Source organism: Bubalus kerabau, chromosome 4 (assembly GCF_029407905.1).
Source record: "Bubalus kerabau isolate K-KA32 ecotype Philippines breed swamp buffalo chromosome 4, PCC_UOA_SB_1v2, whole genome shotgun sequence".
Classification (NCBI taxonomy): Eukaryota; Metazoa; Chordata; class Mammalia; order Artiodactyla; family Bovidae; genus Bubalus; species Bubalus kerabau.
The window spans coordinates 22,778,979-22,850,381 of NC_073627.1; the positions used below are offsets into that span (position 1 = coordinate 22,778,979).

The following is a 71,403-nucleotide window of genomic DNA, read 5'->3' on the forward strand; positions in this document are numbered from 1 at the left end:
ACAGTCTGGCCCAAGATGGAGTCCAGCTTTCAAGATGGAGCCTGTTCTGCCTGTTTCCTCTTTCATGCATATACCTATGGCTGATTCATGTTGATATATGGTGGAAACCATTGCAATATTGTAACTATCCTCTAATTAAAAATAATATTGAAAACAATTACCAACCCAATTCCATTTGATTCCTACAATATCAAACTGATCATAATATATGAGCATTCAATATCTTAAATTTCATCAATGTTAACTTCAGTAGAAGCTTTTAAGGGAAATGGAGAATTTTGATTATGACAGATAACACTTCTGCTGTGCAAGGGTAGTGGACAGAGAAAATACTCAGTGAACAGTGAGTCAGTACACATGTCCATTATATATATATATATATATATATATATTTTTTTTTTTTTTTGAGAAAATGTGCCCTAAAGAAATGAGGTTCTTTGCCTATTTGCAAGTGGTAAAAGGACTGACTGTTTGGATTGAGCCAAGGGAGGAGCAAGAGTGGAAAGTAAAGGCATTTGGAGAATTATTTAGATGGAGGTAGGTGTGAGGGCAGAAAGTGTTTCCTGCTTGTGTCCCACATCAATGACCTCCAGAGTGTTTACCACAAAGGAGACACTGGACAGCTACAAGTTTGGGATATCTTATCCCATCTCTATCTTTAGGTGCATCGATACTTATACAAGAGAGCATGAATGGAGTATCCATGGTGGCAGGCATGGAAGATTTGTGTGGACCAACAGCACAAGCTTGCTCTGACCGTGGCTGGCCCTGCTGTATGTGCTGTTAGTCAGAAGCAGAGAATAATATCCCTCAGGAAACCTAGCCGTCTAACTTGAAGGCAAGCTAGTTTTCCTCTTAGATTACATGTGTGTGGAAAAGACAGCAATTCTTTACTAAGATTCCATGTTGTAAACATGGATTTGTTGTCCTTATCAGCAGTACTATCCACCAGCTTATAGTAATATTGTCATAGGATTCTGAATAGTAAAAGTTTGGACCCACAAACCCACTTTTTGATGAACAACATCAACAAGAGGCAAATGAACATGGGATCTACTGGTTCTACCATACATCACATGACAGAGATGGCTGACCCATGGAAAACTAGAATCGTCTTGTTCAGTTCAATTCCGGCACTCAGTCATGTCCGACTCTTTGCGACCCCATGAACTGCAGCACACCAGGCTTCCCTGTACATCACCAACTCCTGGAGCTTACTCAAACTCATGTCCATTGAGTCGGTGATGCCATCCAACCATCTCATCCTCTGTCATCCCCTTCTCCTGCCTTCAATCTTTCCCAGCTTTAGGGTCTTTTCAAATGAGTCAGTTCTTCACATCAGGTGGCCGAAGTATTGGAGTTTCAGCTTCAGCATCAGTCCTTTCAATGAATAGTCAGGACTGATTTCCTTTAGGATGGATTGGTTGGATCTCCTTGCAGTCCAAGGGACTGTCAACAGTCTTCTCCAACACCACAGTTCAAAAGCATCAATTCTTCAGTGCTCAGCTTTCTTTATAGTCCAACTCTCACATCCATCTATGACTACTGGAAAAACCATAGCTTTGACTAGATGGACCTTTGTAGGCAAAGTAATTCTCTGCTTTTTAATAGGCTGTCTAGGTTGGTCATAACTTTTCGTTCAAGGAGCAAGAATCTTTTAATTTCATGGCTGCTGTTATCATCTGCAGTGATTTTGCAGCCCCCCAAAATAGTCTCTCAATGTTTCCATTGTTTCCCCATCTATTTGCCATGAAGTGATGGGACCAGATGCCATGATCTTAGCTTTCTGAATGTTGAGTTTTAAGTCAAGAGTATTAAGCCTCTTTCAGTTTCATGCAGAGATGCCTGACCCATGGAAAATTAGAATGGTCTTGTAGATGTGCAGTAGAGAACCAACATAGAGATGACAACACACGAGATTGATATGTTGTTTCTGAATATGGTACATACTTTGACCTAATGGCCACTCTGTGGTTCCCATATAGGTAGTCCCATGTATATCCACAAAGATAGTATACATGGTTTCAGAAAGTGAAGTAGGAGTGAACCCTCTCACTTTAACTCAGGGTGACATATATGGGAATCTGTTCTTCCCCTCCCCATGGATCTACACTCTCCTGGATTGAAGGTTTTAATACTATAAAAGTCACATTTTTTAGGATATATAGTCTATGTTTAAACTGTCACCTGGTCATTTTTGACTTCTCATCTAGATAGACCAGGGGGCAGAGAGAGGAGTTACTAATTGCTGAGGGATGAAAAGATATCATGATAAGATATCATGAAAAGATAGAGGGCAGCGAGAAATAGTCTGAACATAATTTCCCTGGAGTATCTCATGGTGTGTCCAGGCCCAGCAATAGATAACCACATGAACAATGACAGCAAGTATAGCTTGCCAAGGACATAGTCACTGAGGTTCAGACATCTATTAATACTTCCTTGGGATGGAAATGTAAGTGCCCTTGGGCAGGAACAGAAGACTTCATCCTGGATGAGTCTGTTTATTATTAGGTAAATCACACTACACAATGAAATGGGTTTTTAATAATGAGATAATAATTAGGAAGGGGGCTAATTTGATGCTCATATTGGATAAGACATGTAATATATAAATTTCTATGTGAGGAATGTGGTGCAATAAGTCAAGCACATACAGAAGAATTGTGGTACACCATTTATTGAGAAACATACAGGTAAAACTCAAGGTGATTTTAAAAGGAGAAAGCATGATACAAGAACTATAAGGATAGCAAAAGAGAAAATATGATTATAAAGATTATGATAGGCTGTAGGTACCTATAGAAACATTCTGAGAGCTTGTTTTCTTAAGTTACTCAGAAGAACTAGATGGTCAATCCTATTTTCAGAGTCAAAACCAAGACATACTTCCTTATTACAGATGCAGGATGTTGGCACATGGCCCTCCTACACCAGAGGAAGACAATTGGAGGAAGCCCCCTGCACTCCGTCAAGCTAATTCACAAGCTCTTAAGCAAGGAGATGAGTAACTGAAATTCTGGTAGAGCGTGTCAGTTGTCAGCAAAGTCTAGGAAGTGACTTTGTTTTGTTCCCAGGTAGCAATTCAATTAATAGAAAGTGTTGTATAGGGACAGTGGATCCTTGGCAAGGTGATCAGCAGCAGGAAGGCTGGCAGCAGCTGGACACACAGCTAGGGCGGCAGCAGGTGGTCCTACAGCAGGTGGTCTGACAGCAGACAGGGCGGCTGCAAGGCTGGCAGCAGCTGGATCCACAGCTCTGGTCTTGGCACCCCGGCAGGCAGCAGCATGTGGGGTGGTAGCAGGTTCTATGGCAGTACACGGGTGCACAGCAGGCTGGCTGACAGCAAGGCTGATAGTAGTTAGAGCCACCGCAGGTTTGTCCACCGCTGCTGGATCCACAGCAGGTGGGCTGACAGCAGCTGGTCACACAAGTAGGTTTGCAACAGGTGGTTTCAGTGATTGGACAGCAAGTTTGGGGGCAGGAGGGCTGACAGCAGCTGGACTCACAGCAGGTGGGCTGGCAGCATGTGGTCACACAAGTAGGCTTGAGGCAGGTGGTCCTGCAGCAGGTGGTCTGACAGCAGATAGGGCGGCAGCAAGGCTGGCAGCAGCTGGACTCACTGCAGGCGGGCTGGCAGCAGGTGATCACGCAGGTAGGTTTGCAGCAGGTGGTCCTACAGCAGGTGTTTTCACTAGACTGATAGCAAGTTGGGGGGCAGCAAGGCTGACAGCAGCTGGACTCACAGCAGGTGGGCTGGCAGCAGCTGCTTACACAAGTAGGCTTGAGGCAGGTGGTCCTGCAGCAGGTGGTCTGACAGCGGATAGGGTGGCAGCAAGGCTGGCAGCAGCTGGACCCACCACAGGCAGACTGGCAGCAGGTGGTCACACAGGTAGGTTTGCAGCAGGTGGTCCTACAGCAGGTGTTTTCACTAGTCTGGTAGCAAGTTGGGGGGCAGCAAGGCCGACAGCAGCTGGACTCACAGCAGGTAGGCTGGCAGCATGGGGAGCAGCAGGAGTGAGTCATTTTGTCAGTGGTGGAGTGTGGACTCCTGTTCAGAAGTGAGTTTCTCAGATTCTGATGACTACTTGTGTTCTGGGGCTTTTTATACACTGGACCCCCAAAGTTGGGACCAATGAGCAAGACTTTCCTTGTTATGTGTGTTGTTTTTGTAGTCAGTGGGAAATTATCCAAGAGGAAATGATTTCTTTAGTGTTTTGAGGCCTCTGTAAAGTAGTGTTTGATCTTCTCTTTAATTAGGACTAGTACTTAAGAGCCTTTTCCAGAAGTGAAAAAGAATAAGGAATCATCCCAGCAGCATCTCTGGTCATGTGACATCATCAGGTCATGGGACAGTTCTTCCTGCTTTGGCCAGGGTCAGAACAGTCACCTTTTCTTTGTTCCTTTGACTATGCTTAGGTTGAGACTTGCTGGATGCTGATGCATTCTGTGATGAATGAAGCCTGCTAAAGTCTAAGTCTGATCTTGGACAAAGTCTGAGATTCAAGACGTCACGTGTATCTATATACATGTCTTTCAAATCAGTAGTGACTGACCTAAAATATTTCCCAGCTTTATGAGGTACATTTAGGTAGAAGATGCTGGCACATTGTTCTTCACTAGCAGTTCAGCACCAAAGCTGGAATAGAGGCAAAAGCTGTACCCTGTTTTCAGACAACCTCAATTCATTAATGTCCCATAACTACTTTTAGCTGGATCGATCACCTCTGGTGAGACATCACAACTTGCACATACTTTCTTTTATCATTTGTGACAAATAGGTAGATAGGATGATACAGTTATAGATTGATATATTTCCATAAATGTGAAATGTGTCAGCCATAATTTCTTAGAGTTTTTTCTGCCCTCTCTTTTAGGTACATATGTAAGAGTGTAATTGCCGTGTCATAGGGAAAGCATATCATCAGCAGCGGTAGAAACAATGAAAGTGTTTCAGTATTTCACTGCAGTCGTGTCATGTACTCTCCTGATATGAGACTTCTGAACTCTACTGGTGTGTATCTATCCTTGTTTGTTTGTTTTAAATTGAGCTTTAGTTGACACGGCATTATATTGTTCATAGGTGTTCAACACAATAATTTGATATTTGTAGATGTTGCAAAGTTATCACTGCAGTAAGTCTAGTTAACATTAACATCTGTCACAATTGATAGTTACAGTCTTTTTTCTTGCATGAGAGCTTTTCAAATCTACTTTTCTAGCAACTTTCAAAGGTTTCAGTATTATTAACTATGGTCATTATGCTGTACATTACATTCCCCATGCATTTATTTTACAACTGGAAGCCTGTACCTTGTGATCCTGTTTACCTATTTCACCCACCCCACCTCCCACCTCTGGCTACCATTGATATGTTCTATCTATGAGCTCAGTTTTAGAAAAAAAAATTTTAAGATTCCATGTATAAGTGAGATCACATGGTATTTCTCTCTCTCTAACTTATGTCATTTAGCTTAATGTCCTCAAGGTCCATTCACATTGTCATAAATGGGAAGATATCCCTCTATTCATCATTGAATAACATTCCATTATATAATATGTCCCATGTTTTCTTCATCCATTCATCCATTGACAGACACTTTGGTTGTTTCCATGTCTTGGCTAGTGTAAACAGTGCTATAATGAACATGTGGCTGCATAAATCTTTTTGAGTCAGCGTTTTTGTTTTCTTCAGATAAATGCCAAAGAAGTAGCATATTTAGATCATATTCTATTCTCCCCATGTCCTATTTTTAATTTTTGAGTAATCTCCATAATGTTTTTCATAGTGGCTGCACCAATTCACATTTCAACTAACAGGGAAAGGGATTCCCTTTTTTCATATTCTCATTAAAACTTTGTATGTCGACTTTTTTATGATAGCCATGCTAAAACCAGTATGAACTGATATCTCATTGTGGTTTTGATTTGCATTCCTGTTGATTAGTGATATTAAACACCTTTTCATGTATCTGATGGCCATTTGCATGTCTTCTTTGGAAAAGTATCTCTTTAGAACCTCTGCCCATTTTAAATGAGGTTGTTTCATTTTTGCTATGGAGTCATGTGGGTTATTGAGTTATGCATTTGAATATCAACCCTTTATGAAATATGATTGAAAATAATTTCTCTTAATTCAATAGGTTTCCTTTTCATTTTGTTGATAGTTTCCTTTTCTAGGCATAAACTATTTAATTAGCCCCACTTTTATATCTGTTGCCTTTACTTTTGGTGTCAAATCCAAAAAGTCTACAGTAAGACCAATGTCAAGGAGCTTACTATATATTTTCTCTTTCAGGAGTTTTATTAGCTCAGGTCTTAAGTTCAAGTTTTTAATGCATTTTGAGTTAATTTTTGTGGATGGTGTATGAGAGGAGTCCAGTTTCATTCTTTTGCACATGGCTGCCCAGCTTTCCTGCCACTATTTATTTAAAAGATTGCAATCTCCTTATTGCAACAATATATTCTTGGCTCCTTTGTAATGAATTAGTAGGCCATGTAATGTGTGGACTTATTTCTGGCGTCTTTATTCTATTCCATTGATCTAGGTGCCGGTTTTTTCCAATCCATACTGTTTTATTTAATATAGCTTTGTAATACTGTTTGGAATCAAGGAAAATGATGCTTCCAGCTTTGTTCTTCTTTATCAATATTGCATTGGCTATTTTGTGGTTCCATACAAATTTTAATTTTTTTCCTTTTCTCTGCCATTGGAATTACATTATCATTTTATCCTTTCTACATTATCATTTTATCCTTTCTACTGCTGTTGACTATATGTTTTCCCATTACATGGCAATTATACTCTAACATATATATCTAAAAGAGAGAAAATGGGGCATAAAAACTTTAAGAAATTGTGGCTGAGATTCCACATTTGTCAGAGTATGTAAATTTACAGATTCAAACATACCTTAGTTATTCTCCTATCTAACCTGCTTGTCACAAATTACAGAAGAAAGTATATGCAAGTTGGGATGTCTCACCAGAGGTCATTAACCTAACTAGAAAATAGCAATGAAGCAGTAAGGAAGGGATGCTGTTTGAAAATAGGATTCAGCTTTGCCTCTATTCCAGTTTTGGTGCTGATTTTCATTTGAAAAACAATGTGGCAACCAGCCTCTACTCAGATGACCCTGATAAAACTGGGAAATATTTCAAACTAGTTGCCAAATATAGATAGATATAGATACATGTGGAAGTCTTAACTCTGACTTTGTCAGAGATCAGGCTTGAACTCAAGCAGGCTTCATTCATTACAGAATGCATCAGCATCCCAACCCTTTTGAGGCACATCTCAATCTAAGTAGAGCCAAAGGAACAAAGCTGAGAAAGGAGAGCTATTCTGACTTTCACAGAGCCAGCAGGAACTACCCCATGACCAGATGATGTCACATGACCAGAAATGCTGCTGGTGATGCTTCCTGACCTTTTCATTTCTAGGAAAGATTCTTAAGTACTAGACCCAATTAAGGAAAAGATCAAACACTAATTTACAGAGGCCTCTCTATAAAACACTAAGAAAGCAACTTCCTTCAGGGCAATTACCCTAAACTACAACAATAACATAAATAACATCCAGGAAAGTCCTGCTTATTGGTCCCAACATTGGGGGTCCAGTGTATAAAAAGCCCCAGAACAGAAGGGCTCATCAGAATCTGAGAAACTCAGCTCTGAGCCAGAGTCCACCCTCCACCACTGACACAATGACCCACTCGTGCTGCTCCCCATGCTGTCAGCCCACCTGCTGCAGGACCACTTGCTGTGAGTCCAGCTGCTGCAAGCCCTGCTGCCCCCCAACTTGCTGGCAAACCACCTGCTGCAGGACCACCTGCTGCAGACCTACTTGTGTGACCACCTGCTGCCAGCCCAGCTGTTGCAGCAAACCCTGCTGTCAGCCCACCTGCTGTGAGTCCATCTGCTGCCAGCCCTCCTGCCCCCCAACTTGCTATCAAACTAGTGAAACCACCTGCTGTAGGACCACCTGCTGCAAGCCTACTTGTGTGACCACCTGCTGTCAGCCCACCTGCTGTGGGTCCAGCAGCTGTGGACAAACCTTCAGTGGGTCCAGCTGTGGCCAGTCTTGCTGTCAGCCAGCTTGCTGTGCACCCGTGTACTGCCATAGAATTTGCTACCACCCCACATGCTGCTGCCTGCCTGGGTGCCAAGACCAGAGCTGTGGATCCAGCTGCTGCCAGCCTTGCAGCCGCCCTGTCTGCTGTCAGACCACCTGCTGTAGGACCACCAGCTGCCGCCCCAGCTGTGTGTCCAGCTGCTGTCAGCCTTCCTGTTGCTGATCACTTCACCAAAGAACCCGTCTCCTAGCAACACTTTATAGCAACTGAGTTGCTACTTGGGGACCAAAAATTACTTCTTACACTTTGCTGACAACTGGTATGCTCTACCAGAATTTGTTACCCACCTGCCTCTTTAAAAGCTTATAAATCAGCTTGATAGAGTGCAGAGGGTTTCCCCCAGTTGTCTTTCTCTGGTGTAGGAGGATCATGCACCAGGCATCTTTGATAAGGAATTATGTCTTAGTTTTGACTCTGAAAATAGGACTGACCATGTCGTACTTCTAAGTAACATAGGAAAGCAAATCCTCGTAATGTTTCTATAGGTTTCTGCAGCTTATCATAATTAATATAATCATATGTTTCTCTGTCAATATCCCCATGGCTCTTGTACCCTGCATTTTCCTTTTATGATACCTTTGAATTGTCTTCCTAGATGCAGTAGTCTTGCCTGTGTGTGTCTCAATAAAGTCTTTGCCATAATCTTCCTATATTGTGTTTGATTTTTACATGGCATTCCTGATATAAAGATTTAAGTACATACTACATACTATATGCATTATCCATTATGAGTTTCATGTTAGCTCTCAAAATCAATTATTAGCTCATTAAGGAAATTGTGTAGTATGCTTTAGCTAATAATGAACACACTCATCAAGGATAGAGTCTTCTGTTCCTGCTCACAGGTATTTACCTTTATATCCCAAGGAAATAGATGCTTGAACCTCAGTGACTAAGCTGTAGTTGTTGTCTTTGTTTATGTACTATTGCTGGGCATGGACACACCATAAGATATGCCAAAGAAATTATGTTCAGACTATTTCTCCCTACTCTCTACCTCTTCTTGATAACCATCCCTCAGCAATTAGTAACTGTAAAAGAACCCCTGTCCCCACACAACACCTTATGTTAACTGACTTGCTACTGAGGACAAAAAAATAACTTCTTAGACTTTGCTGACAACTGGTATGCTCCATCAGAATTTGTTACAAATCTCTCTTAAGAAAAAAATTGTGAATCAGCTTGATGGAGTTCAAAGAGCTTCCCTCTGGTCTACCTACATGAGGAATGCAAACTGATCAGATGATGAACACGACTGAGTGACTGAACTGAACTGAACTGATATTCCTTCAAAGAGGTGTGACTTTCACAGTGTTAAAGCCTTCAACCCAGGATGGGAAGCACAGATTCCCAAGAATGTTATCTTGAGTTAAGTTGGGAGGATTCACTCCTACATCACTTTCTGAAACCATGTGTACTACCTCTGTGGATATATTTGGTACTACCTATATAGGAACCAGGTAATGGTCTTTGGATCAAGATATACACAACATCCAGAAGACACTATATCAAAACCATGTGTTGTCACCTCTAAGTTGGTTCTTTGCTCCACATTTGCAAGACCGTTCCAATTTTCCATGGGGCCAGTCATCTCTGTCATGTGATATATGGTAGAGCAAGTAACTCTCATGTTTGTGCAGCTGTTGTTGATCTTGTTCTTCAAAAAGTGGGTCTCTTGGTCCAAATTGATGCTATTCAGAATCCTATGACAGTAATACTCTAAGCCAACAGTACAGCTGATAGGGATGACAAATCCATGTTTAGAATATGCAATCCTAGAAAGAAGAACCTCTCTCTTATCCTACTCGTCTGAGAGGATAACTTGCCTTTGTGCAGCATGGTTAATAAGTTATGATGCTACCCCATCGGTGCTCAACAACATTCTCTGCTTCTGACTAGCAGCACATACAGCAGGGGCAGCCATGGTGAGAGGGAGCCTATGCTATTGAGTTCACACAAATCCTCTATCACTGCCACCATGGATGCTTTGTTCATGCTCTCTTGGGTAAATATTGATGCACCCAAAGACAGAGATAGGATGAGTTATTCCAAATTTGTAGTTGTCTAGTGCCTTCTCTCGGAGAAGGCAATGGCACACCACTCTGGTACTCTTCCCTGGAAAATCCCATGGACAGAGGAGCCTGGTAGGCTGCAGTCCATGGGGGTCACTAGGAGTTGGATACGACTGAGCGACTTCACTTTCACTTTTCACTTTCATGCATTGGAGAAGGAAATGGCAACCCACTCCAGTGTTCTTGCCTGGAGAATCCCAGGGATGGGGGAGCCTGGTGGGCTGCCATCTCTGGGGTCGCACAGAGTTGGATACAACTGAAGCAACTTAGCAGCAGCAGCAGCAGCAACAGTGCCTTCTCTATCATGAACACTCTGAAGATCATTGATGTGGGACACAAGTGGGAAACACTTTCTGTCCTCAAGCCATCTTTATGTAAATAATTATTCTCCAAATCTCCTTATGTTCCAGTCTTGCTTCTCCCAAGCTCAATCCAGTCAGGCCTTTCACCACTTGCAAACAGCCAATGAACATCATTGTGAGGCTACTTTTCCTCAAAATAAATATGTCACGCCCATGTGTACTGTTGATTGTTTACTGTAAATATTTTCTCTTTCCACTGCCTTTGAAGAGCAAAAGTGTTGTCTGTGGTACTCAAAGTTCTCCACCTGGCATAAAAACTTCTGTGGGGCTATGGACTGGTGAAACTTGAGGTATTGCATGTTTATATATTATGATCAATTGGATTTTTCAAGAATCAAATGCAATTATTATCTGTGTATTCTTTAGTCATTGAGGGCAGCGCAAAACTCTACTGTTCTCCTTGGATGTGGTACAAGTTCTCATACCATCCAATACCTTGACTTTGTTGCTGTTCAGTCTCTCTGCTGTATCCAATTCTTCGCAACCCCATGGACTGCAGCACATGAGGCTTCCCTGTCCTTCACCATATCCTGGAGCTTCCTCAAACTCATGTCCATTGAGCTGGTGATGCCATCCAACCATCTCATCCTCTGTCATCCCCTCCCACTCCTGCCTTCTATCTTTCCCAGCATCAGGGTATTTTCCAATGAGTCAGGTCTTTGCATCAGGTAGCAAAAATATTGGAGCTTCAACTTCAGCATCAGTTCTTCCAATGAAAATTCAGGGTTAATTTTCTTTAGGATTGACTGGCTTTATCTCCTTGCAGTCCAAGGGATTCTCAACACCACAGTTTGAAAGCATCAATTCTTTGGCACTCAGCCTTCTTTATGGTCCAACTCTCACATTGATACATGACTATGGGAAAAACCATAGCTTTGACTATAGGGAACTTTGTGAGCAAGGTAATGTCTCTGGTTCTTAATATGCTGTCTAGGTTGGTCATAGCTTTTCTTCCAAGGAGCAAGCATCTTTTAATTTATGGCTGCAGTCACCATGTGCAGTGATTTTGGAGCCCAAGAAAATAAAATCAGTCACTGTTTTCATTGTTTCCCCATCTGTATGCTGTTAGTGGTGGGACTGGATGCAATGATCTTAGTTTTTTGAATGTTGAGTTTTAAGCCATATTTTCACTGTCCTCTTTCACCTTCATCAAGAAGCTCGTTAGTTCCTCTTCGATTTCTGCCATAAGGGTGGTGTCATCTACATATCTGAGGTTATTGATATGTCTCCTGGCAATCTTGATTCCAGCTTGTGCTTCATCCAGCCTGGCATTTCACATGATGTACTCTGCATATAAGTTAAATAAACATGGTGACAATATACAGCCTTGACTCACTCCTTTACCAATTTTGAACCAGTCTGTTGTTCCATGTTCAACTCTAATTGTTGCTTCTTGACCTGCATACAGGTTGCTCAGGAGACAGATAAGGTGGTCTGGTATTCCTATCTCTTGAAGACTTGGAAGTTTATAATTAGCAAATTTGAAGCTAATTTGTGTTAAGTCAGGCAAAACCAATACAATATTGTAATTAGCCTCCAATTAAAATAAATAAATTTATATTTAAAAAAATGAATTCAGTAAACAAAACAAAACAAAACAAAAAAAAGTCAGGCATACAGGTACTTCCCAGGGGGCGCTAGTGGTAAAGAATCCACCTGCCAATGCAGGAGACTTAAGAGACATAGGTTTCATCCCTGGATTGGGAAGATCCCCTGGAGGAGGGCATGGCAACCCTCTCCAGTATTCTTGCCTGGAGAATCCTATTTATAGAGGAACCTGTTGGGCTATAGTCCATAAGTTTGCAAAGAGCTGGACATGACTGAAGCAACTTAGCATGCACCCATGCAGGCATACTGTGTTAAACAAAAGAGACAAAAGCTTAGATTATCATGGAACAAGTAAGGGAAAAACCAATTCTCTAGTGATGAATAGATTTGTTTTACTGTGATATTCTGTGATATTCTTGAAAATATAACAATTGTGGTTTTTCAAAGGCATCTGCTTATAGACTGATTGACCCATAAAAGCAGGGGGAAGAGAAAGAAAACACCTGTAGATTAATACATAAGTGGACATAATATGAAAGAAAGTAGTGGAAAATTAACATAACATTGTAAATCAACTATAATTAAATAAAAATAAGTTAAAAATAAAAAATGATAACATAATATATATGAAAAGTATGTTCTGTACATTCTCCCAATAAGACTAGTGAGTGGCAGAACAAGAATTTGAGTACTCTTCCATATAATTTTAATTCCTGTAACTAAGTGAGTGATAGTTCCTCAGTCATGTCCGACTCTGCGACCCCATGGACTGTAGCCTGTCAGGCTACTCTGTCCATGGAATTCTCCAGGCAAGAATACTAAGAGCTGTGGTCTTTCCTTCCTTTATAGAGATTTTATGGTTGAAGGTAAAATCAGAAGTAAATAAAAGCACAGTCTAAGAGTGAGTTTAGTATAGAAAGTGCATGCATGCATGTTAAGTCGCTTCAGTCGTGTCTGACTCTTTGCGATCCCATGTACTGTAGCCTGGCAGATGCCTCTGTTCATGGGATTCTCCAGGCAGGAATACTGGAGTGGGTTTTTATGCCTTTTTCAAGGGAATTTTCCCTCCCCAGGGATCTCTTATGTCTCCTGATTGGCAGGCAGGTTCTTCATCACTAGTGCCGCCTGGGAAGTCCAGTACAGAAAGTGGATAATGTAAATTAGAAACATCTTAAAAAGGCACAGACACAATCATACAAATGATAACATATGTTCATGCATTTCAATGGTATTTCATTCCACTAAACCATAATCCAGTACATTTAGAATATTTAGAGAAAATATTTAGACTTAATCTTAACACTATAGATCTAGTTGGAAAGGTCAGTGACTGGGGCCTCAGGGAAAAATGAACATCTGCAGTCAGTAGGGAAATGCTGAGCCTTGTCCAAAATGCACCCTGGGAGGTGGGAAAGTACATGCCAGGGGGTAGTGTGAAACAAATGTGATTTTTCAGTGTGCGTATCTTCTACTGGGGAGAGTACTGCTCAGTTACTGCTCAGTAATGCCATTCTGACTGTCTAACAAGTGATCCCAATGAGCAAAAGATTCAGGAGACCAGGCTGGGAGGGGGAGAGAGGATAGATGTTAACATAATCACTCTTGATAGGAGATGTCTGAAAAAGGAATGGGCTACTATGGAGACAAGATATCTCAACTAAACAAATAGTTGGCAGTAGGAATATTGTGTCTTTGATTTGCAGCTTCTGTGAGTTAATTCTAGCAAGATTCTATAAGGGTTTCTTCCATTACTGAGTCTCTGTGAAGTCTCTACATTCTCCGTCTTATTCAAACGCTGTAACTGACATTGATTGCTGGCATTGCTGTCCTTCTCTGAAATCCACAAGCACTCAAAGGCATAACATTAAAATATTACATGGTGCCATGAAATTATGACATTCATTCACCTGGGCAAAATGTAGCTCTCTCCCCAAGTGCTTTCAAGTTGATTGCTATTATTTTGACAAATACACAGGGCCCAAAATTATTCTTGTAGACTCAGAAATCTGTTCTTATTTACATACAAAGGTTGAACTCCTCTCCTGAGGCATAACAATTTATCTATCCCATTATTAATATGCAAATTTATTGATCACAATTATAATTGCAGAAATTTTAGTTTTCATAGTTCATTTGATCAGTTATTTCTCTGTGCAAGTAAAGTTAAATAATAATCAGAAGGTCATTTTGTGAGCAATCAGAAGATGTATATGGAATACCAGAATGCCGAGTGGCATCTAATGCACTCAGGTCAATTACGTAGTCTTTTATAAGGGCTGGAAGACTCAGGTGCAGCGCCCCCTCCCCTGTGCAGTGCTTGGTTGCACTGCCACCCTTGATTGTGTGCCTCTGCTGACTGAAATCCCATGGCTGACTACTCCAACCCCATTTAAAACACACACATTCATTTTTCAAATCCTTCTCAGGCAAGAGGAAATTCTGCTAGTCTTGATATCACAATTTCTCTATAAGTTCTTTTGTATAAATTGGTTCTAGTCCTACTTATGTCTTATAAGTTAGACTTTAGAAGGGTCAGGCCATCAACTGTAGTTGATAATGACTATGCATGCAAAATTAAAAAGAAAACCCATCTATTGATAAACTATTAGAAATAATGAGGAAGTTTGGTTATAATATCAACATACATCAACTAATTGCTATTTTATATGTCAGAAACAGGACTTTCCCAGTAGTTCAGATGGTAAAGAATCTGCTTGCAATGCAGGAGACCCGGGATCGATCCCTGGGTCAGGAAGATCCCTGGAGAAGAAGATGGCAATCCACCCCAGTGTTCGTGCCTGGAGAATTCCATGGATAGAAGACCCTGGTGGGCTACAGTCTATGGGGTCACAAAGAGTGAGACACACATACTCTTACATATGAAAACACACATTTGCACACACATTTCCCACATACGTATGAAAACACACATAGGCACACACATGTCAGAAACACTGAAAAATTAGAATTTTAAGTTGTACCCTAAAATAGCATAAATTATGAAACACCTAGAAATAAACCCAATAAAAATGGGGAAGACCTCTACAGAGATCAGTATAAATACTTTCACCAAGCAATTCTACTTGTAGATACTTATCCAATAGAAATGTTTATATACGTGTACCAAAGAATCTGTTCTAAAACATTTAAAGCAGCGTGATTTTATTAGCCCCAGACTGCAAACAGTCCACACATGTATCAGTAGTAAACAAACGAAAGGTGTCATATTCATTCAGTGGGAAGATGATAGAGTAAGGAGAATAAATGAACTTCAGATAATTACATGGATCAGTGCCACAATCCTAATATAAAGAACAAGTGGCCAACTATATAGTATCTCATTTATATAGAGTTTAGAAAAATCGTGAACTTGCCTACGTTTGGGAATGAGTGAGAGAATTTGAAGATAGCAAGTTCTATTTCTTAAGCTGGTAAGAGTGACAGGAGTGTGTTCACTTGGAGGTAATCTACCAAGTTGGTCATTTTCTCATGTGAAATAGAAATAATAAATGTGGAGCATTGTATGAGCTCAGAATGAACAATTCATAGTATATGCATATGTGTATAAATGCTCACATCCTGAATGTTGCATAATAACACAAAGCACAATATGAAATGAATAGTGGCACAAGATTTATTTAGAAATTTAGGTAAGATTCCCTGTTTCTGGGAGACACTAGAAGTGATTATAAAAAGAAGAAAGCAGGACCTAGAATCATGAGTACATTGAAAAGAAACATGATTACGAAGATTATTATGAAGATAGTAGCAGAAACGGAAGAAAGTCATGAGTATGTGTCTTCGTAAGTTACATGTAGAGAGAAGATGAAGATCCTGATTTCTGAGTCAAAGTAGAGACCCACACTCCATATCAAGGATGCAGGAATGTGGAACATGACTCATATACACAGGAAGAAGAGAATCAAGGGGAAGTCCTCCACACTCTATCAAGCTGATTCTCAACCTTTTAAACAGGGAGATTAATAACAAAACTTTGGTGATAGGACATTGGCTTTAGCAACATTTGGAAGTAAAACTTGTTCTGGAATGCCAAATCAGGTGATGAGAAGGTTGGTTTGAGAGACAGGGATTCTTTAGCAAAGTGATCAGCAGCAGGAAGGCTGGCAGCAGCTGGACACAGAGCTCGGGCGGCAGGAGGTGGTCCTACAACAGGTGGTCTGAGAGCAGACAGGGCGGCAGCAAGGCTGGCAGCAGCTGGATCCACAGCTCTGGTCTTGGCACCCCAGCAGGCAGCAGCACGTGGGGTGGTAGCAGGTTCTATGGTGGTACATGGGTGCACAGGAGGCTGGCTGACAGCAAGGCTGACAGCAGTTAGACCCACCACAGGTTTGTCCACCGCTGCTGGATCCACAGCAGGCGGGCTGACAGCCAGTGGTCACACAGGTAGGTTTGCAGCAAGTGATTTGCCAGCAAGTTGAGGGGCAGCAGGCCTGGCAGCAGCTGGACCCACAAGAGCTGGATCCACTACAGGTGGGCTGGAAGCACGTGATCCTACAGCAGGTGATCCTACGGCAGGTAGGCTGGCAGCAGGGGGAGCAGCAGGAGTGAGTCATGGTGTCAGGGTGGTGTGTGGGTTCTTACACAGAGGTGAGTTCTCAGATTCTGATCACTTCTTCAATTCTAGTACTTTTATACACTGGGCTCTCAATATGTGAACTAATAAACAGGATTTTCCTTACTGTTGTTTACATTGTTTTCACAGTCACTGATGGAATTTTAGAGGAGGAAGTTGTTCCCTAAGGGTTATGAATCTTTGGTAAATAAGGATTTAATCTGTTTCCCGATTGAGAATAATTCATAAAAACATTTTTCAGGTAAAAGAAAGGCGATCACATCATCAACATCATTCCTGCTTCAGTCGTAATGTGATCATGTGATACAGTTTTCGCTGGCCTGAGCAGGGTCATAGCAGTTGTCTCTCTCTAGCTTTGGTCCTTTTGCTATATGGAAGTTGGCAAGTTCCCTTGTGGTGAGGGGCTGATGCTGATGTTTTCACAATGACAAATTGAATCCATGCCCGAGTCCATATCTGTTTACCCACAAAAGCCTGGTTCAGGACCACTACTGGCATTCCTCTGTAGCAACCTACCCTCACTTGCTGCCTTCTATCCCACTTCTATCAATGGCTCTTGGTAAGATGGTGTTTGGCATAATCTCTTTCATATGGCAAAGCAGAACCAAAGCAGGTGAGGAGAAGAAGCTGGGACTGAGAAAGCTTCAGTCAATTTACTTCTGGGTGACCAATAGTCCTAATTTGGCCAGGAGTGTGGAGTTGCCCTGGACGTGGGTCATTCAGTGATCTGCTGAATAACCGGGGCAATTCCAGGCAAAGCAGGAAGAGCTGGTGACTCTGTTTCTATCCTTGTGTATGAGCGGAGTCAATGACCTCATCTTACTGATAACATGTTTATCATTGTAATCTTTCTTTTCCTTATTCTATTTCTTTCTTCCTTCTCTTCTTTCAATCTCTCCTCCTTTCTTCCTCTATCTCTTTCACTTCCTTTCTTCCTTTTAATGATAGAATTGAATTAGTTAATTCCTAATTTATCTTTAGGTTTTAAACTTTTTAAGGTAAAAAGTGAATGGTAAATGCAAATAATTAATTCCCAGCTTTATAGATCATGATGCAATGAACAAACCCATGTCAATATTACCAGGTTAAGAAATAGAAATTAAAAGTGGTGCTTTCCAATTATACACTCTTCACTAATCCCCAAATGTTGCTAAATAATCTATTGATGATTTACAATCCTGTAGGTCAGTTTTAACTTTTTTTTTTAACCTTTATGTAATAAAAGAATATAGAACTGACTTCCCTTTACATTATGACTGTGAGATTCAACAAAATTATTATTTGTAGTTTATCTATTGTCATTGCTGTATAATCTTGGATTGTGTGTAAATATGACACAATTTATTTGTTGATGGTCCTCCTGATAAACATTTTTTTTTAAGTTTAGTATTGGAAAGAGTCCTTCTATAAATGTTTTTGTACCAGTTGTTTGGTAAACACATTTCTTTGGATGTAAACCTAGGAGTAGGTGGCTCATATAATTGCTTGGTCAAATGTTTATCCTATTCTTGCCCATCTTTCATTTGATTTATTCCTAGATATTCTAATTTTTATGCTAATTTTATTTTACAATTGAATTTTTTCAACTGCTTCTGACATGTAAAAATGTATTCATATATGTTGATGTTGTAACTAAACTCTCTTATTATTTTTAATATCTAGCAATAGATTTTTGGGGAAATTTTACTTGCACAATCATATCTACAGATGATGATAGCTTTATCCATTTCATAGCAACCTTTAAAATTTTTTTTAAATTAATTTATTTTTTATTGAAGGATAATTGCTTTACAGAATTTTGCTGTTTTCTGTCAAACCTCAAAATGAATCAGCCATAGGTATACATATATCCCCTCCCTTTTGAACCTCTCTCCCATCTCTCTTCCCATCCCACCCCTCTAGGTTGATCCAGAGCCCCTGTTTGAGTTTCCTGACCCATACAGCAAATTCCCATTGGCTATCTATTTTACATATGGTAATATAAGTTTCTTTGTTACTCTTTCCATACATCTCACCCTCTCCTCCCCTCTCCCCATGTCCATAAGTCTATTCTCTATGTCTGTTTCTCCATTGTTGCCCTGTAAATAAATTCTTCAGTACCATTTTTCTAGATTCTGTATATATGCTTTAGAATATGGTATTTACCTTTCTCTTTCTGACTCACTTCACTCTGTATTTTCACTTCACTCTGTAGATTCTAGGTTCATCTACCTCATTAGAACTGACTCAAATGTATTCCTTTTTCTGGCTGAGTGATATTCCATTGTGTATATGTACCACAACTTCTTTATCCATTCATCTGTTGATGGACATCTAGGTTGCTTCCATGTTCTAGCTATAGTAAATAGCATAGAGGCCTTTTTAAAATGAAAGAATAGTTGGTTTACATTTTGTGTTAGTTTCAGGTGTACAGTAAAGTGATTCAGTTATATGTATGTATATTTTTCAGATTATTTTCCATTGTAGGTTATTAAAAGATATTGACTACTGTATCCTGTGTTATGCAGTAAATCTTTATTACTTATCTATTTTATTCAATATATATGTGGTAGTGTGTCTGTTAATCCTATACTTCTAATTTGTTCCTCTCCCCTTATCTTTCTCCCTTGGTAACAATAAGTTTGTTTTCTATGTCTGTGAGTCTCTATTCTCTATATAGATTCATTTTTAATGCTTTTTTGATTCCACAAATAAGTACTGCAGCCCATTGGGTCACAGCCAGACATGACTGAGTGACTGAACAACATAAGTGATATCATATGATATTTATCTTTGTTCCTCTAATTTAATTCCCTTAGTATGACATTACCTAGGTCCATTCACATTGCTACAAATGGCAATATTTCATTCATTTTTATGGTTGAGTAATATTTCTTTGGTGTGTACACACACACACACACACACATATACACCCCCCCATATCTTCTTTACCCATTCATCTATTGATGGATACCTAGGTTGCTTCTATGTGTTAGCTATTCAAATAGTGTTATGAGCTACAAACAAAGCTAGTGGAGGTGATGGAATTCCAGTTGAGCTATTTTAAATCCGGAAAGATGATGCTGTGAAAGTGCTGCACTCAATATGCCAGCAAATTTGGAAAACTCAGCAGTGGCCACAGGACTGGAAAAGGTCAGTTTTCATTCCAATCCCAAAGAAAGGCAATGCCAAAGAATGCTCAAACTACCGCACAATTGCACTCATTTCACACACTAGTAAAGTAATGCTCAAAATTCTCCAAGCCAGGCTTCAGCAGTACGTGAACCGTGAACTTCCAGATGTTCAAGCTGGTTTTAGAAAAGGCAGAGGAACCAGAGACCAAATTGCCAGCATCCGCTGGATCATGGAAAAAGCAAGAGAGTTCCAGAAAAACATCTATTTCTGCTTTATTGATTATGCCAAAGCCTTTGACTGTGTGGATCACAATAAACTGTGGAAAATTCTTCAAGAGATGGGAATACCAGACCACCTGACCTGCCTCTTGAGAAACCTATATGCAGGTCAGGAAGCAACAGTTAGAACTGGCCATGGAACTACAGACTGGTTCCAAATAGGAAAAGGAGTATGTCAAGGCTGTATATTGTCACCCTGGTTATTTAACTTCTATGCAGAGTACATCATGAGAAATGCTGGGCTGGAAGAAGCACAAGCTGGAATCAAGATTGCCAGGAGAAATATCAATAACCTCAGATATGCAGATGACACCACCCTTATGGCAGAAAGTGAAGAGGAACTAAAAAGCCTCTTGATGAAAGTGAAAGTGGAGAGTGAAAAAGTTGGCTTAAAACTCAACATTCAGAAAACGAAGATCATGGCATCTGGTCCCATCACTTCATGGGAAAGAGATGGGGAAACACTGGAAACAGTGTCAGACTTTATTTTTCTGGGCTCCAAAATCACTGCAGATGGTGACTGCAGCCATGAAATTAAAAGACGCTTACTCCTTGGAAGGAAAGTTATGACCAACCTAGATAGCATATTCAAAAGCAGAGACATTACTTTGCCAACAATGGTCCATCTAGCCAAGGCTATGGTTTTTCCAGTGGTCATGTATGGATGTGAGAGTTGGACTGTGAAGAAAGCTGAGTGCCTAAGCATTGATGCTTTTGAACTGTGGTGTTGGAGAAGACTCTTGAGAGTCCCTTGGACTGCAAGGAGGTCCAACCAGTCCATTCTGAAGGAGATCAGCCCTGGGTGTTCTTTGGAAGGAATGATGCTAAAGCTGAAACTCCAGTACTTTGGCCACTTCATGCGAAGAGTTGACTCATTGGAAAAGACTCTGATGCTGGGAGGGATTGGGGGTAGGAGGAGAAGGGGATGACAGAGGATAAGATGGCTGGATGGCATCACTGACTTGATGGACGTGAGTCTGAGTGAACTCCGGGAGTTGGTGATGGACAGGGAGGCCTGGCATGCTGTGATTCATGGGGTCGCAAAGAGTTGGACATGGCTGAGCGACTGACCTGAACTGAACTGAACTGATGAGCCAACTCATTAGAAAAGACTCTGATGCTGGAAAAGAATGGAGGCAGTAGAAGAAGGGTATAACAGAGGACGAAATGGTTGGATGGCATCACTGACTCAATAGAGATGAGTTTGAGTAAGCTCTGGGAGATGGTGAAGGACAGGGAAGCCTGGTGTGCTGTCATTCATGAGGTCACAAAGAGTTGGACGTGACTGAGTGACTGAATGATGATGAGGCTAGCAGCCTTTTTATCTTTAAAAAAAATTAATTTCTTTACTTTAATTGCAGGCTAATTACTTTACAAGATTGTTGGGGGTTTTGCCATACATTGACATGAATCAGCCATGCGTGTACATGTGTTCTCCATCCTGAACCCCCCTTCCACCTCCCTCCCCATCCCATCCCTCTGGGTTGTCCACTTGGTACACTCAAAGTGTACCAGCTTTGAGTGCCTCGTTTCATGCATCAAACTTGGACTGGTGATCTGTTTCATCATATATGGTAATATACATGTTTCAATGCTATTCTTTCAAATCATCCCACCCTCGCCTTCTCCCACAGAGTTCAAAGTCTGTTCCTTATATCTGTTTCTCTTTTGCTGTCTTGAATATAGGGCCATTGTTACCATCTTTCTAAATTCCATATATATGCATTAATATACTGTATTGGTGATTTTCTTTCTGACTTACTTTTTCATCCACTTCATTAGAACTGATTCAAATGTATTCTTTTTAATAGCCAGGTAATATTCCATTGTTTCTATATACTGCAGCTTTCTTATCCATTCATCTGCCAATGGACATCTAGCTTGCTTCCATGTCCTAGCTATTGTAAACAGTGCTGTGATGAACATTGGGGTACATGTGTCTCTTTCAATTCTGGTTTCCTTGGTGTGTATGCCCAGCAGTGGGATTGCTGGGCCATAAGGCAGTTCTATTTCCAGTTTTTTAAGGAATCTCCATACTGTTCTCCATAGTGGCTGTACTAGTTTGCATTCCCACCAACAGTGTAAGAGGGTTCCCTTGTCTCCACACCCTCTCCAGCATTTATTGTTGGTAGACTTTTTGATAGCAGCCATTCTGACCGGTGTGAGATGGTACCTCATTGTGGTTTTGATTTTCATTTCTCTGATAATGAGTGATGCTGAGCATCTTTTCATGTGTTTGTTAGCCATCAATGTCTTCTTTGGAGAAATGTCTGTCTAGTTCTTTGGCCCATTTTTTGATTGGGTTATTTTTCTGGTATTGAGCTGCATGAGCTGCTTGTATATTTTTGAGATTAGTTCTTTTTTTTTCCTTTCTTTATTATTATTATTTTACTTTACAATATTGTATTGGTTTTGCCATAAATCAACATGCATCCACCATGGGTGTACACGTGTTCCCCATCCTGAACCCCCCTCCCACCTCCCTCCCCATACCATCCCTCTGGGTCATCCCAGTGCAACAGCCCCAAGCTTCCTGTATCCTGCATTGAACCCGGACTGGTGATTCATTTCTTATATGATATTATACATGTTTTAATGCCATTCTCCCAAATCATCCCCCCCCCTCAGTTGCTTTGTTTGCTATTATTTTCTCCCATTCTGAAAGTTGTCTTTTCACCTTGCTTATAGTTTCCTTCTTTGTGCAAAAGCTTTTAAGTTTAATTAGGTCTCATTTGTTTATTTTTGCTTTTATTTCCATTACTCTGGGATGTGGGTCATAGAGGATCTGCTGTGATTTATGTCAGAGAGTGTTTTGCCTATGTTTTCCTCTAGGAGTTTTATAGTTTCTGGTCTTACATTTATATCTTTAATCCATTTGAGTTTATTTTTGTGTATGGTGTTAGAAAGAGTTCTAGTTTCATTCTTTTACAGGTGGTTGACCAGTTTTCCCAGCACCACTTGTTAAAGAGATTGTCTTTTCTCCATTGTATATTCTTGCCTACTTTGTCAAAGATAAGGTGTCCATAGATGAGTAGATTTATCTCTGGGCTTTCTATTTTGTTCCATTGATGTATATTTCTGTCTTTGTGCCAGTACCATACTATCTTGATGACTGTAGCTTTGTAGTATAGTCTAAAGTCAGCAGCCTTTTTATCTTGTAAAATTTTTTCTTATCCTAGTCCGCTGGTACAGTTGAGCAGAATGGTGAAGAAGATATCTTTGTGTATTCTCTCTAGGAGGGACAACTCTCAATATTTCATAATTCAACAGGAAGCTTTCTGTCTTTTTTGGTAGATTGTTTCCATCAGAGTAACTAGAGTTTTCCTATTCCTTGCTAAGATATTCTATATTGGAAATGTGTTGAAATTTCTAAAAATTTCTAAAATGCTTTTTCTTTACTTGTTGAGATACCCTTATGATTATTCTCCTGTAGTTTTTCAATTAGTGTTATTTTCAAACATCAATTAACGTTCAAATGCTAAACCAACCTTGTAACTATGAAAACAATTCAATGTTTTCATCTGATCAATAGCCATGCAAATGTGAAAACCCAGACAACTTTGTAAGACAAATCTATTCCACTGAGTTTTACATTTGCATTTTGAAAAAGATTGGAGACTGTGTTATCAACTAAAAATATAATTTGAAAAATCTACAAATTATAAATACTGGAAAAGGTGTGGGGAAGAGGGAACCCTTTTGTACTATTAATAGAATGTAAACTGATACAGCCACCATGGAGAACAGTATGAGATTTCCTAAAAAATTAAAATATACCTGCCATATGACCTAGTAATTCTGCTACTGAGCATATACCCTGAGAAAATGATAATTCAAAAAGACGCATGCATTCCAGTGTTTATTGCAGCACTATTTACATAGCCAGGACATGGAAGCAAACTAAATGTCTATCAACAGGTGAATGAATAAAGATGTGGTACATATATACAATAGACTATTACTCAGGCATAAAAAGAATGAAATTGGTCATTTGCAGAGATATGGATGGACCTAGAGTCTTCATACAGAGTGAAGTTAAGTCAGAAAAAGAAAAAGAAATATCGTATATTAATGTGTATGCACAGGCGTGCGCACACACACACACTAGAAATACAGTATAGATGACCTTTTTGCAGGTCAGGAATAGAGACACAGACAGAGAATAGACATGTGGACACTGGGAGGGAAGAGGGGGCGGGGTGAATTGAGAGATTGGGATTGACATATGTAAAGTGCCATGTGTAGTAAAAGATTGGATAGTGAGAGCCAGTTACATAGCGCAGGGAGCTCAGCTCAGTGCTCTGTGGTGACCTAGAATGTGTGGGATGGGGGTGGGGAGGATGGAGGTGCAAGAGAGAGGGAGCATATGTATACACATAGCTGATTCACTTCTTTGTAAAGCAGAGACTAACACGATGTTGTAAAGCAACTATTCCTCAATAAATAAGTAAAATATACTTAGATTTCTATGACATGTAATGCAACTAGCTCTTAAATATTATTGCAGAAATGAGCCAAAAGGAAGTTTACGCTAACATAACAGGAAATATCACAATTTGAGGGCTACACATTGCAAAGTAAATATAACATCTTTCAAAGAAAAGAGTGAAGAGGCAGCATTAAACAAGGAGGATATAAGACATGCCATGCAGATTGAACAACACTGTGGTCATTCAAATGGAAATAATCAAAGCAAAGATTATGATTAAAAAGTCCTATGTTGGTAAGAAAAGTTCAAGGCTTTGGACTTCCCTAGTGGTCCAGGGGTAAAGAATCTGCCTGCCAATGCAGGGCATATGGGTTTGATCCCTGGCCAAGGAAGATGCCACATGCTGCAGAGCAGCTAAGCCTGAGAGCCACAACTACTGAGTGTGTTCTCTAGAGCCCAAATGCCACAACTACTGAAGGCCTCATGCCCTAAAGCCCACGCACCACAACTAGAGAGCAGCCCCTGCTTGCAGCAACTAGAGAAAGGCTGTGGGCAGCAACAAAGACCCAGCACAGCCAAAAATAAATGAGTGAGTAAAACTAAAGAAGAAAGGTTCAAACTTTAGTTCCCCCATGATGTCCAGCTATTAGCTAGGGGTTGATAGGAAGAGCATGGCCTTAACTCTAAATCTGATGCAGATCTTAAACTCACGAACAGTTGGAGCCTGTCAGTTGCCTGCAGCCCTTGCAGCAGAAGAGCATCTACAAACATGCAAAGTGAGAAACACGATAGAAACCAAGGTCCAGTGTGAGTTCCTAAGAACTCCTCTCTTCCAGACCAAAGTATTAACCAGAAAAATACTACATCCATGGAGAAGAGCAGAGTTTAGTGCTCCATCAAAGACTTACAAAATGCAAGGTGTTGGTTTTCTCACAATTTTGATACCAGTCATTTTGTACCAGTCTAACCTCTTTATTTTGGGGGCTCCAAAATCACTGCAGATGGTGACTGCAGCCATGAAATTAAAAGATGCTTGCTCCTTGGAAAAAAAGATATGACCAACCTAGACAGCATATTAAAAAACAGAGACATTACTTTGCCAACAAAAGTCCGTCTAGTCAAAGCTATGTTTTTCCAGTAGTCATGTATGGATGTGAGAGTTAGACTATAAAAAGGGCTGAGCCCTGAAGAATTGATGCTTTTGAATTGTGGTGTTGGAGGAAACTCTTGAGAGTCCCTTGGACTGCAAGGAGATCCAACCAATCAATATTAAAGGAAATCAGTCCTGAATATTCTTTGGAGGACTGATGCTGAAGCTGAAACCCCAATACTTTGGCCACTTGATGCAAAGAACTGACTCATTGGAAAAGACACGGATGCTGGGAAAGATTGAGGGCAGGAGGAGAAGGGGACGACAGAGGATGAGATGGTTGGATGGCATCAATGACATTGCATGAATTGTCTCCTTCTCCTGAATTTCTACTGAAAGAGCACTTTTTTTTTCAGGTAATTATTTAATTCCTTGCTCTTTCAGTAGAAATTCAGGAGAAGGAGACAATTCAGAATTTGACTTGTGTGATATTAAGAAAGAAGTCCCTTTATATGGACTTTCTCTTGTGATGACACAACGGATTCTAAAAATATTTGATACAGTTGACTTGCATTAGTGGCTGAACTGCCCCTGAGACAGGAAAGGCTCCACGCTTTCACCAGAGCTCTAAATGTGTTCCCTACTGCCCTAACATGTAACTGCTGCTGCATTGTAGGAAACCAATATAGGAATGACTTTGTAAACAGGCATTATCTATTATATATGCATGTATGCGTGCATTCTCAGTCCCTCAGCTGTGTCCAACTCTTTGAAACTCCATGGACTATATGATCCTACCATGATCCTCTATTCATGGGATTCTCTAAGCAAGAATACTGGAGTGGGTTGCCATTTCTTTTGCAGAGGATCTACTTGTCCCAGGGATTGAACCTGCATCTCCTACATCTCCTGCTTTGGCAGGTGAATTCTTTATCACTGAGCCACCTAGAAAGCCTCAGCTATTAAATGTGAGGGGTTTATCACTCCTTCCATTGTTAAAGTAGCAATTCAGTTTCATAACATAATAGACCTCAGTACTGGATATCATTTCTGCTTACATTTTCATGTAAATATAGGTGTCCTTAAGCAAAAACAGAAGTTGCCTGGGCTCTCAGCTTGTCCATTATTAGTTACATAATATTTCACAGTGAAATTTCTCATCTAAAAATGTATGAAATAGTTAATGGCAGGATGTTTGCACCTCAGGTTGTATGGCTCATATGGTATGCAATATGGATACATGTTCATATATCAGCAATGCTGTACAATAAATCAAACACAATATGGAGTGAATTGTGGAATAGAATTTATTAAGAAACACATATGTAAGACTCCTGCATCTAGGAAGACAACACAAAGTGGTCTTAAGGAAGAAAGCAAGTTACAGGATCCCTGAGTACACCGATAAAGAAAATATGTTTATGAAGATTATGGTCAGTTGCAGAAACCTATGAAAATGTTATGAGGATTTGTTTTCATAAATTATTTAGAATGACTAGGAAGTAGATCCTGACATCAGCATTAATACCTTGACAAACTCCTTATCAAGGATGCATGAAGTTGATATATTATCCCCATACAGGGAAGGAAGAGATAGGGGGAACCCCTTTTCACTCCATTCAGGTGACTCACAAGCTTTTAAACAGCAGATGAGTAACAGAAATTCTGGTAGAACATGGCAGTTGTCGGCAAAGTCTAGGAAGTGATTTTGTCCACACAATAGCGAGCTAGTTAACAAATGATGTTGTGTGGGGATGGGGAGACTTTGGTGAAGTGATCAGCAACAGGAAGGCTGGCAGTAGCTGGATCCACATTCCTGGGCTTGGCACCCAGGCAGGCAGCAGCACGTGGGGTGGTAGCAGATTCTGCGGCAGTACACAGGTGCACAGCAAGCTGGCTGGCAGCAAGACTGGCCGCAGCTGGACCCACTGAAGATTTGTCCACAGCTGCTGGACCCACAGCAGGTGGGCTGACAGCAGGTGGTCACACAAGTAGGCTTGCAGCAGGTGGTCCTACAGCAGGTGGTTTCACTAGTTTGATAGCAAGTTGAGGGGCAGGAGGGCTGGCAGCAGATGGACTCACAGCAGGTGGGCTGACAGCAGGGTTTGCTGCAACAGCTGGGCTGGCAGCAGGTGGTCACACAAGTAGGTCTGCAGCAGGTAGTCCTGCAGCAGGTGGTTTGCCAGCAAGTTGGGGGGCAGCAGGGCTTGCAGCAGCTGGACTCACAGCAAGTGGTCCTGCAGCAGGTGGGCTGACAGCACGGGGAGCAGCACGAGTGGGTCATTGTGTCAGTGGTGGAGGGTGGACTCCGGCTCAGAGCTGAGTTTCTCAGATTCTGATGAGCCCTTCTGTTCTGGGGCTTTTTATACACTGGACCCCCAATGTTGGGACCAATAAGCAGGACTTTCCTCATTGTTATTTATGTTATTGTTGTAGTTTAGGGTAATTGTCATGGAGGAAGTTGCTTTCTTAGTGTTTTATAGAGAGGCCTCTGTAAATTAGTGTTTGATCTTTTCCTTAATTGGATCTAGTACTTAAGAATCTTTCCTAGAAATGAAAAGGTCAGGAAGCATCACCAGCAGCATTTCTGGTCATGTGACATCATCTGGTCATGGGGTAGCTCCTGCTGGCTCTGTGAAAGTCAGAATAGCTCTCCTTTCTCAGCTTTGTTCCTTTGGCTCTATTTATATTGGGACATGCCTCGAAAGGGTCAGGATGCTGATGCATTCTGTCATGAATGAAGCCTGCTTGAGTCCAACTCTGATCCCTAGAAACTTGGGTTCAAGGCTTCCACATCAGTCAATATCTGGACAACTTACTCAATATGTTTCCCAGTTTTATCAGAGACATTCAGGTAGAGGATAGTTTGCACAATGTTTTTTTATGTGAAAATCAGCATCAATGCAGGAGACTAGAAGCAGGCATAGAAGCAGTACATTGGGTTTCAGACAGCATCAACCAATTAATATTCCATCCCTATTTTGTAGCTGGGTCAGTGATCTGAGGTGAGACCTGCAACTTATACAGACTTTTAAAAATTGAGTCAAATACAGTGATGGCCAAGGTATATTTGAATTTGGCAATTTACATATTTTAACAGATGTTGAATGCGTGAGACATAATTTCTTAAATTTTTTCCTGTGGAATTCTCTCCCTCTCTCTCCTCTAGTTACAAATGTAGGAGTGTCATTGTCATGTCATAGGAGAAGAATATGGGCTTCCCTGATAGCTTAGTTGGTAAAGAATCTGCCTGCAACGCAGGAGACCCTGGTTCAATTCCTGGGTCAGGAAGATCCACTGACAAAGGGATAGGCTACCCACTCCAGTATTCTGGCCTGGAGAATTCCATGGACTGTGGAGTCTATGGGTTGGCAAAGAGTCGGACATGACTACGCTACTTTCACACACAGAGGGAAAGAATATAGCCAACAATATTAAAAATGAATAAAGCAGTATTTCAACATTTCACTACCAGCAGTGTTATATGCTCTCCTGTCTATTGTGAGCTTTCTGAATTCTACTGGTATGTGTCTCTCTTGTTTTTATAAATTGAGGTATAATTGTCATAATACATTCTATTAGTTTCAAGTGTAAAACATAATGATTTGATATTTGTATATTTTGCACAATGATCACCACAATAAGTCTAGTTAAACTCCATCACCAACTACAGTTACAAATTTTTTGGAGTGATAAAAATATTAACTTTTAATATTTACTCTCTTAGCAACTTTCAAATATATAATAGAGTATTATTAACTATAGTCACTATGCTGTACATTACCTTACTCATGAGTTTATTTATAACTGGAAGCTCGTACTTTTGACTCACTTTACCCATTTTGCCCACCCTCCACCACCCCACTCCAACTCTGGCTACCATTAATGTGTTCTCTCCATCTATGAGCTCAGGTTTTTGATTTTGGGGTTTCTTTTGCATTCCAGATATAAGTGAGATTATATAGTATTTGTCTTTCTCTGTCTGACTTGTTTCACTTAGCATAAAGTCTTCCAGGTCCATTTATATTGTCACAAATGGGAAAACAGCTTATATTTTACTGCTGAATTGTATTCCATTGCATAATACATAACATATTTTCTTTATTCATCCATTGATGGACACTTTGGTTGTTTCCATATCTTACCTATCGTAAATAATGCTGCAGTGAACATGTGGGTGCTTATATTGTTCCTAGTTAGTGTTTTATTTTCTTCAGATAAATACCCAGAAGTGGAATTGCTGGACTGGATGGTAGTTCTTCTTTTAATTTATGAGGAACAGGCATAATATTTCTCATAGTGGCTGCCCAAATTTATGCTCCCAGAAACAGCCCACAAATGTTCTTATTTTCTCCACATTCTCACCAAGACTTGATGTAGTTCGTTCTTCTGATTATAGTCTTGCAAAACTATGAGGTGGTAACTCATCACGGTTTTGATTTGCATTTCCCTGATGCTTAGTAATGTTGAGCACCTTTCTAGTACCGATTGGCCATCTGTAGGTCTTATAAGAAAAAAAAGTCTATTCTGAACGTCTGCCCATTTTTTCAATCAGATTGTTTTTGTTTTGTTTTGTTTTTTTGCTATTGGGTCAAGTGAGTTCTTTATATATTTTAATACCAATCCTTATCATGTATATGATTTGCAAGTATTTTCCCCCAATCAGTAGGCTGCTTTTTCATTTTGTTCACTGTTCACTTTACTGTGTGGAAGCTTTTTTCTTTTGGCTATACCATGTGGCTTGTGGGATCTTAATTCCTGGACCAGGGATTCAACCCAGGTCCCCAGCTGTGAAAGCACAGTCACACTCAGTGGACCACCAGGGAATTCCCGTTTTTGGGTTTGATGTAGTCCCACTTTACTTTTTACTTTTGTTCTTAGTGTCTATTTTTTTTTTAAGCACCAAGACCAATGTTAAGGTCTATGTTTCCTCCAGAAATTTTATGGTTTCAGATTCATCTTTAATCCATTTTGAGTTTTCTTTTCTTTTTGCCTGTGTTGGTCTTCATTGCTGTGTGCAGACTTTCTCCAGTCGTGGTAAGTGAGAGCTACTCTCTAGTTGAGGTGTGCAGGCTCCTCGCTGTGGCGGCATCTTTTTGCAGAGCACAGACCCGAGAGTGCAGAGGGTTCAGTAGATGTGGTGGTGAGCATATTTGCTTGGAGGCATGTGGAAGCTTCCCAGACCAGGGATCAAACCCATGTCCCCTGCACCGGCAGGTGGATTGTTAACCCCTAGACCACCAGAAGTCCATTTTGAGTTAATTTTTGTGTATGGTGTAAGATAGTAGTTCAGTTTTATTCTTTTGTAAGTGGCAGTAAGTTTTTTCAGCACCATGTGTTGAAAAGACTGTATTTTCATCATTGTATATTCCTGGTTCCTTTGCTATAAATTAATTGGCTGTAGAATGTATGGGTTTATGTCTGGGCTCTCTATTTTTGTTCCATGATGTATGTGTGTTTTTATGCCAAACTATGTGGTGTTGGAGAAGACTCTTGAAAGTCCCTTGGACTGCAAGGAGATCCAACCAGTCCATTCTGAAGGAGATCAGCCCTGGGATTTCTTTGGAAGGAATGATGCTAAAGCTGAAACTCCAGTACTTTGGCCACCTCACATGAAGAGTTGACTCATTGGAAAAGACTCTGATGCTGGGAGGGATTGGGGGCAGGAGGAGAAGGGGACGACAGAGGATGAGATGGCTGGATGGCATCACTGACTCGATGGACGTGAGTCTGAGTGAACTCTGGGAGTTGGTGATTGACAGGGAGGCCTGGTGTGCTGCGATTCATGGGGTTGCAAAGAGTCGGACACGACTGAGCGACTGAACTCAACTGAACTGAACTGATACAGTGTTATTTACTATAGTTTTGTAGCACAAAACTTTGCTATCAGCAAGCATTATGTCTCCAGCTTTGTTCTTCTTTATCAAGATTGCTTTGGTTATCTGAGTTTTCTATGCTTCCATACACATATTAAAATTTTTTTTCTTATTTTGGTGAAAATGCCATTGGATCTTTAATAGGGATTGAACTGAATCTGTAAATTACTTTAGGCAGTAAGGATATTTTAACAATATTAATTATTCTAATCCCTGAGCAAAAAATTTGTTTGTATTTTCTTCAATTTCTTTCACCAATGTATTATACTTTACAGTGTTTACACTCTAGTTTGCAATGTTCTTTCATTTCTGATATTAAATTTGAGGCTTCTTTTTTTCTTAGTGAGTCTACCTAAATTTTTTTTTTAAATTTTTAAATTTTTTTTTTTTTACTTTACAATATTGTATTGGTTTTGCCATACATCAACATGCATCCACCACGGGTGTACACCTGTTCCCCATCCTGAACCCCCCTCCCACCTCCCTCCCCATACCATCCCTCTAGGTCATCCCAGTGCACCAGCCCCAAGCTTCCTGTATCCTGCATCAAACCTGGACTGGCGACTCATTTCTTATATGATATTATACATGTTTTAATGTCATTCTCCCAAATCATTCCCCCCACCTCCTACAGAGTCCAAAACACTGTTCTATACATCTGTGTCTCTTTTGCTGTCTCACATACAGGGTTGTCGTTACTATCTTTCTAAATTCCATATATATGCATTAGTATACTGTATTGGTGTTTTTCTTTCTGGCTTACTTCACTCTGTATAATAGGCTCCAGTTTCATCCACCTCATTAGAACTGATTCAAATGTATTCTTTTTAATGGCTGAGTAATACTCCATTGTGTATATGTACCACAGCTTTCTTATCCATTCATCTGCTGATGGACATCTAGGTTGCTTCCATGTCCTGGCTATTATAAACAGTGTTGTGATGAACATTGGGGTACACATGTCTCTTTCAATTCTGGTTTCCTCAGTATGTATGCCCAGTAGTGGGATTGCGGGGTCGTACTGCAGCTCAATTCCAGAAAAATAAACGACCCAATCAAAAAATGGACCAAAGAACTAAATAGACATTTCTCCAAAGAAGACATACAGATGGCTAACCAACACATGAAAAGATGCTCAACATCACTCATTATCAGAGAAATGCAAATCAAAACCACAATGAAGTACCATCTCACGCCAGTCAGAATGGCTGCGATCCAAAAGTCTACAAGCAATAAATGCTGGAGAGGGTGTGGAGAGAAAGGAACCCCACCTCACTGTTGGTGGGAATGCAAACTAGTACAGCCACTATAGAGAACAGTGTGGAGATTCCTTGAAAAACTGGAAATAGAACTACCAAAAGTTTTTAATTTGCTTACTTACCTTTTAAAAAAAAAACAGCTTTTAGTTTTTTTAACCTTTTATTATAAATGTATTTAATTGGAGTCTAATTGCTTTACAATATTTTTCTTTTGTCTTATTTTTTTTTCCTTTTTTAGTCTCTGTTTCATTTATTTCCACTATGATCTTTGTTTCCTTGCTTCTACTCACTTTGCACTTCCTTTGTTCTTCTTTATCTAGTTCCTTGAGTGTAAACTTAGGTAGTTTATTTGAATTTTTTTTGTTTCTTAAGCATTCATTGCTATGAGCTTATCTTTTAGAACTTCTGTTTCTGCACCCCATAAATTTTGGTATGCTGTAATTCCATTATCATTTGTCTCAAGGTATTTTAAAATTTCTCTTTTGATTTCTTCTTTGATTCATTGGTTGGTCAGTTGCATTTTATTTAATCTCCACATTTTGTTGTTCCTAATACTTATTTTGATTCTTTGGTCTCACAAAATAAACTTCTAGTTGCTATTTGACTTTCCTTTTAGATATTCCTGCACAGAGAAAAGACTGATCTAATAGACTGTCCAAACTATAGTCATTATAGTTATAATTATGATTAATGTGTGTGTGCTGTATAATAACAAAAAACACAGTATGGGATGAATAGTGGCACAAGATTTATTTAGAAATCCAGGTAAAATTCCCTGCATCTAGAGAGACAACTCAAAGTGATTATGAAAAGAAGAAAGCAAGATACAAAAATAATCAGTATATTGAAAAGATACATGATTATGAAGACTATTATGAAGATAAGTATTAGAAACTAAAGAAAAAGTCATGAGGATTTTTTCCCTAAAATACATGTAGAGAGAAGGTGAAGATCTAGACTTCAAAGTCAAAGCCAAGATGCTCCATTATAATGATGCAGGAAACTGGCACATGACCCACACAGATAGGAAGGGGAGAATCAAGGTGAAGTCCTCTACATTCCATCAAGCTGATTCATAAGCTTTTATATAGGCAGATGAATAACAAAAAAAATTGGTAATAGACTGCTGGCTTTCAGCATCATTTGGAAGTGAATTTGTCCTAGGAAAAGCAAGGTTGATTTGTGAGATGGTGGTTCTTTGGTGAGATTTTCAGCAGCAACAAGGCTGGCAGCAGCTGGATCTGCTGCAGATTTGTCCACAATTGCTTGACCCACAGCCCATAGGCTGGCAGCAGGTGGTCACACAAGTAGGTTTGCAGCAGGTGGTCCTACAGCAGGTGGTCTGACAGCAGACAGGGCGGCTGCAAGGCTGGCAGCAGCTGGATCCACAGCTCTGGTCTTGGCACCCAGGCAGGCAGCAGCACGTGGGGTGGTAGCAGGTTCTATGGCAGTACACGGGTGCACAGGAAGCTGGCTGACAGCAAGGCTGACAGCAGTTAGACCCACCGCAGGTTTGTCCACCGCTGCTGGATCCACAGCAGGTGGGCTGACAGCAGCTGGTCACACAAGTAGGTTTGCAGCAGGTGGTTTCAGTGATTTGACAGCAAGTTTGGGGGCAGGAGGGCTGACAGCAGCTGGACTCACAGCAGGTGGGCTGGCAGCAAGTGGTCACACAAATAGGCTTGAGGCAGGTGGTCCTGCAGCAGGTGGTCTGACAGCGGATAGGGCAGCAGCAAGGCTGGCCGCAGCTGGACCCACCGCAGGCGGGGTGGCAGCAGGTGGTCACACAGGTAGGTTTGCAGCAGGTGGTCCTACAGCAGGTATTTTCACTAGTCTGATAGCAAGTTGGGGGGCAGCAAGGCCGACAGCAGCTGGACTCACAGCAGGTGGGCTGACAGCAGGTGGTCACACAAGTAGGCTTGAGGCAGGTGGTCCTGCAGCAGGTGGTCACACAGGTAGGTTTGCAGCAGGTGGTCCTGCAGCAGGTAGGTTGACAGCAAGGGGAGCAGCAGGAATGGCTCATGGTGTCAGGTGTGGAGGGGTGGCTTCTGAGCAGAGACAAATTTCTCAGAATCTGAATACCTCTTCTCTACTAGACCTTTTATACTCTGGTTCCCAAATTTAGGACCAATGAACAGAATTTTCCTTGTTATTATTTATAACTTTTTTCATGATCCATGGAAAATTGCTTAAGGAGGAAGTGTTCCCTAACTATTATGAATCTTCTAAAAATAGGATTATTCTCCTAGTTAATATTAAACCATAGGGACTTATTTCCAGAAACGGGAGAAACCATTAACATCCATACCTTTATTTAAGTATGAATCATCATTTCTCAAGACAGAATTCATCCTTTTGTGACCTGTCAGTTAGGATAATTTGTAGAAGATTTCAGAGCCATTGTCCCCACCTACATTTTCCTCTTGGAGCTACTTATATTGGGATTCACCCCTCAAGACAGGTGAAACAAAAGTGATGAATTCAACTCATACTTTAACACATTCTGAATTAAAGTTACATTTTAACAAGGCTTTCATCTATGCCACACAAAATTCAATGATAGATAAATCTATGAGTAGGAAGCTTTTCCACTTGGTATCTCATTTCCTAAAAACAAGGGACTGAGCACAGAAGAGTTGATGCTTTTGAACTGTGGTGTTGGAGAAGACTCTTGAGAGCCCCTTGGACTGCAAGGAGATCCAACTAGTCCATCCTAAAGGAGATCAGTCCTGGGTGTTCATTGGAAGGACTGATATTGAAGCTGAAACTCCAATACTTTGGCCACCTGATGCGAAGAGCTGACTCACTTGAAAAGACCCTGAAGCTGGGAAAGATCAAGGGCAGGAGGAGAAGGGGACTACTGAGGATGAGATAGTTGGATGGCATCACCGACTCAATGGACATGAGTTTGGGTAAACTCTAGGAGTTGGTGATGGACAGGGAAGCCTGGCGTGCTGCGGTTCATGGGGTCTCAGAGTCAGACACGACTGAGCGACTGAACTGAACTGAACTCACTATATTAAACATTATCTTTCCTTGCTTAACTCCAAATCTGCTGACAGACCTGATAACAGACTTGCTCTGGGGACACTATCTTTATTAATACATTTAACGGCAAAGGGAAAAGTTTCAAAGCTGCTAATTTGACAACTGAAATATTTTTCTTTGAATTGCAGTTTCAAAGAAAGGCTATGGAGGATGTCAAAGTGGGTAAAAATGGGCAAATGTATGGTGAAGGAAACCATACCTTTGATGATGATCATTCGGTAGTGTATACAGAAATCTAAATGTAATATGTTACAAGCAAAACTCAATGTTATAAGCCGATAAAAATATACAAATGTCAATAAATTATAAACATGCAGGAACAAAAGGGACAACAATGACTCAGTGGAGCAAAGCATAATATTTTGGATACTTAGCAATTTCCATATTTGTAACCTTTTGAAAGAAAGAGCATATTTATTTCACTGATTAACACTGTGGCTCCTGATACTTCATTTGCTCTGACTTAACTGCAGTTATGGATTTCTGATGCCTCTGCTGCTGGGCATCCTGGTCTTGGTGGCAAAGTTCTATAAACCCCTGTTAGTAGATCCAGTATATGGGTAATAGCATTACCAGTTCATCCAGTCAAATAATCAGCTGCTGTTCATTGAGTCAGAGTGGAATCATAGCAGAAGAGGGATGGACTGAATATCATCTTTCCCTTCTGTGCCTCTGTCCTGAGAATGGCTCTTAAATGATTCCATGTGGGAATCAACAGGGACTCACTTGAATAAAGGAGAACTCCAAGTTTACTAGCTTGGAACTTGAACTAGCAGTAATTTGTAATAGGGCTGAGTAATTGGGATGTTGGTTTGAAACAGTGATCACTTCTATTTTGAACAATCTGAAGCCATGTGCCTTAAATCCAGTTATATTCCTTAGCTTCTCCATAAGTTACTAGTGTGTTATATGCTGATTTTGCCACCAGCCACTTTGCTATAGTGTATTGAGGTCTGAATTTTGGTGCATTAGCTTATCCATGTTTGGATCTAAGTATTGTCCAAATAGCAAGAATTGTGATTGTGTGTCTGTTTTGGGTACAAGAAGTTAAATGTCATTAAGGCTAAAGAATGATAATGTTCAGAGTATCAAATAACACATTTTGGAAAGTGTAAGAGGGAGCAGATGGGATGAAGATAAAATAAGAAAAGAAAGGCAAATGCTCCTTTTCAGGCATAAATGATTAAATAAAGATAAGTAAGCATTCTCTTTAAATACCAAAGCTAGCCAGATGCCGCGTCAAAATGTCTGATAATTTCCCTTTAAACATGATAAACAGCAGCTAGAAGATAATCTTGGACATGATGATGACATCTTCTCATCAGGGTATACAATAGGACTTGGGAGAAGACTTCCATTTGAGAACCTCAGTCTCCTGGAAACCCAGAACCCACACCCTCTGACACCATGGTCAGCTCCTGTTGTGGGTCCATCTGCTCTGACCAGGGCTGTGGCCAAGGTCTGTGCCAGGAGACCTGCTGCCACCCCAGCTGCTGCCAGACCACCTGCTGCCACCGCAGCTGCCGTGCATCCAGCTGCTGCGTCTCCAGTTGTTGCTACCCACTGATGCTACAGTTCCAGTTGCTGTGTCCCCAGCTGTGGAGTGTCCAGCTGCTGCTGCCCAGTCTGCTGCCAGACTGCCTGGTGTCTCCCAACATTACGGATTTTCTTGTTGTTGAACTTCATTCCTCACCCCAGCCCTGAGTCAACCACCAGTATTCCTGCATATTCATTTTTTTTTTTCATTTCTTTTGTCCACAGCATCTGGACTGGCTCTGATCTGTCACTGTGTTTGTCCATCCCATCGATCGTGCCACCAAGAAACTGTTCTAAAATAAGCAGTTTAAACTGAGTACCACAGAGACTGTCCAGATTCTGTGCCTGTTACCTTGACATTCCGGCAGATGATCAAATGTCTACTCTAGTTCCTGGGGACAGGCTCCTAATCCCATGACTGCTGTGCATGACCTGGCCTTTGCAGTGAGTTCTGTGTGATGGAACAACTACGTGTCCATAAACACTTGGTATCAGAAACATTTTTGGCCCTTTATTTTTTTAGTGTCGATTATGAACTGGAGATAAATTTGTATTTCTGTCATGTGAACAAAGAAAACTGATTTTACATATCAATCAAATCCTGTATCAGAGAAAATGCTAAATAATGACTTTCCTCCCCAAAAATAGATTCCCCTCCTTGCCTGAAAGTTTATTTTTAATATAAATTTATTTATTTTAATTGGATGCTAATTACTTTACAATATTGTATTGGTTTTGCAAGTTTATTGAGAGAAAACAAGAGCTTCCTTTTTACTACAGTTGAGTTATGGACCACCCTGCAAGGTCCTTTTGGGAAGCACTAAGTCAAATGTGACCCAATTCCCATCACAATGTAACTCACAATGAAATCTTGGATTCATATAGGAAGACACGTGTCAGGCAGAGTGTATTGGCGATATTGATGAGAAAGAGAAATCATTCTGTTGAAGACAGGTAATGTATAGAGATTGATTCTTAGAAATAAAACATGTCATGTATGAAAATTCAAGGGATAGTGTACAGTTTACAACTACATAAGACAAAGTGAAGGAATGAATCAGAAGGAAGTAGAGTGTGTATATTCTTATAATGTAATTATGATTTTATTTTTTTTTTGAACTGATGACTGTGATTTTTTTATTTTTTATTTATTTATTTATTTATTTTTAATTTTATTTTATTTTTAAACTTTACATAATTGTATTAGTTTTGCCAAATATCAAAATGAATCCACCACAGGTATACATGTGTTCCCCATCCTGAACCCTCCTCCCTCCTCCCTCCCCATACCATCCCTCTGGGTCATCCCAGCACACCAGCCCCAAGCATCCAGTATCGTGCATCGAACCTGGACTGGTAACTCGTTTCATACATGATATTTTACATGTTTCAATGCCATTCTCCCAAATCTTCCCACCCTCTCCCTAAAACTACTCCCTCAAAACACATTATAATCATTCTAAGGAGGAGGGGTATTTCCTAGCTGTCTTCCTGCCTTCAGGCAGAGCACCAACCATCTCCAAACAAACAAATGGCTGTAGAACTGTAGTCCAATTAGATCAAAATCTCTAACACCTGTTCTTGCCTTCACTTTGTGACTTATCACTGATATATGAATTTATGTTTATATAAATTGTAACTTTCTTTTTATCATAAATGCTGTTGAGCTATGTTGAAACTAAGTGCAAAAAACCTATTATACATAGTTAAAATTTATAAAACCACAATTATAGCAGAGACTTTAACACCCTATTTTAGAATGGTCATTTAAAGGAGAAAAATAAACAAGGAAACAGAGAATGTGAGTAGAACCATTATCAACTTAGATGTAATTGACATTTATATGCACTCTCAGGTGACTCAGTGGTAAAGAATCTGCCTGACAATACAGGAGCCACAGGTTCAATCCCTGGGTCCAAAAGATCCCCTGGAGAAGGAAATGGCAACCCACTGCAGTATTCTTGCCTGGGAAATCATAAGGACAGAGGAGCCTTCCAGGCTATAGTCCATGGAATCAAAAGAGTTAGACATAACTGAGCAGGGATGCCTGACAAACTTTTCATAATTTTCATATATATCTATATAGCTCAAGGATGTTCAAAAACATATAGACTGCAAAGAAAACTCTTAAAGCAGAATAATATAAACTTCTCTCTCTTACCCAAATGCAATGAAATTAGACTTAAATAACTGAAAAACAGCACAACCAAACATGTTCATATAGCTTGGCTTTCTTTTTTACCTTCTTCCCTCCTTGCTGAAATTTTGTCTAAGAAACAAGGTGTGTCTATATGGAATAGGGATGGTCTGTTTTGCCATAAAAGTGTACTTATTTTCCTCATTAAAATAATTTAAAAATTATGGAAAAGTTGCAAGAATAGCTCAAGAAGTGTTCTTCATGACAAAATGATGCTCTGTAATATAGGCCCTGGTGTGTATTTTCTATATCAGAGACATTCTCCTCCGTAGTCACAATACAGTTCAATTTCAGACTTTTGTTCTTACCAAAAATGCTGCAAAGAATATTTTGAGCTTATATCCTGGAGCTCCTGCTTATGTGTATCTGTTGAATATTTTTCTAGAAGTGAAATTGCTCAATCAAATCTTATAGTTACTGCTGAATTACTTTATAAAGAATTTACTCCAGCTTAGACACCTACCATTCTGTGTATGAAAACATCTGTTTCCTTTCAAGCTCTCCAACTTATTAGAGTTAAAAAAAATTAGATATTTTGTATTTGTCATTTCAAACTATTCACTGTTGTTATCCCCAGAGCCTAGGGCAAGACCTGGGACATAGTAAGTGTTCAATATTTGGTTTGCAAATGGATAAACTGTTCAATTAAAATTTTCAAAATTATAAATGAGACTGAACATCTTTTAAAACCTTAAAAGGCATTAATATTTCTTTTTCAGTGAAATGACTGTTAATATCCTTCCCTCAATTTTCTATTTGGTTGTTGACCTTTTTTTTCTTACTATGCATGCATTGAGAAAATTAGGTCTTTCCCATGGTGGATTCATGTCAATGTATGGCAAAACCAATACAATATTGTAAAGTAAAATAAATAAATAAACTTTGGGTAAAACAGGAAAAAAAAAAGAAAATTAGGTCTTTTTGGTTATATTGGTTAACCCAGTTGTTATTTACTTCAGTTTGCGCTTTTTTAAAATTTAAATTTATTTATTTTAATTGGAGGCTAATTACTTTACAATATTGTACAGTTTGCTCTTTTGTAGTCTTTTGGTTTTGTTTAAAGCTTTAAAAAGACTAATTAGACATTAAAATTTTTTAACCTTTTCCTTTATTGTTAGTAAGTTTTCTGTCTTAGAATAGCCTCTCCACTTTTTAAAGAAAAATTCCTCCATGTACTCCAGTATGGTCACAGTTTATTTTTCTCAAACTGTCTTTAGGGAACAAGATCTATTATCCCACTTGAGGGCTGGTATGAGACACAGCTTTAAGGATGATGCCGAGTGTTGACATTTAAATGATGTTTATATGACAACCAATTAGATAAAGAAGCTGAAGAGTCTTTGAAATCAGATGATGCACATAAGAAAGAAGATGAAATGTGAGTCAAGAGGAAAGACTAGATTGGCTGAACCACAACACAGAGAAAGGAAAAATGCATTCTATTCACCAAATAACTAATTTGATAATTGCCTATCTATTAAGGCAAACAATAACAAGGAAATAGCCCTTAACATAGTGACAGCCGTCCCTCAGGTGGGTATAAAAGGGGACCTGTTGCAATGAGACTTCCAAACTCAAGAATCTCACTCTCTAACTCACCTAGAATCTCCATCCTCTGACACCATGGTCAGCTCCTGTTGTGGCTCCGTCTGCTCTGACCAGAGCTGTGGTCGAAGTCTCTGCCTGGAGACCTGCTGCCGGCCCAGCTGCTGCCAGACCACCTGCTGCAGGACCACCTGCTGCCGCCCCAGCTGCGGCGTGTCCAGCTGCTGCCGCCCCGTCTGCGGCGTGTCCAGCTGCTGCCGCCCCGTCTGCTGCCAGACCACCTGCCGCCCCAGCTGCGGCGTGTCCAGCTGCTGCCGCCCCGTCTGCTGCCAGACCACCTGCCGCCCCAGCTGCGGCGTGTCCAGCTGCTGCCGCCCCGTCTGCGGCGTGTCCAGCTGCTGCCACCCCGTCTGCTGCCAGACCACCTGCCGCCCCAGCTGCGGCGTGTCCAGCTGCTGCCGCCCCGTCTGCTGCCAGACCACCTGCCGCCCCAGCTGCGGCGTGTCCAGCTGCTGCCGCCCCGTCTGCTGCCAGACCACCTGCCGCCCCAGCTGCGGCGTGTCCAGCTGCTGCCGCCCCGTCTGCTGCCAGACCACCTGCCGCCCCAGCTGCGGCGTGTCCAGCTGCTGCCGCCGCGTCTGCTGCCAGACTACCTGCTGCCGTACAACTTGCTGTCGCCCCAGCTGTGGTGGATCCTCTTGCTGAAATCAACCATGAACCAGTCACTATCACATCAATGTGGACATATCATTCATTTAAAATTTTCCTTGTTTTAAATGACCACCAGCTTTAGTACCCTGTGGTACCACTAAGCCACAAGCAAAAGGGCTCCCATTCTGCATTCAAGACCATTCTTGTTCCCCACAGATCTCTTCCCTGCATCTAACCTCATGTGCATGACGTACTTGAACTAAACCCCCAGATATCTGACTATTATACCTGCCTTGACCTTCACAATTATGTTAACTATTTCTAAATAACAGTATCTTGATATAATAAATCCGTGTATTCTTCTTAATTATTTCTGAGAGTTGATCTTCAGTTTATTTTCCAGCATTCTTTTTCTCAAGATGAAGAAAAGTGTGGGTTTCTATGACCAGGAAAGAAAACTTGTTTTTCAAATATCACCTAATGCCTGTATTACATAATAGAAAGGACTTTATGTATTTTCCAAAATAAGATAAGCCATCCTACCTAACAAACAATAATATTCTTACCCAGTCAGTAAAATGATCCATCCCTGGGCATGTTCTTGCACTGCTGGGCTCTGGAAATCATTCCAACATGTGTGAGGCATGGTTCCTTCCTATCAAGAGCTCACAATCCAACACTGAAGTTAAGAGGACCCTCCCAGGTAGGTAAAATACGTTGGGTAATATTCATAAGAAAGGTGAATTTCTGTCTGCATGTGTACATGCTATGTTGCTTCAGTTGTGTCTGACTCTGTGAGACCCCATGGGTTGCAGCCTACCAAGCTCCTCTGTCCGTGGGATTCTCTAGGCAAAAAAAAAAAACAAAACTCTGGAGTGAGTTGCCATTTCCTACTCCAGGGAATCTTCTCAATCCCTCAGCATTATTGTCAAGTTTCTAACGTAATTCTTAAGTACACCAATGTTAGAGACTCTCTGTTAAAACTCTAGCTCTCCAAAATCACTTACGGTGAAGATCACTCAGTCGTGTCCAACTCTTTGCTACCCCATAGACTGTAGCCTACCAGGCTTCTCTGTCCATGGGATTTTCCAGGCGATAGTACTAGAGTGGACTGCCATTTCCTTCTCCAGGGAACTTCCTGACAGAGGGATCAAACCTGAGTCTCCCATATTGTATACAGACGCTTAACCGTCTGAGCCACCACTCCTTAAACCTGTCTCTGCCTTTGTACATGTCAGCATTTCTGGCTCAAGTTCACTCTCAAACTGTCTCCTTCTTATTATTCAAGGTCCATGTCTAACATCACTTTTGTGCATCAGTTTTAGACAGTTACTTCTCCTACCATATGGAAGTTTATAACACTTGATTCTCTATATAGAATTATTCTTTATACTGTAACTATTTATCTCTTTCCCTATATACACTGTGTTTCTCAAAGGCAAGGATTCTATGATTTATTCAACAGACAAGTATATAGAGCCAGCTCTTGGCCATGCTGTGAACAAAGCATAGGGATTATAATAAAGACCTATTATTATCTTCATAGGAAGCTCTGGAAAAGTGATAATAAAACAATGTGAAACACATGAGGAGCATGCTCCTTGAATATTAGAAGAGGACTAGGGAACGGTGATGTGGGTGGAAAGTGTCTGAAGGGGTTTATTGGAGGAGATAATGACAACTAAGTCTTAAGGAAGAAATAGGATGTTTCAATGCCATTCTCCCAAATCATCCCACCCTCACCCTCTCCCACAGAATCCAAAAGACTGTTCTAGACATCTGTGTCTCTTTTGCTGTCTCGCATACAGGGTTATCATTACCATCTTTCTAAATTCCATATATATGTATTAGTATACTGTATTGGTGTTTTTCTTTCTGGCTTACTTCACTCTGTATAATAGGAAATGAATCACCAGTCCAGGTTCGATGCATGATACAGGAAGCTCGGGGTGGTGCACTGGGATGACTCAGAGGGATGGTATGCGGAGGGACGTGGGAGAGGGGTTCATGATGGGGAACACATGTGCATCCGTGGTGGATTCATGTTGATATATGGCAAAGCCAATACAATATTGTAAAGTAAAAAAAAAAAAAGAAGAAGAAGAAATAGGATGGTGGTCCATGCATAATGCCTAGAACAGAATAGGAGGCTCTCAACCACTGTTTGCTGAGTAGATGAGTGACAATCTACAGCAATATGGGACTTCAGGCTTATAATTCTATCAAATCCAATAGAGACATTTCAAGGAGTACATTTATAACCAAGATCTTGCAAACATGGGCCTGATGTTGTAATTCCAACTGTGAGTCACTTGGGGCTCTTTTAGGCCTCAACCTAATCCTTACATGACCCTGTGTACATTCTGAACACTGAAAACTGTGGGGTCAGTGACTCACTTTCACTCTCAGGAAAGTAATTCCTTACTAAGGGCTTTATACGCTCCTGGGAATGTTATATGTCAGTGCAATAATCCCTCACTTGACTGACATAGTACCTGAATCATTAAGAAAGGATTAGGACAATGTCCGGAACGTCTCCAACATTCTTTAAGTCTCTTCCTTTGACATTCACACAATAAAATCTAGTTAATTTGGACACATCCCACTTTGGACATGTGTAGCTTATTTTTCCTGACCTGCGTTTCTATAAAATTTGGCTTCTTCCATAAAATGATTGTGTGTAAGGCAAATTAGAGTAAATATAATCACAAAAGATATATTTAACTCAACGTGGACCTACTTAGCACTAATTATAAATGAATCATATCATTCTCTACCCAGGCCTTGACTTATGACCTAGAAGTCTTCTTTAGCTATGAATCTCAATTATGCTTTAAATGTACTGGAAAGAAGGTAAAAGGTACTATTTTTTTAAGTTCTAGCTAATCAAATTAAACAAATTTGACTTTTTTAATATAAATTTATTTATTTTAATTGGAGGCTAATTACTTTACAATATTGTATTGGTTTTGCCATACATCAACATGAATCCACCACAGGGGTACACGTGTTCCCCATCCTGAACCCCCCTCCCACCTCCCTCCCCGTACCATCCCTCTGGGTCATCCCAGTGCACCAGCCCCGAGCATCCTGTATCCTGCATCGAACCTGGACTGGCGATTCGTTTGCCTTTTTGAAAAATTGAAGCATAGTTGACTCACAATATTATATTAGTTTCAATGTACAACATAGTGATTTGATATTTCTATAACTATACAATATACAAAGTTATAACATTATTGACTATATTCTCAGTGCTATGCATTGCATCTCAGTGCAATTTATTTTATAACTCATAGTTTGTATCTTTTAATTTCCTTCACCTATTTTGCTCTCCCCAAACCTCCTTTCTTTCTGGCAACCACTGGTTTGTTTTCTGTATCTATGAGTCTGTTTCTATTTTGTTACATTTGTTTGTTTTGTTTTTTAGATTCCACATGTATGTGAAAACATACAGTATTTGTCTTTCTTTGTCTGGCTTATTTCACTTAGATAATACTCTCCTATGTCCATTCATGCTCTTGCCGTGGTAAGATTTCCTAATTTTTTATAGTTGGGTACTATTCCACTTATACATTCTTTATCCATTTACATGTCAGTGGACACATAAATTATTTCCCATGTTATGACTACTGGAAATAATGCTGCAATGAACACTGAAGTGTATATATCTCTTTGAGTTAGTGTTTTCCTTTTCTTGGGGGCAAATACCAGGAGTGGGATTCCTAAATTGTATGGTAGTCTTATTTTTAATTTTTTGAGGAAACTCCATACTGTTTTCCTTAATGTAAGTGTTACCAATTTTCAATGTACCAACAGTGCACAACAGTTACCTTTTCTGTATATCTTTGCCAAGAATTATTATTTTGTGTCTTTTTACTGATAGCCATTCTGACAGGTATCAGGCGGTATCTCAACGTGGTTTTGATTGCATTAATGATATTGAATATCTTTTCATGTGCCCGCAAACCATATATATATATATATTATGTGGGAAAAATGTCTATTTAGGACCTTTGCCTATTCTAAAATTATATTTTCTTGTTCTTTTGATATTGAGCTGTGTGAGTTCAGACAGTAAAGAATCTGTCTGCAATGTGGGAGACCCGGATTTGATCCCCGGGTCAGAAAGATCCCTGGAAAAAGGAAATGACAACTGCTTCAGCCTGGGAAAAACCATGGACAGAGGAGCCTGGCGGGCTACAATCCATCGAGTTGCAAAGAGGCGAACACAACTGAGCTACTAACACTTTGACTTTTGTTTGTATGAGTTCTTTACAAGTTCGGATATTAATCCTTTATTGGGCATATCATTTGCAAATATTTTCTTTCATTCATTAGGGTTACCTTCTCATTTTGTTAAGGTTTCCTTCACTGTAAAAAGACTTTTTCGTTTGACGTCATCTCACTTTTAACTTTTTTTTTAAATTTTATTTTACTTTTAAAATTTACATAATTGTATTAGTTTTGCCAAATATCAAAATGAATCCGCCACAGGTATACATGTGTTCCCCATCCTGAACCCACCTCCCTCCTCCCTCCCCATACCATCCCTCTGGGTCGTCCCAGTGCACCAGCCCCAAGCATCCAGTATCGTGCATCGAACCTGGACTGGCAACTCGTTTCATACATGATATTTTACATGTTTCAATGCCATTCTCCCAAATCTTTCCACCCTCTCCCTCTCCCACAGAGTTTGCTTTTGTTTCCCTTGCTTAAAGAGAAAGATCCAAAAAAAAAAAAATGTTAAGACCAAAGTCAAGGTGAACACTGTCTATATTTCTTCTAGGAGTTTTATACTTTCTGGTCTTAAGTTTAAGTCTTTAATCTATTTTGAGTCTATTTTTGTATATGGTGTGAAAAAAATCTAGTTTTATGTTCTTCCATGTAGCTGTCCAGTTTTCCCATCACCAATTATTTGAGAGACTGTCTCTCCTCACTTTTCCTCACTGTAAATTTTTGCCCCCTTTGTCATAGTTTAATTGACCATATCAGTTTAGTTCAGTTCAGTTGCTCAGTTGTGTCCGACTCTTTGCAACCCCATGAATCGCAGCACATGAGGCCTCCCTGTCCATCACCAACTCCCGGAGTTCACTCAGACTCACGTCCATCGAGTCAGTGATGCCATCCAGCCATCTCATCCCCTGTTTTCCCCTTCTCCTCCTGCCCCCAATCCCTCCCAGCATCAGAGTCTTTTCCAATGAGTTAACTCTTAGCATAAGGTGGCCAAAGTACTGGAGTTTCAGCTTTAGCATCATTCCTTCCAAAGAAATCCGAGGGCTGATCTCCTTCAGAATGGACTGGTTGGATCTCCTTGCAATCCAAGGGACTCTCAAGAGTCTTCTCCAATACCACAGCTCAAAAGCATCAATTCTTCAGCGCTCAGCTTTCTTCACAGTCCAACTCTCACATCCATACATGACCACTGGAAAAACCATAGCCTTGACTAGACGGACCTTTGTTGGCAAAGTAATGTCTCTGCTTTTGAATATGCTATCTAGGTTGGTCATAACTTTCCTTCCAAGGAGTAAGCGTCTTTTAATTTCATGGCTGCAGTCACCATCTGCAGTGATTTTGGAGCCCCAAAAATAAAGTCTGACACTGTTTCCACTGTTTCCCCATCTATTTGCCATGAAGTGATGGGACCAGATGCCACGATCTTCGTTTTCTGAATGTTGAGCTTGAAGCCAACTTTTTCACTCCCCTCTTTCACTTTCATCAAGAGGCTTTTGAGTTCCTCTTCACTTTCTGCCATAAGGGTGGTGTCATTTGCATATCTGAGGTTATTGATATTTCTCCTGGCAATCTTGATTCCAGCTTGTGCTTCTTCCAGCCCAGCATTTCTCATGATGTACTCTGCATAGAAGTTAAATAAGCAGGGTGACAATATACAGCCTTGATGTACTCCTTTTCCCATTTGGAATCAGTCTGTTGTTCCATGTCAGGTTCTAACTGTTGCTTCCTGACCTGCATATAGGTTTCTCATGTGTGTGGATTTATTTGGGGGCTCTCTATTCTGTTCCATTTATCTATATCTGTTTTTGTACCAGTATCACACTGATTTGATTACTATAGCATTGTAGAATAGTTCAAAGTCATGGAGAGTGATAACTCCAACTTTGTTCTTCTTTCTCAAGATTGCTTTGGCTATTCAAAGTTTTTTGTGGTCCTATACAAATTTCAGGATTATATGATGGGGTTATATCCTGATAAACCAATTGTAATTTGAAATATCATAAGTTAAAAATGCATTTAATACACTTAACCTACTGAATATGATGGCACAGTGGTAAAGAATCTTTTTCCAATGCAGGAGACACAAGAGATATGGGTTTCATCCTTGGGTTGGAAAGATCCCCTGGAGTAGGAAGTGACAGTCCACTCCACTTGCTTGGAAAATTCCATGGATAGAGGAGACTGGCAGGCTACAATCCATGGGATCACAAAGAGTCAGACAGAATTGAGCGACTGAGCACACACTCACACTGAATATCATAGCTTACCCTGCTGCTGCTGCTGCTAAGTCACTTCAGTTGTGTCCGACTCTGTGGGACCCCACAGATGGCAGCCCACCAGGCTCAACTGTCCCTGGGATTCAGACTACTTTAAACATGCTTGGAACACTTACTCTTGCCTACAGTTGGGCAAAATCATTTGACACAAAACCTATTTTATGATAAAGTGCTGAATATCTCAGGCAATTGAATACTGTACTGAAATGAAAAACAGAATGAGTATGGGTACAACATGAGTACAGAGTGGTTGTAAGTGTATTGGTTGTTTACCCTTGTGACTAGGAGCTATGGCCCATTGCTGCTGCCTGGAGTATCATACAGTATATCACTAACCTGAGAAAAGAGCAAAATTCAAATTTTAATTCAAATATAATTTCTACTGAATGAATATCACTTACGCACCATTGTAGAGTCAAAAAATCTTAAGCTGAACCACTGTAAGACAAGGACCATCTGTAGAGCCATTTACTGATATGAAGACTGAGAGAAAAATAAACCTGGAGGAAGAAATGGACCAAGAGTTCTGTTTTGACCATGTCAAATTGGAGATTAATATTATCCACCCAGATGAAGCTGTTAACTAGGGAGTCTTCAGCTCAGTGGAAAAGTCAGGGATTGCATTAAAAATGTGGTGTTCTTGGTATTCCATGGAGTTGGGAGAAATCAAAAAAGGCAGATGTGTAGGCATAAAGAAGATAAATAAAAGAAGCTAAAATCAGAGCCATGGGGGTATCTCACCATTGCAAGTTTAAGAGAAGAGAAACTGCAGCAAGGAAGATTTCAAAGGACAGCTTTTAGAATTTTAGTGTGGGATAACGGGGACACAGAATTGTCTTTATAATTTTAATAATGATTGCCAACTCATCCTCCAAAGAGTATCATCAATTTATACTCTCACCTTACATTCTATAAGCTTTCCAGTTTCTACGCATTGCCACCAGCCCTGGTTATAATCAATCCAAAATAGGATTTGGTTTTTTAAGTTGTACTTTCTTAATGACAAGTTAAATAGTTTTTCTTATGTCTATTAGCTACATGCCTCTGTTATCCTGAGGGGGAGCAGAGTGTGCCACCCCAAAATATGCCTCTTTGGCATAAATACTATTTTAGGCTGGTTATTCTCAAGAGACAGTAGATACGGGAGACACTGAGTAGAATCATCCTTTTGTAAGAGGTATTTATATTTATAATGGTAGTCTACATTTGTAAGGGTGTCTCCCTCTCTATACCAGGAAGAAAAAGGTGATTCTAAATTTCTAGAAACTCTTATTACTGGACAAGGCAAATAACTTAAATCTGCATAACAACCTTACCACTGTTTACTGTGTTTTTCCTGGTTAACTCCCATAACTAGCCTCTCCTGTCTCCAAAATCTTTTGCATTTAGCTAGAGATGATATTTAAGGTGGTGGCCCATTTTGAGGAGCTCCTTAGTTTTCCTGGTTGTCTCCCATGTGCATAGAGGTATACATGTAATTAAATTTCTGTTTGGTTTTTGCCTATTAATCTATTTTACTACAGGTGGGTCTCAGCCAAGAACCTAGAAAAGTAGGTTCTCTCTAGAAAGATTTCCCTCTCGAACGGCAGAGGGAACATTATTTTTCCTCCTCTGCAATGCTCTCTCGATCTTATTCACAGCATGCTCCATTCTGATAGTTTCACATGTACCTCTGCTTCATTCTTTAAGTTGCCCAGTTGCTGCAGCTCCAGTTCCAAACCTGGCATTTCATTTTGGGTGTTTGAAGCTCTAGCGTTGGAATTACCTCTTTAATGAATAGAGAGATGCTCCTCCCAGACCATATGAGTCAAACCATATGGAGGTGTACTGAGAATCAAGCCTAGTGCTGTGCCTCCTATACTTCTTCCAGTTCATAACAAGCTGGTGGAGCTTTGGTTTCCTGCCTACTAAGCAGTTTAAAGGTATACTTTTTTGTTGAATGCACTCACATGAAATGTATCATTGTGCACTCTTGGGTTTGTGAATTGGCATTACAGGGCAAGAATGAGATTCAAATTATTTATAAACCAGTAGTTCAAAGTCACTAAATAATCAGAATAGACATAAGGCTTAGCTCTAGAAGAGGAGCCCTTCTCATATTCTTGACTTTCTTTCTTACTGGATCACTAGAATGCATCATGGTAAGGGGCACTCTGGGAGCTCAGGGCATTGTTTATTTACCAATAGAACATCATAGCAGCCAGTACAGCTGAACTGGTGCTACTCTCTGAGCACCATGCTGGCCTGGAACTTCCCTGATACCCAACCCTAGTGGTTCACAGTGGAGATCTCTAAGTAATATAAAGGCATGACATAGCTTTCTTACAATTTTTTTCTGTTTACAAAAGAAAAACAAGTCATTAAAGAAAAAGTGAAGAAAAAGTATTAAGAAGAAAATTAAATTTCCATAAGTCTATCAACCAGTGATAATTACTATGCACATTTCTGGTAATGATGTCAATATTTATCTATCTATCTATCTATCTATATATATATATATATGGTTTTTTTCCCCACAATTCAGGTTACACTGTATATTCTATTTTGATGTCATTGTTGTTCAGTTGCTCAGCTCAGTTGTGTCTGACTCTTTGTGACTCCATCGACTGAAGCATGCCAGGCTACTCTGTCCTTCACCATCTCCGGGAGTTTGCTCAAACTCATGTCCATTGAGTTGGTGATGCCATTCATCCATCTCATCTTCTGTCTCCCTGTTCTCCTCCTGCCTTCAGTCTTTCCCAGTATCAGGATCTTTTCCAGTGATTCAGCTCTTCACAACAGGTAGCCAAAGTACTGGAGCTTCGGCTTCAGCATCAGTCCTTCCAATGAATATCCACAGTTGATGTCCTTTAGGATTGACTAGTTTGATCGCCTTGCAGTCCAAGGGACCCTTAAGAGTCATCCCCAGCACCACAGTTCGAAGTCATGAATTCTTTGGTGCTCAGCCTTTTTTACTGTCTAGCTCTTACAGCCATACACAACTACTGGAAAAGCCATAGCTTTGAATATATAATGTCAAAGTAATATCTTTGCTTTTTAATACACTAGGTTTGTCATTGCTTTTCTTCCAAGGAGCAAGCATCTTTTAATTTCATGGCTGCAGTGACCATCTGCAGTGATTTTGGAGCCCCCCCCAAACAAAGTCTGTCACTGTTTCCATTCTTTTCCCATCTATTTGCCATGAGATGATGGGACTGGATGCCATAATCTTTGTTTTATGAATGTTGAGTTTTAAGGCAGTTTTTTCACACTCCTTTTTCACCTTCATCAAGAGGTTCTTTAATTCCTTTTCAATTTCTGCCATAAGGATGGTGTCATCTGCATGTCTGAGGTTATTGATATTTCTCCCCACAATCTTGATTTCATCTTGTGCTTCATCCAGCCCGGCATTTCACATGATGTACTCTGCTTATAAGTTAAATAAGCATGGTGACAATGTACAGCCTTGATGTACTCCTTTCTCAATTTTGAACCAGCTTCAATTCTATTTTATACATAAATATAATTTTTTAAATAACACAAGCACTGGTTCCCACTCCAGTGGTGATTCCTGAAGGGCTATGTCCCATTGCAGACACATTGTTCTCTTTTTACATTTTTTATTAGAGTATAGTTTATTTACAATGTTATGTTAGTTTCAGATGTGCAGCAAAGTGAATCAGTTATACGTATACATATATCCACTCTTTTTAAGATTCTTTTCCCATATATGTCATTACAGAATAATGAGCAGAGTTCCCTATGCTATACAGTACAGGGAACTGTCCTAAATTTATTTTCTACATCTGTGACTCTATGTTTTGAAGATAAGATCATTTTTACTCTTTTTTAAGATTCCATATATAAGCAATATCATATGATATTTGAGTATGTTGTTTTTTTAAAAAAAAAAATCTGCCAACATTTTAAGTCCAGGAAACGAGATGAGAACACAATTTGTGTATCCTGGGTTTCTCCTATCTATACACTGACCAATTTTGCTTAGAACTGACCACACTGATAAAAATTTTACCCTAACTTCTCATCTTACCTACAAGTCACTCAGTCATGTCTGACTCTTTGTAACCCCATGAACTGTAGTCCGCCAGGCTCCTCTGTCCTTGGAATTCTCCAGGCAAGAATACTGGAGTGAGTAACTTTTCCCTTCTCCAGGGGATCTTCCCAACCCACCTAGGGATTGAACCCAGTGATCGAACCCAGGTCTCCGGCATTGCAGGTGGGTTCTTTACCATCTGAGCCACCAGGGAAGCTCATCTTAAGATTCCATCTTCTGAGATTTCCTTTTGAACTGAATGTACAACTAAATCTTTTTTTTTTCCCAAAAGGAATGCTACAAAAGTTGTGAGCATGGTAAGATCCACAGATGTGGAAGGGTGACACCTGGACTACTCCATGTCAAAGTTCATATGACAATGCTTTGTGGAGAACTACAGTATCTGTAAACATAGAAGATCCCTGCAGGGAAGAAATGACAGGAGATAATTCAGGAGCAAAAAGCAGATAGGTGAGGGTCAGCATATTCAACTTAGAATGTTTAACCAGTATCTGTAGCAAAGGAAGACAACCAAATATGATGCAGGAAGAGTCACTGAGATAAATGCTAATCCATAAAAATAGGAAATTGTTTCCCATCCAATTTGGAAAATATAATTGCCTGATTTAATAATTCCTCACTTATTAGGATAAACAGTAACAAAAAAAAGAGCTCCTTCAGCAGAGTATAAAACAGGACCTGGAGCAAGAAGGCATTCAGATTCAAGAAATATGCTCTTCTGAAAATCGTCCCAGAACCTCTACCCTCTGACACCATGGTCAACTTTTGTTGGGGTTCCATCTGCTCTGACCAGAGCTGTGGCCAAGGTCTCTGCCAGGAAACCTGCTGACCCCCGCAGCTGCTGCCAGACCACCTGCTTCACAACCACCTGTTGTGTCCCAGCTGCAGTGTGTCCAGCTGCTGCCTGTCTGCTGCCAGACCACCTGTCACCCCCGCTGTGGTGTGTCCACCTGCTGCCACCCCACCTGCTGCAGGACCACCTGCTGATGCCCCACCTGCTGCAGGACCACCTGCTGCCACCCCCGCTGCTGTATCTCCAGCTGCTGCAGGCCCACATGCTGTATCTCTAGCTGCTACCGCCCCAGATGCTGCAAGACCACTTGCTGCCACCCAGTCTGCTTTAGAGGTTCTTGCTGCTGAACGCCCCGTCCTGCACCATCAACCAACCTGATCAATAGAGTCCAAGTGTTAGCTGAACCATGAGAGGCCAACTGTCAAACCTCAGTTCTAACAGATTCTTTTTTTTTTTTTTATGGTTTTATTTCTTTTTTGGCTTATTTTTTTCTATAGGCTGCATGAAAGAATCCATTTCCCTCCCATTCCAGATCCCAGAGGCCACTGGCCACCAGAATCTCCGGGTTCATCCCCTCCTCTCTCCATAGTCAAAGATAGCATGTGCAGGCCAAATCTTTTGCCTGTAGAATCACTCAAGTCTTCAAAAGTCAAAGTGAAGTTGCTCAGTCATGTTTCACTCTTTGCGACCTGTGGACTATAGCCTACCAGGCTCCTCCATCCATAGGATTTTCCAGGCAAGAGTCCTGGAGTGGGTTGCCATTTCCTTCTCCAGTGGATACAGTCCATGGAAATTTCCAGGCCAGAATACCGGCGTGGGTAGCCCTTCCCCCCTCCAGGGGATCCTCCCAACCCAGGGATTGAACCCAGATCTCCTGCATTGCAGGCGGATTTTCCACCAGCTGAGCCACCAGGGCAATTTCACAGCAATTTCTGACTCTGATTCTTCTTTTGTCTCTCTCTTCCACTTTCAATGATTCTTGTGACTATGTAGTGCCCATCTCGATATTCAAGATAATGTATCTTCTGATTAGCAACTTTATTTCCATATGTAGGTGGAATTCCCCTTACCACTTGATGCAACTTAATCACAGAATCTGGGGGTGGGGGGAGCGGAGCAGGTAATTTTTCTGTCTACTACCACAAGAGTTATGATTTGCTTTTTTTTTTAATTTAACCTATTTTTGAAATCTCCATCTTTACCTGAAGAGTCTGAATACCTATTTAATGTAATTATTAATAATGTGGGCTTCCCTGGTGGCTTAGCTGATAAAGAATCCACCTGCAATATGGGAGACCTGGGTTGGATCCCTGGATTGAGAAGATCCCCCGGAGAAGGGAAAGGCCACCCACTCCAGTATCCTGGCCTGGAGAGTTCCATGGACTGTATAGTCCATGGGCTCACAAAGACTGGGACAGGACTGAGCGACCTTCACTTCACTTACTTATTTTAGTTGTTGCATCTGTCACATTGTCTATTTTTTTCTCCTGCTATGGGTTACATTTGGAATACTAATTTGTTGAATGCCTGGGTTTTGTTATGATAATTTAAAAGTGTTTTGAGTTTTTTTTTCTTTTTTTTAATTCTATTTTATTTTATTTATTTATTTTTAATTTTATTTTATTTTTAAACTTTACATAACTGTATTAGTTTTGCCAAATATCAAAATGAATCCGCCACAGGTATACATGTGTTCCCCATCCTGAACCCTCCTCCCTCCCCCCTCCCCATTCCATCCCTCTGGGTCGTCCCTGTGCACCAGCCCCAAGCATAACAGATTCTTATACTAAATTTGGCCTCCAAATATATTGCCCCCTCTCCATCATGATACTATCTCTACTAAACAAGCACAAAGTACCAATTTTCTCTGAAATCTGTCAACCAATATATTCCAATTATATATTTGTTTCCCACCAAATTTTCTTATATGGAGCTTTTCCTAAATCTTAAAGTTAAATCAATGTTAACTGTCCATGCCAGCAAATAAAAAGAATTGTGTCTCATTAGTTTTCATTCTTGAATTGTCATCCTTACCTGTCAATCATTCCATGGTTATTCTCTGCAGAAAGAATAGACTATAGCAGGTGATTTATGGATTTCCACCTCCAGTCACTCAGCACTCCTTATTCTAATATGGGAAGATGATTTCTTATGGGAAGCACTTGGATCTCTCTGCCTGAGGACTTTCTCTGGATGAAGGAGCAAGCTCTGGGAAGGTCAGAGATAGGAAAGTTAATGTTTCAGAGCAAGTAGTGCTTGATTAGTGGACAGAAGTAGGTGGATAAATGACTTAGCTTCTCTTCCCTTGAATGAGGGTATATCATACTAGTTCCTAGAATTCCTTACTGGGATTGAACCCCAGCTACCTTCAGGAGTAATTTGCTCTTTAAAGCTTTCTATTGGCTTCTGTCCCTTCCCTGAATCACTTCCCAAATTCCCTAAAGTGCTTCTTAGGGTCATCTCCCAAATAAACTGTGCTAGTGCTAAGTCAATTCAGTCGTGTCCGACTCTGTGCGACCCCATAGACGGAAGCCCACCAGGTTCCCCCATCCCTGGGATTCTCCAGGCAAGAACACTGGAGTGGGTTGCCATTTCCTTCTCCAATGCATGAAAGGGAAAAATGAAAGTGAAGTCGCTCAGTCGTGCCCAATTCTTAGCGACCCCATGGACTACAGCCTACCAGGCTCCTCCATCCATGGGATTTTCCAGGCAAGAGTACTGGAGTGGGGTGCCATTGCCTTCTCCAAAGAAATTAGTTGCTCTCAAATTCCTGGCTTTGGATCTACTTCTGAGGGCACCCAATCTAAGACACCAGTGTTCCAAATCTAAGTTTCAGTATACTTCAAAAATTTTAATACCATATGGATGGTCGCTATGTTGTTAGACAACTTTTGAATTTGCTGTCAATTGAACCTCTAAATGGTTTGAACATTTTGCTGTTTCTTCTAACAACTTTTGCCTGATTATTTTTAACCTCAGTTCAGTTCAGTTGCTCAGTCGTGTCCGATTCTTTGCAACCCCATGAATCACAACATGCCAGGCCACCCTGTCCATCATCAACTCCCGGAGTTTACCCAAACTCATGTCCATCGAGTTGGTGATGCCATCCAGCCATCTCATCCTCTGTCGTCCCCTTCTCCTGCCCCCAATCCCTCCCAGCATCAGGGTCTTTTCCAATGAGTCAACTCTTCACATAAGGTGGCCAAAGTATTCTTTAAAATGGGGTTTTTCATATCATTATATCTGAGGGACAAAATATACCCACCTAAAGTAACTTGGCTCACCATATTATTAGCTCCCATTCTAAAGGAGACTGTATTTAAAGGGGTACCATCCATTTGTGGATACATCCTTGTTCTGGCAAAGGTGCTAGTATAATTCAAGGAAGCTATGAATCATGCTATGCAGGGCCACCCACAATGGATAGGTCATAGCGGGGATTTCTGACAAAATATGGTCCACTGGAGGAGGAAATGGCAAACCATTTCAGTATTCTTGCCACAAGAACTCCATGATGTGTATGAAAAGGGAAACAGATATGACACTGGAAGATGAGCCCCTCATGTCAGATGGTGTATAATAGGCTACTGGGGAAGAATGGAGGGCAATTACTAATAGCTCCAGAAAGAAGGAAGTGGCTGGGCCAAAGTGGAAACAATGCTCGGTTGTGGATGTGTCTGGTGGTGAAAGTAAAGTCCGATGCTGTAAAGAACAATATTGCATAGAAACTTGGAATGTTAGGTCCATGAATCAAGTTAGATTGGACATGATTAAGCAGGAGATGGCAAGAGTGAACATCAACATCAGTGAACTAAAATGGATAGAATTGGACAAACTTACTTAAGATGACCATTATATCTACTACTGTGGGCAAAGAATCCCTTAGAAGGAATGGAGTTGCCCTCATAGTCACCAAAAGTCTGAAATGCAAAAATGACAAAATGATCTCCATTCATTTCCAAGGCAAACTATTCAATATGACAGTAATCCAAGTCTATGCCCCAACTACTAATGCCAACATAGCTGAAGGTGGAGAGCTACAAGACCTAGAACTGATACCAAAAAAAAGATATCCTTTTCATCATAGGGTTTTGGAATGCAAGTGTAGGAAGACAAGAGATATCTGGAGTAACAGACAAATTTGGCCTTGGAGTACAAAATGAAGCAGGGCAAAGGTTAACAGAGTTTTATCAAGAGCACATACTGGCCATAGCAACCCCCCTCTTCCAATAACACAAGAGAGGATTCTACACATGGACATCACCAGATGATCAATATTGAAATTAGATTGATTACATTGCTTGCAGCCAAAGATGGAGAAGTTCTACACAGTCAGCAAAAACAAGACTTGGGGCTGACTATGACCCAGATCATCAGCTCCTTATTGCAAAATTCAGGCTCAAATTGAAGAAAGTAGGGGAAACTAGGCCATTCAGTTATGACCTAAATCAAATCCATTATGATTATGCAGTGGAGGTGATGAATAGATTCAAGGGATTAGATCTAATAGACTGAGTGAAGCACTATGCACAGAAGTTTGTAACATTGTACAGGAGGCAGTGACCAAAACCATCCCAAAGAAAAAGAAACGCAAGAAGGCAAAGTGGTTGTCTGAGAAGGCTTTACAAATAGCTGAGGAAAGAAGAGAAGTGAGAGGCAAGGGAGAAAGGAAAAGATATACCCAACTGAATGCAGAGTTCCAGAGAATAGCAAAGAGAGACAAGAAGATCCTCTTAAGTGAACAATGCAAAGAAATAGGGAAAATAACAGAATGGGAAAAACTAGAGAAATTCAAAGAAATTCAAGAAAGTTGGAGATATTAAGGGAACATTTCATGCAAGGAGGAGCACAATATAGGACAGAAATTGTAAGGACCTAACAGAAGCAGAAGAGATTCAGGAAGAGGTGGCAAGAATACACAGAAAAACTATACACAAAAGTCTTAATGATCCAAATAACCATGATGTTGTGATCACTCACATAGAGCCAGACATACTGGAGTGTGAATTCAAGTGGGCCTTAGGGAGCATTACTATGAACAAAGCTAGTGGAGGTGATAGAATTCCAGCTGAGCTATTTTGAATCCTAAAACATGATTCTGTGAAAGTGCTGCACTCAATATGTCAGCAAATTTGGAAAACTCTGCAGTGGCCACAGGACTGGAAAAGGTCAGTTTCCATGGCAACCCCAAATAAGGGTGATGCCAAAGAATGTTCAAACTACTGCTCAAATTCAAGGCTTCAGAAGTATGTGAACCAAGAACTTCCAGATGTACAGGCTGGGTTTCGAAGAGGCAGAGGAACGAGAGACCAAATTGCCAAGATTTGCTGGGTCATGGAGAAAGTAAGGGAATACCATAAAAACATCTACTTGTATTTCATTGACTATGCTAAAGCCCTTGATTGTGTGGATCACAACAAACTGGAAAATTGTTAGAGAGAGGGGAATACCTGTCTTCTGAGAAACCAGTATGCCAGTCACGAAGCAACAATTAGAACCAGACATGGAACAAGGGACTGGTTCAAAATTGGGAAAAGAGTAAAACTAGGCTGTATATTGCCATCCTGCTTATTTAACTTCTATTCAAAATACATCATGTGAAATGCCAGGCTGGATGAATCATAAGATGGAATCAAGACTGCCAGAAGAAATATCAACAGATTCAGATGTACAGATGATACCACTCTAATGGCAGAAAGTAAAGAGGAATTAAAGAGCCTGTTGATGAGGGTGAAAGAAGAAAGTGAAAAAGCTGGCTTAAAACTCAACATTCAAAAAACTAAGATCATGGCATCTGGTCCCATTACTTCATGGAAAATAGAAGGGGAAAATTGAAAACAGTGACACATTTTATTTTCTTGGTCTCTAAAATCACTGCAGACAGTGACTGCAGCCATGAAATTAAAAGACGCTTGCTTCTTGGAAGGAAAGTTATGACAAATCTAGATAGCATATTAAGAAGCAGAGATATCACTTTACCAACAAAGATGTGTATAGTCAAAGCTATGGTTTTTCCAATAGTCATGTATGGATGTGAAATTTGGACCATAAAGAAGACTGATGCTGAAGAACTGATGCTTTTGAAACTTGATACTGGAGAAGACTTAAGAGTCCCTTGGACTGCAAAGACATCAAACCAGTCAATCCTAAAAGAAATCAACCCTGAATATTCATTGGCAGGACTGATGCTGAAGCTGATGCTCCAATACTCTGGCCACCTGATGCAGAGAGCCGATTCACTGGAAAAGGCCCTGATGTTGGGAAAGATTGAGGGCAGGAGGAGAAGGGCGTGACAGAGGATGATGGTTAGCTAGCATCACTGACTCAATGGACTTGAATCTGAGCAAACTCTTGGGGATGGTGAAAGACAATAGAGCCTGGTATGCTTCAGTCCATGGTGTCACAAAGAGTCAGACATGAAGTAGAGTGACTGAACAACAACAACCACCCCAATTTGTGTATCTTATATTGGGTATGCTAGAAGCAGAGCCTAAAACAGGGATTCTTGCACAAGAGATTCATAAGGAAGTACTCTCAGGAGAAATCATTAAGAAACTGATGGATACATGATAAGGTAGTAGAAAAAGATAAGCCAAAATTATGTTTCATTTGAATGCTATCCTCATCTGACCCCATGGATCTGACCCCATGTGAATGATCACAAATCTATCCTTCCAAGAGGCAAGGTGGTTGGATATCAGTTATCATCAGCTTTGGACTGACTCTGAGGGCAGAAACCTCCAGGTGTGGTGGCTTTTTAAGGCTGAGAACAAATACTTGGAGAACAGTGTGTGAGAACTGTGTGAACCACTAGAAGTCATGTTCATCGCAGCACTGCTTATAATAGCCAGGACATGGAAGCAACCTAGGTGTCCATCAGCAGATGAATGGATAAGAAAGCTGTGGTACATATACACAATGGAGTATTACTCAGCCACTAAAAAAATACATTTGAATCAGTTCTAATGAGGTGGATGAAACTGGAGCCTATTATACAGAGTGAAGTAAGCCAGAAAGAAAAACACCAATACAGTATACTAATGCATATATATGGAATTTAGAAAGATGGTAATGACAACCCTGTATGCGAGACAGCAAAAGAGACACAGATGTATAGAGCAGTCTTTTGGACTCTGTGGGAGAGGGAGGTGGGGATGATTTGGGAAAATGGCATTAAAACTTGTATAGTATCATATAAGAAACGAATCACCAGTCCAGGTTCGATGCACGATACTGGATGCTCGGGGCTGGTGCACTGGGATGACCTGGAGGGATGATATGCGGAGGGAGGTGGGAGGGGGATTCAGAATGGGAACACGTGTACACCTGTGGCAGATGCATGTTGATGTATGGCAAAACCAATACAATATTGTAAAGTAAAAAAAAAATTAATTAATTAAATAATTTAATTAATTAATTAAAAAAAACAAAGATCCTGGAGGGAACTTTCTTCTCTTAGAGCTGGGACTTCTAGATGCACAGAGCCCACAGACATGGTGAGGGAGGCATAATTCTGGACCACATGGATCACTAGGAGTGAAGATGAGTGGGGTGACCCTCCTCAAACTCTGTGCTGTATTAATATATTCTAATGGGAGGCCATGGATACAGATCATAGGTAAAAATTTTAAGAAGGAGAACACAAATGATGTCTCTCCTCAGTGAAGTTTTGATTTTCATTGAAAAAAATTCAATGTGCTATCTGTAGTAATTTCCCATTATGGTTCTTAACCAATGTTCTGTTTTTCATCCAAGTATAGCTTTTGGTTTTGATATTAGAGTCATCAGAAAGAGTAAAGAGAATTATCCATTTTTCCATTTAAAATTGCTCAAAGTTCAGTGTTCCAAATTCAGAGTCATTTTTCTCCACTATATGTATGGTACCAATTATTTTTTAATATTTTAGCTGCTTCTGCTTCCAATGTAAAATAGCTTAAGGAGGTGGGTCTCAAACTTGTCTGCACAGTAAGATTCCCTGAGAAGCTTTAAAAAATTCTGACACACACCATACACCAGACTAGTTAAATCAGAATTTTTCTGGGCAGAAGCCAGGCAGCAATGGTTTTTTAAATCACTCTTCAATTGATTCCATTATGCAGCCTGCTTTGTGAACCACTGGTCTTTGGCTGTGATTCTCTTCACACTTCTTTATAATGATGACATACCCTGCTTTTGCAGCTGTTTCAAAAACAGGTTTCTTAATCTCCCAGAAATATATAGGAAACACTCCCCTAGTAATCAAAAACTCTCTTATGTTTTATTTCCCCCTAACATCTCACATATAACAAATCAAGTGAAAATCTCTGTCCCCCATATACCATGTTACCTGACAATATAATTATTCAAATGTCTCATATACTTTAGTTTTGCAAACACAAGTTTATAAAATAAAAACATATGAATCAAGTGTTTACTAAGAAAATTTATTGTGATAAAAATATTCCAAGGGACCTCCCTACACCAATAGTGGGAATGTAATTTGGTACAACCACTATGGAGAACAGTATAGAAGTCCCTTTAAAAAGGAAAAACAGAGCTACCATGTGATCCAGCTATTCCACTTCTGGCAATATATCCAGTTCAGTTCAGTTCAGTTCAGTTGCTCAGTTGTGTCCGACTCTTTGCGACCCCATGAATTGCAGCACGCCAGGCCTCCCTGTCCATCACCAACTCCCTGAGTTCACTCAGACTCATGTCCATTGAGTCAGTGATGCCATCCAGCATCTCATCCTCTGTCGTCCCCTTCTCCTCCTGCCCCCAATCCCTCCCAGCATCAGAGTCTTTTCCAATGAGTCAACTCTTCACATGAGGTGGCCAAAGTACTGGAGTTTCAGCTTTAGCATCATTCCTTCCAAAGAAATCCCAGGGCTGATCTCCTTCAGAATGGACTGGTTGGATCTCTTTGCAGTCCAAGGGACTCTCAAGAGTCTTCTCCAACACCACAGTTCAAAAGCATCAATTCTTCGGCGCTCAGCCTTCTTCATAGTCCAACTCTCACATCCATACATGACCACAGGAAAAACCATAGCCTTGACTAGACGAACCTTTGTTGGCAAAGTAATGTCTCTGCTTTTGAATATGCTATCTAGAGAAAATCATAATTCAAAAAGATGCATGTGCCCCACTGTTCATTGCAGCACTATTTACAGTAGTCAGTACATGGAAGCAACCTAAATGTCCATTGATGGAAGAATGGATAAAGAGAATGTGGCATATATATATAATATTATATATATTACCACAAAGAGTCTGTCTGCAATGCGGGAAACCCCAATTTGATTCCTGGGTCAGGAAGAGCTCCTGGAGAAGGGATAGGCTACTCACTCCAGTATTCTGGCCTGGAGAATTTCATGGACTATATAGTCCATGGGTCACAAAGAGTCAGACATGGCTGAGCGACTTTCGCCAATAGGTATATATATATATATGTGTGTGTGTGTGTGTGTGTGTATATATACACATACATATATATGGATATATATAATGGAATATTGCTTAGCCACATAAAAGAATACAATAATGCCATTTGCATTGACATGGGTAGACCTAGAGATTGTCAACTGAGTGAAGTAAATCAGAGTAAGGCAAATATCACATGAAATTGCTTTTCTGTGGAATCTGGGGGAAAAAGGTACAAATGAGCCTGTTTACAAAACAGAAATAGAGTCCCAGATGTAGGAAACAAACTTATGGTTACCAGGGGGGAAGTAGGGAAGGATAAATTGAGAAATTGGGATTGACATACACACACTGTACTGACCTAGCCTGTTGCTCAGTCGTGTCTGACTTTTTGGGACCCCATAAACTGTAGCCCGCCAGGCTCCTCTGTCCATGGGGATTCTCCTGGTTAGAATACTGGAGTGGATTGCCATGCCCTCCTTCAGGGGATCTTCCCAACCCAGGGATTGAACCTAGGTCTCCCACTTGACAGGCAGATTCTTTGCCATCTGAACCACCAGGGAAACCCAAGAATACTGGATTCCCCTATCCCTTCTCTGAGGGAAATTCCTGACTCATGAATTGAACTGGGATCTCCTGCATTTCAGGCAGATTCTTTACCAGCTGAGCTACCAGGGAAGCCCATACACACACTACTACATATAAAATAGATAACTAATAAGAACCTATTGTATAGCACAGAGAACTCTACTCAATACCCTATAATGACATATATGGGAACAGAATCTAAAAAAAGAGTGGGTATATGAGTATGGATAACTGATTCACTTTATTGTACAGCAGAAACTAAAACAACATTGTAAATCAACTATGCTCCAATAAAAGTTAATGAAAAAACATGGCAAGGTATTTCACTTCAGTTCAGTCATTCAGTCGTGTCTGACTCTTTGCAACCCCATGAACTGCAGCACACCAGGCTTCCCTGTCCATCACCAACTCCTGGAGCTTGCTCAAATTCATGTACATCAAGTCAGTGATGCCATCCAACCATCTCATCCTCTGTCATCTCCTTCTCCTCCTGCCTTCAATCTTGCCTAGCATCAGGGTCTTTTCCAATGAGTCAGGTCTTCACATCTGGCCACAAGGTGGCCAAATTATTGGAGTTTCAGCTTCAGCATCAGTCCTTCCAATGAATATTCAGGACTGATTTCCTTTAGGATGGACTGGTTTGATCTCCTTGTAGTCCAAGTTACTCTCAAGAGTCTTCTCCAACACCACAGTTCAAAATCATCAATTCTCCCATGCTCAGCTTTCTTTTTAGTCCAACTCTCTCATCCATACATGACTACTGGAAAAACCATAGCTTTGATTAGACAGACCTTTGTTGGCAAAGTAATGTCTCTTCAGTGACAAACAAGTTCAAACAACCAACAGGGAGGGGCAAACAACCAACAGGGAGGGAACACAGTCCTACAGATCAGACAAGCAGATTAAAATTTTAATGAGCATGGCCCTGTCCACTAGAGGGATAAGACCTGGCTCTACCCACCACCATCCTCTCTTGCACAAGCCTCTTAGACAGCCTCATCCACCAAAGGGCAGACAGCAGAAACAAAAGCTACAACCCTGCAGCCTGCATAATGAAAACCATAGTCACAGAAAGTTAGACAAAATGAAATGGCAGAGGATTATGTCCCAGATGAAGTAACAAGATAAAACCCCAGAAAAACAACTAAGTGAAGTGGAGACAGGCAATCTTCCTGAAAAGAATTCAGGATTATAATAGTGAAGATTATCCAGGATATCAGAAAAAGAATGGAGGCAACAATTGAGAAAATGAAAGAAATGTTTAATAAGATCTAGTACTCTTGCTTGGAAAATCCTATGGGCAGAGGAGCCTGGTAGGCTGCAGTCCATGGGGTCTCAAAGAGCCGGACACGACTGAACGACTTCACTTTCACTTTTCACTTTCATGCATTGGAGAAGGAAATGGCAACACACTCCAGTGTTCTTGCCTGGAGAATCCCAGGGACGGAGGAGCCTGATGGGCTGCCGTCTATGGGGTCGCACAGAGTCGGACACGACTGAAGCGACTTAGCAGCAGCAGCAGAAGAACTAAAGGACAAACAAACAGAGATGAGCAATATAACAACAAATGAAAAATCAATAGCAGAATAACAGAGGCAGAAGAATGGATAAGTTACCTGAAAGACAGAATGGTATAAATCACTGCCACAGAACAGAATAAAGACATTTAAGAATGTCATCAGAAGATGACCAACTTGTCTGTGTTTGCCTGAGACTTTCCTGGTTTAAACATTGTAAGTCCTAAGGCTTGAAAGCCCCCAAGCCCTGGGCTAATAGGAACGATTGGTCACCCCACCATGAAATTAATTGGTAATAGCTAAAATGCAACATTGGTACTTCATCAGTACAGCTCTTAATGCATCAGTGTTAACAATTCTCACAGATTATATGCCAAGCTAAAGATGCTAGACAGAAAAGAGACTACAGTATATATCTTTTGCTTGAGTTTCTAGATCAAAACTAATCTGTGGTGAAAAATATTAAAACAATGATTGTCTCTATAGATGTGGGAAGTTTAATGAAGTGACTTGTGGGAACTTTCTGATGTAATAGAAATGTGCTGTATCTTGGTAGGTGTGGAGGTTACATGGATGTATCCATTTATTAAAACTCATCAAATAACACATTAAGATTTGTGCATTTTGATGTTTTACCTAAAATGTAATAAATTGTAAAATAAAGTTAAAAATATTGACTAGATATATTTATTCATGAATAAACTTCTGTCTTTACCGAACTGTCATGTTGGCTAATTTGCCTTCAGCACAATTTTTTTTTTTTTTTTTTTTTTTTTTTAAATTTTATTTTATTTTTAAACTTTACATAACTGTATTAGATTTGCCAAGTATCAAAATGAATCCGCCACAGGTATACATGTGTTCCCCATCCTGAACCCTCCTCCCTCCTCCCTCCCCATTCCATCCCTCTGGGTCGTCCCAGTGCACCAGCCCCAAGCATCCAGTATCGTGCATCGAACCTGGACTGGCAACTCATTTCATACATGATATTTACATGTTTCAATGCCATTCTCCCAAATCTTAAATTACACTACTATGAACTCCTTTGTTGTTGCTTTACTATACTAAATTATTACAATTGTGTGTGTGTGTGTGTGTGTGTGTGTGTAAGGTCTTCCAAGTAAACCATAAATTTCCTGGGAGGTGACTCTGAAGTACATTTGCAACATCATTACATTTGTAATATCATTACATTTGTAACAACAACTGGCAACATGTGTCTCTCAGATAATCCATTCAACAAGTCTGCTTGGTACATAAGGCAGGAACTTGATACAGGCAATTCCTCAAAGCTTAAATGAACAGAACAAATCAGTAGATCCCCGAGTGTGATCCTTGAATCCCACATCAGAATCATCTGGGTGACTGTTGGAAATGCAGAACCTCAAATTTAACCCTGCAATTAGAAATTCTGGGAGTAGTCTCATGCATACTTAGTCACTCAGTCATGTCCTACCCTTTGCAACTCCATGGACTGTAGCCTGCCAGGCTCCTCTGTCCATCAGGATTCCTCAGGCAAAAATACTGGAATGGGTTGCCATACCCTTCTCCAGGGGCTCTTCCCAACCCAGGGATTGAACCCAGGTCTCCCACATTGCAGGAGGATTTTTTTTTTTTACCATCTGAGCCACCAGGGAAACCCTGGTAGTCTCAACCATCTTTAATAAGCCATCTAGAGGATTCTAATGCATTCTCAAGTTGGGCTATCACCAATGGAGGATATGTAGAAATAAAGTTGAATTTACTAAAGTTTACTCACATTTCAAATTTATACAAAAAAAACTTGTTCTATAGATTTCCCAGCTTTGGAAGTAAGTTCTGAAGACAGCCACACTCTGATTAGTCAACCTTTTTTTTTTTTTTTGCTCCACTGAAGAAATATTATTAATTAGGAATGAGGTAAAAAATAAAAATGAGGCTATGTCTTACAGAATCTAAGAGACAAACTGGAGAGATATGACACAAACATTTAAGATAGCAAAGTAACCACTTAATCAACAATGTGACCTAGTAGTAGCAGGAACCATAAATTATCTGCCAGGGTTTTAGAATATCAAACATGATCCAAAGTTTGAAGCATCCAAGGAAATCCACTCCAGTGGCATAGAGATCATCAGTGTCATACACATAGAACTGTCCCGTCTTCACTGCTCAAAAATGAGCCACAGAACAGGGCCTTTTCCTCATGTCCCATGCAAGGTGCCATGCTGTGCAGATGGGATTTCTGCATTGGTCATGGGAAGAAATATACAACAAGAAATATGATTTCCCAAATCCCATCCTGGTGGAAACATAGGAGGGGAGAGGAGAGAAGAAATGTAATTCCAGATGCCAAATATCACGTGATAGCCCTCTGTGGAGGACAATGACGCAAGTGTGGGCTAGAAGATGCCAGTGGGTGTGAATCAGAAGGAAAAGCAGATTGGATAGAATTTATTGTATCTAGAAAAGAAATTTTGTTTCCAGTAAGATTAAGCCATTAAATAGACAGCCATAATTGTATATTCTGATAATTACTTAAATGTTATGTAAACAAAAAAAAAGGAAAACATTTTGACAACTCACCCTGTTCTGGCAGTATAAAAGAGGCTATGACACAAGGAGAAGGGGATGGCACCCCACTCCAGTACTCTTGCCTGGAAAATCCCATGGATGGAGGAGCCAGGTAGGCTGCAGTCCATGGGGTCGCTGAGGGTCGGACACGACTGAGCGACTTCACTTTCACTTTTCCCTTTTATGCATTGGAGAAGGAAATGGCAACCCACTCCAGTGTTCTTGCCTGGAGAATCCCAGGGACGGAGGAGCCTGATGGGCTGCCGTCTATGGGGTCGCACAGAGTCGGACACGACTGAAGCGACTTAGCAGCAGCAGCAGCATGACACAAGGAGGCTTCCAAACTTGAGAAATTCACTCTCCTGGAAACCCACCCAGCATCTCCACCCTCTGACACCACGGTCAGCTCCTGTTGTGGCTCCGTCTGCTCTGACCAGAGCTGTGGCCAAAATATCTGCCAGGAGACCTGCTGCCTGCCCAGCTGCTGCCAGACCACCTGCTACCGTCCCAGCTGCAGTGTATCCAGCTGCTGCCGCCCTGTCTGCTGCCAGATGACCTGCAGCCCCAGCTGTGGTGTGTCCAGCTCCTGCCGCCCAGTCTGCTGCCAGCCCACCTGCCCTCGCCCCACCTGCTGCATCTCTAGCTGCTGCTGCCGCCCCTCCTTCTGTGTTTCCAGCTGTGGTTACAGCTGCTGCAGGCCTACCTGCTGCATCTCCAGCTGCTGCCGCCCCTCTTGCTGTGGCTCCAGCTGCTGCCTCCCGAGCTGCTGCCTGCGCCCAGTGTGTGGCCGGGTCTCCTGCCACACAACTTGCTATCGCCCCACCTGTGTCATCTCCACCTGTCCCCGCCCCGTGTGCTGTGGTTCTTCCTGTTGCTGAATCTCTGCCCATGATTTTTGTCATACTAAGTGTGTCCTCAGAAATCATATAAAATGTGTTGGAGCCAGCCAGTAACTGGGGAATGGGCACAGTGGCCAACTCCTTCTGATTTGGCCTTCAGAGTTGGTGCTCAGTTGTAGGAAGTGACAGATGAAAACATTATTTGTCATATGATTTTAACTCAGGCTCAAATACATCTATTCTTAGACCAGTAATGTCTTCATCTGAAGTACACGGATTTTGATGATCTCATATGACATTGTTTTTATATGTTCTTAATAAACACCCATTTCCCTAATACTGAAATCTCCTGATTTGGTAAAGATACAACGTGTGTGCATGTGGGTATGTGTACATATCTTTATCACTTTACATTAAGGATCATCTTGCTTCAAATGCAGGAGAGTATGTTCAGGAACAGTTACTTACATTAGGGGTCCTCCTCAACCTACCTCAAGTCCTTTTTTCTCCCTCTTCTTTCCTTTCCTTTCTTCCTTTCCTCCCTCTGTCCTTTGCTCCTTCCTTCCTTCTTTCTCTCCTGTCTTCCTCTCTAAACATAAGACTTTTTCAGAATACTAAGTATACCTTCTAAATCCAGATTTCTGGAAATTAATAAAGATCATGGCAATTTTTCCATAAAAATTCAAAACTTTCTAGTAAATAGATGCTCAAAACTTAAGTACTTCCAGACTAAAACCCCTTCATAATTTTAGTTTCTCATATTTCTGAGATTTCTCCATCTTCTTGTTGGTTTTATTCTTTCATTTTAGGCTTTCATCACCTTCCTTGGTCTTACTTAAGAATGCATGGGCCCTTAAGAGTGCATGAGTCTTTGAGACTCAACTTTCTCATCACCAAAACTCAAGTAAACACGATCCTTCTTAGCTGTGAAAATGTGTCAGAATATATGCAATAGTACTATTTCTACACAACTCTAAGAGTCTATAAGTTTTGTTTCATAATCAGGAGTATATTAAAAACATTTTAAACTCAAAATTTGTTTATATTACCTGTGCTATATTTCTAAATAGTGAACATAACAAAGGGTTTATTATTAGTTCTAGAAAACATTTAGATGTTAACAGACAAAATGGATGGAAGCTCACAGACATCATGTGGGTTTCACCCCAGTGTAGATTGGGAGCTATTTTCTTAGTTTACCATAGAAATGTCTTATACACATTTTCAGATTCACCTTTTTCATCTTACACTGAAATGTTTTGCAGACAGCCCTCTCATTTCATACACTGCTGCTGCTGCTGCTGCTGTGTCACTTTAGTTGTGTCCAACTCTGTGTGACCCCATAGATGGCAGCCCACCAGGCTCCCCCGTCCCTGGGATTCTCCAGGCAAGAACACTGGAGTGAGTTGCCATTTACTTCTCCAATGCACAAAAGTGAAAAGTGAAAGGGAAGTTGCTCAGTCGTGTCCGACTCTAGCGACCCCATGGTCTGCAGCCTACCAGGCTCCTACGTCCATGGGATTTTCTAGGCAAAAGTACTGGAGTGGGGTGCCATTGCCTTCTCCACATTTCATATGCTAGAATTGACAAATGTTTTATCATCCTATGTGTTTTTCTTTGATAACTGCTAATTAAAGGATACAGACTATGGCTTTAACATTATGCTTTATTAGTTAGTGCTAAATCAAAAATGGAGGTGTACACTGTCTTTTTCAGTATTAAAATATCTGAGGCATATAATTTCCTGTTTTTACAACAAGAACTGGGTCACAATGGGAATGAGATGGCCCCTGTATCTGGATAATAAAAGGACTATTTAAAAAGGTACTGATAGAGTTTAGGAAAAGCGGCACAGAATAGCTCAGCACCCAGGACTCATAATAGCAAGGAACAGCTACCCCTCATCCTATGCAATGACTTGGATGAAGTAGCCCAAGAGTGGCATGTGAGACTTCTTAGGGTTGCTCTATACAGGCACTTAATTACAACAATTGCCACCAGGGAGAGTTATAGTGTTTTAAAATATCCAAAAGTGACACAGAAGATATTGTAAAAGTAAAAACCATGAGATAAAATTATGAATCAGAAAGTGTGGCCGGAGTGATTATTCTGTGGTCCAGTCAACTTTATCTTAGGATGGATTTCAAGTGAATAGAGCATCCACTAAATGTACCCTTCACTCAGTCTCATTTGGCCATGCTAATCCTCTGTTTGGCACTGTTCAAGCCCTTCTAGATGGAAAATAGTAAGCAATAAATCATTTCAGGAAAGTATCACAATTCCTGCAACAAGCTCTGCTTCAGGAATAGCTAAAGCAAAATCATAATTCCCACAAGCTCCTTTAATAGTCCTGTCTGGTTAGTATGTGGGAAGACAGTTCTCAGAAATTAACAGTAGACTTTCAAGGATAAAACAAGATGGTTCCTCTGAACTGTTCAGATGTAACTTATATACAAGAATTTACAGGAAGACTAATATGTCATCACAGACTTGGATACTGTCTTCTTTAAAATGCCAGCCGGAGAGTCCAGCCAGGTGCAATTTATTTTCTCATGGCAGGGAACCCAGTGTACATTTACTGTTTTTCCACATACAGATATTTGAGTTAACTAGCATATTACCACAATTTTAGACTTGAACTTGTAGCCATTAAGATCAAATTAATATTATGCATATTAATATTCTAGTGCATGAAAAATCATTAATGAATTTTAAAAAACAAGTCTAAAACTAGACACAAATACACAAGAGAATTTAATATTTAAAAGTGATATAGGGGAGGAGCCAAGATGGCGGAGGAGTAGGTCGGGGAGAACACTTTCTCCCCCACAAATTCATCAAAAGAGTAAATTCCACAAAACAACTTCTGAATGCCAGCAGAGGACATCAGGCACCCAGAAAAGCAACCCAAGTCTTCGAAAGGAGGTAGGAAAAAATATAAAAGACAAAAAAAGAGGCAAAAGAGGGAGGTGCAGAGTTCCATCCTGGGAAGGGAGTCTTAAAAAGAGAGAAGTTTCCAAACACCAGGAAACCTTCTCACTGCCGAATCTGTGCCGAGCTTTGGAAGCACAGTGGCAACGTAACAGGGAGAAAAAATAAATAAACAATTAAAACTCGCAGATTGCGAGCCCTATGGTAACTCCCCCAGCGGAGAAGCAGCACGGACGCCTGCACACACCATTAGCAAGCGGGGGCTGGGCAGGGAGGCGTGGCGCGGGCTGCATCGCTTAGAGTAAGAACCTGGCCTGAATACCCTGAGCGCTATCTGAGGGAAATAATTTGGGCTAGCAAACCAGACTGTGGGATATCTACCACGCGAAAAGCCAGCCCTAACCTAAGACACCGCCAGGCCTGCACACAGAACAAAGGACCGAACAGAGATAGCCGGCTGCAGACCTTCCCCCTCCGGTGACA

General features: G+C 40.6%; 6 protein-coding genes and 1 pseudogene across 9 annotated transcripts; 3 read left to right on the forward strand and 4 right to left on the reverse strand.

Annotated features, from left to right (window-relative positions):
* Window positions 1–3,135: 3,135 nt before the first annotated feature.
* Window positions 3,136–4,026, reverse strand: LOC129648993 (keratin-associated protein 9-2-like). Of its 2 annotated transcripts, none has more exons than XM_055575893.1 (3): window positions 3,965–4,026; window positions 3,506–3,676; window positions 3,136–3,421 (listed from the first exon to the last, which is right to left on the reverse strand). In XM_055575893.1, exons 1-3 carry the CDS (start codon window positions 4,024–4,026, stop codon window positions 3,136–3,138), a joined length of 519 nt encoding a protein of 172 aa, XP_055431868.1. The 2 variants fall into 2 exon arrangements, with proteins under 2 accessions (XP_055431868.1, XP_055431867.1); XM_055575892.1 differs by adding an exon at window positions 3,872–3,913 and having other exon boundaries at window positions 3,136–3,769.
* Window positions 4,027–7,706: 3,680 nt separating this feature from the next.
* LOC129648995 (keratin-associated protein 9-9-like) lies at window positions 7,707–8,297 on the forward strand. 2 transcript variants are annotated; one of them, XM_055575897.1, is made up of 2 exons: window positions 7,707–7,768; window positions 7,826–8,297. In XM_055575897.1, exons 1-2 carry the CDS (start codon window positions 7,707–7,709, stop codon window positions 8,295–8,297), a joined length of 534 nt encoding a protein of 177 aa, XP_055431872.1. The 2 variants fall into 2 exon arrangements, with proteins under 2 accessions (XP_055431872.1, XP_055431873.1); XM_055575898.1 differs by having other exon boundaries at window positions 7,841–8,297.
* Window positions 8,298–16,223: 7,926 nt separating this feature from the next.
* On the reverse strand, window positions 16,224–16,691 carry LOC129651233 (keratin-associated protein 9-2-like). The gene has a single exon (XM_055579934.1). The coding sequence runs from the start codon at window positions 16,689–16,691 to the stop codon at window positions 16,224–16,226; it is 468 nt and encodes a 155-aa protein (XP_055435909.1).
* A 10,708-nt stretch (window positions 16,692–27,399) lies between these two features.
* Window positions 27,400–27,906, reverse strand: LOC129651232 (keratin-associated protein 9-1-like). The gene has a single exon (XM_055579933.1). The coding sequence runs from the start codon at window positions 27,904–27,906 to the stop codon at window positions 27,400–27,402; it is 507 nt and encodes a 168-aa protein (XP_055435908.1).
* Window positions 27,907–33,967: 6,061 nt separating this feature from the next.
* LOC129650814 (keratin-associated protein 9-7-like) lies at window positions 33,968–34,780 on the reverse strand. Its single transcript, XM_055579619.1, has 2 exons — window positions 34,518–34,780; window positions 33,968–34,325 (listed from the first exon to the last, which is right to left on the reverse strand). The coding sequence occupies exons 1-2, from the start codon at window positions 34,778–34,780 to the stop codon at window positions 33,968–33,970; spliced, it is 621 nt and encodes a 206-aa protein (XP_055435594.1).
* A 6,381-nt stretch (window positions 34,781–41,161) lies between these two features.
* LOC129651234 (keratin-associated protein 4-1-like) lies at window positions 41,162–41,788 on the forward strand. Of its 2 annotated transcripts, none has more exons than XM_055579935.1 (2): window positions 41,162–41,347; window positions 41,504–41,788. In XM_055579935.1, exons 1-2 carry the CDS (start codon window positions 41,162–41,164, stop codon window positions 41,786–41,788), a joined length of 471 nt encoding a protein of 156 aa, XP_055435910.1. The 2 variants fall into 2 exon arrangements, with proteins under 2 accessions (XP_055435910.1, XP_055435911.1); XM_055579936.1 differs by having other exon boundaries at window positions 41,561–41,788.
* An 11,266-nt stretch (window positions 41,789–53,054) lies between these two features.
* Window positions 53,055–68,028, forward strand: LOC129650815 (keratin-associated protein 4-8-like; annotated as a pseudogene).
* Window positions 68,029–71,403: the final 3,375 nt, after the last annotated feature.

Coding starts and splice junctions, on each gene's coding strand:
- LOC129651232 (XM_055579933.1), bottom strand. CDS start 27,906: ATGACCCACTCGTGCTGCTCCCCGTGCTGTCAGCCCACCTGCTGCAGG.
- LOC129648995 (XM_055575897.1), top strand. CDS start 7,707: ATGACCCACTCGTGCTGCTCCCCATGCTGTCAGCCCACCTGCTGCAGG. Junction 7,769..7,825: donor TGCAGGACCACTTGCTGTGA/GTCCAGCTGCTG, acceptor CACCTGCTGCAG/GACCACCTGCTGCAGACCTA.
- LOC129651233 (XM_055579934.1), bottom strand. CDS start 16,691: ATGACTCACTCCTGCTGCTCCCCCTGCTGCCAGCCTACCTGCCGTAGG.
- LOC129651234 (XM_055579935.1), top strand. CDS start 41,162: ATGGTCAGCTCCTGTTGTGGCTCCGTCTGCTCTGACCAGAGCTGTGGT. Junction 41,348..41,503: donor TGTCCAGCTGCTGCCGCCCC/GTCTGCTGCCAG, acceptor GTCTGCTGCCAG/ACCACCTGCCGCCCCAGCTG.
- LOC129648993 (XM_055575892.1), bottom strand. CDS start 4,026: ATGACTCACTCCTGCTGCTCCCCATGCTGCCAGCCTACCTGCTGTGAG. Junction 3,914..3,964: donor TGTGAGTCCAGCTGCTGTCG/GCCTTGCTGCCC, acceptor CACCTGCTGTAG/GACCACCTGCTGCAAACCTA. Junction 3,770..3,871: donor TGTGTGACCACCTGCTGCCA/GTCTGCCTGTGG, acceptor TACTTGTGTAAG/CAGCTGCTGCCAGCCCACCT.
- LOC129650814 (XM_055579619.1), bottom strand. CDS start 34,780: ATGAGCCATTCCTGCTGCTCCCCTTGCTGTCAACCTACCTGCTGCAGG. Junction 34,326..34,517: donor ACCTGCTGCCACCCCGCCTG/CGGTGGGTCCAG, acceptor CTGCAAACCTAC/TTGTGTGACCAGCTGCTGTC.